Source organism: Theobroma cacao, chromosome 5 (genome assembly GCF_000208745.1).
Source record: "Theobroma cacao cultivar B97-61/B2 chromosome 5, Criollo_cocoa_genome_V2, whole genome shotgun sequence".
Classification (NCBI taxonomy): domain Eukaryota; kingdom Viridiplantae; phylum Streptophyta; class Magnoliopsida; order Malvales; family Malvaceae; genus Theobroma; species Theobroma cacao.
The window spans coordinates 30217564-30287341 of record NC_030854.1 but is presented as its reverse complement, the minus strand read 5'-3'; the positions used below and the strand labels follow the sequence as shown (position 1 = coordinate 30287341).

The window sequence follows — 69778 nt, the reverse complement described above, 5'->3', positions numbered from 1 at the left end:
CCCTGCGTTAATCACTGTTCCACCGCCAAGCACGCGTGCTCGGATGTTAGCGACTCCATCCTCAGAGATGAATGCTTCAGAGAATGAATCGGGAGAGGTATCTGTAAGGGTAGACAAAGCGTTCTCTATCCTTATCTTCGTCGTGTTGACAAATGGAGACCCCCATCTTCCCAAGACTAGAACGGTTGCATTTCGAGACAGAGTTGCAGCCAATGGACAGCCAGCAGTTCCTCCACCAATGATTATGTAGTCGTACAATGAGACTTGTGGAGCAGAGGTTGCTTCTTGGATAAAGCTATAATTAAGAGCTGCAAATGATATCTTGAGTTAATTACATATCTTTCATTGCTCTTCGGCACAAGGAAAAAAAAAAAAAATTTTTTTCAAATTTATCCGACCGCTGGCCTCTGAATTTATCATCAAAAAAACACTTGAATGTTATAATAGAGTAAATTACAGATATATCCATAAACTTTATGTAACATTTTATTTCAATTAACTTTTAAATTTTAAATTTTGTATCTATAACTTATAAAAAATATTTCAAATTCATCCATTTTAATTGTTGATAAAATTTATCACGTTGACATCACATCAACATCTACATGTTAAAAATAAATGAATTCAAAACCTTAAATGTTCATATGATAAAAAGTAGATCCATTTGACATTTAGGATTGACATTTTATACTATATGAACATCTAGGTAACAGTGACACTAAGGTGACATATTTTATTAATTTTTAATAGTAGTTGATGAAAATTGATGGATTTGATACATTTATGAAAAATTATAAATAAAAAAATTAAAATCATGAATAATTGATATATTTCAAATTATAAGATGAGATTTATAAAATAAAAGAGATTATTGGTTATAACATCAAATCATATATGCATGCAAAAGGACAATAAATATTATATATAAACCTAAATCGAAGTCTTGAAAATGAGATTCCTTGAAAATATTACATATATAGCTTACAAAAGTCTGCTTGAAAGCAACTGTTGGATAGCCAGATTGATGTAACATTGTAAGTACTAAAATACCTCCCACAAAATAAAGACTAGACTACCTTTCTCTCCATAAGTGAAGCCATGAAAAGCAAATTCAGCTATAAAAACAAGTAGAAGAAACCTCCATGAGGACCAGGCGTACTTCAAACCCATATTTTTTCTATAACTTACTACTTCGAAAAGCTCTTTAAATTCTATTAAAATCCAAAAACTACGTGGTCTCTTATACGGTATTGGTTGCATTTAAATGCTAAAAGCCTACCCTTATTTTTTTGGTATAACAGTTTTTCTCCACTTTGTCATAATTTATTGTATCAATAATTTTGCTGACGTGTGTAGGTATGTAAGAGGGTTGGGCTATCCGTCAAACTTTGGTAGGCTCGACTGGAGCCTAATCAACCTTGAATATAAACTTTTAGGTCAGAATTCTGCTCAATTATATTTATATTATAAATAATATGTATTATAATAAAAAATTCTTGAATCATGAAAAAATAACCAATTTAGTCCTTATACTTTTATTACATTTAATTAAATCTTTATAATTTTATTTTGAATCAAATAAGTCTTTTTTTCATCAATTATTGATGAATTAACTATCATTAGTTAAAGTTAAGTTGTCAATTTAATGCCACATGACAAATGATAAAATAAAAACAGATCAGGAAAATTTTGGAGTGGTATTTTCTCACGTGGCCTAATGAATTTGCTGACAAATTAATTTTATTCCTATTAAAGACTAATTTGGCATCATAATATTATTATACTTTGTTACCTAAACCAAAAGGAAAGTCTATGTCCAGCAAACTAGTTTGCAAGGTGAAATTATTAGTTTAACTATTATTCACTTACCTTTAGTTGAAGCCAAGTGTAAAAGGGATTATAATAAGAAGTCAAATTACAAATTCATGCACCTAAGGCTTAAAAGTCATGATCAAAGGCTGGTCGCAAATTCAGCTATAAATTTTAATTGTTTTTCACATGCAAATTATTACCGGTAAGAGATAACAAGCTGAGCATGAAACTGGCTTAGTCTTAAAAGTCAACAATTGCAAGCGAAGAAAAAAGCTGGTAAAATTTTTTACTTCTTTTGTTAATATATTGATCATATGCATAAATTTTTGTTCTGATTTCGTAGAAATCTGTTCACAATTTGCATTAGTGTCAAAGTTTTGTATGTTCTATGATTTGATTAATATAGGATAATATAACGTAATGAACTTTTATTTTGTCCAACATAAACTCCTAAATTTTTATTTTGTAACATATAAACCCCTAGACAATCAAAATTTTATTTACGATAGCTTCGATCAGAATTTGGTCTTCTTGAATGGTTTAGGAATTTTGTTAATGTAAGGGGTTTGATAAACCCTAAAGCTTTCTCGTTCAATCATAGTGTTTAGTAATTAAATTTAAGTTATTTTATTTTTTAAAAAATATATAAATTAATAATTTTATGACATGTGAATGGGTAAAAAGGAAAAAACCAACTCAGCAGTCAAAAATCCAATTACCAACAACATCTTTAGCCGCATCATCTGCCAAGTTAATTTAATATATAAGTTTTCCTTATTGATCAATGAAGCAAATACACTGGATAATATGGGATAGATTCAATTTAATATATAAATTTTCCACAATTATAGTTTCAATTAATTTTTTCTTTATAATTATCAATTTGAATTTAAAAGGAATATGATTGAATGATCTGGGATTCAATTAGTAAAACAATCAATGAATGTTTTTCTTTTTTGTTTTATTGAACACCTTATCAATGCATTCTAGGATAGCTTGGCAAATTGCATATCTGGAATTTTGCAGTGTAGGCTAATGCCTGCATGATGTATGGTTTCAACTCCGATTACAACTTCAGAGCCAAGTTATGGTTTAATAATTGAATGTAAATATGATTAACATAAGAGGCAGTTTAATTTCTACAATAATGCAATGAAATCCATGGAGCAACATAGACTTATTGCTGGTTGTTCATCTCCCGTTTATTAAACACAAAAAAAATTCAAAGTCCAAGCATGCAAAAGTTTATACATGTTTCCCCTAACATATTGTTCTTTTTTTTTTTTTTTGTTACTTTTTCTCCAAAAGAAATTATTATGCATGCTTGTGTGAAGACAAGATTAGATCATTTTCCTCTACTTTGTAGAATCCTTCGTCCCATATATCTGCATAAAAAATTGATAAAAAAACAAATCATATTATTATCAATGTAAAAAATGATTGATCTATTCAAACTTCTGAATATATAGAAAAAATGGTAGTAAATAATAGCATTACCTTCCAAGCATCATAAGTGTAGCTTGAGGATTAGTTCCAGGGGAAAAATTAAAGGTTGAACCATCTATAACCCTAAGCCTATCCACACCAAAGACCTTGTAATCTCGATCAACAACCTTTCCAACTTGGCAACCTCCATGATAATGCCAAAAGGTCATGACAGTGTCTATGCAGTATTGCTCCAGGGAAACTGTAGAATTAGGATGTCTTGGTCTCAGGTTCACCGACATGCTCGCCATCATGTTTAGAAGATCTTGTGTTGTTGTGTTGCTGTAACGGAATCTCGAGTATGATTTGGAATTCACAACGTTGATGATGGTTTTCACGCCTTGGACACACTTCCTTAAGTCCTCTGGTGCTTGGAAGTAGTTAAACCTGACTTTAGGGTTGTCACTCACATTTGTGCTTTGAAGCTCAAGATAACCCTCTGAGATTGGACCATTAAACTTCTCCACAATAAACCCAAGATTTGTTGGTGAATTATCCATTGCTTCTTGGGATGCCATAGGGCTTTTTTCAACCTAAAAATACAACTCAACTCAAAAGATAGAATCTCTCAAACTCACTTGAGTTGATTTAACTTACCATATGATCAAAAAACTAATTTCATAAGATAAAATATCGTGTCAATATGTTTCCAATTCTAGAATGAGAAGATGGAGTTTATATAATAAGATAATTACTTTCAATTATATAACTCAAAATCACATGTAAAAAGAATAAATAAATAAACAAAATGTCCGAGAACATAGCAATGGGTAAAAACCTGATTGAAGTTGGCAGGACTTTGAGCAACAGAAAGGGCAGAAAAATCAAACCCACTGGCAGATTCTAGATAATTACTCAATTCGGTGATACCCACAATTTCAGGGAGTGAGAGCTCAACGGGCACAGGAGAAGGAATTATGAGACCGTTTAATGGATTGTCTGCCATCCCTTGACCCACAAGGGTCTGGTTCAGCACCACCTTAATGCCAAGTGCCTCCAACTGAGGGGCGGGCCCAATCCCACTCAACATTAACAACTGTGGACTTCCAATTGCACCTGCTGATGAAATTATCTCACTTCTGGACCCACTTTTCAAGAAAGCCGTGTGCCTTGCTCCCTTTGCATCGTAGAAGATCACCCCTTGGGCTTTGGGTCTCGATCCAACTGCCATAACAGTATATTTTAGTCAGTCTGACGAAAATGAAATAGAAAGTTAATTGGAGCATGCATTCTGAAATTGCATTGCCAATGTAGATTCCTTCATCCTACGTATGAATACGACAAATTCTTAATTTAAGAATCTTAAGGCTGCATTTGACAATTCTAAATTTAGTACATTTATTGATCATCACTTGAATGCTTGATTGGCATTCCACGGAACCTTTTCATTTTAATGTGGTCAATGATGACGAAGCATTTTAATAGCAGTCAGCAAGTAACCATCAATTGTAAAATATATTCATTAATTTTGTCTTAGTTAAATTATCATAGTTGACTTTACTCTATTTAAAATTTTCAATTTTAATCAAAATGTGAGTATCAAAGTAGGTGAGGAAAAAGGTTAAAGCACGAATTTTTTAGTGGCAAAAAATTAAAGTTTCCGTTTTGTTTGCTTGTACGCAAACCAAAACTTAGTGCTGGGAACAAATTCAGCACAAGAGAAAAATGATTTTAAGTAGATAAGGTTATTGGCATAATGTTTAACAAAACAATTAAATTATTTAAAAATTTTAAATAAATCTTTATTCTTTTATTACCTTCAATTAAGTTTAAAAAATAACATTTATGACTAATTGTTGATTAATTATCATGAGTTAAAATACTTTTTTTTTATTTTTATACCCACGTGACGTTGATTTTATGTTGATGTAATGATAACAATGACATATATTCATATCATCATTTTATATCATCATATATTATGACATGTTATTATATTACGTCAATGTTATTAAAAAATATCAAATAATGTTTTGATTAAGTCAATTATTAGTCATAGGACTTATTTGATTAAAAATAAAAAAAATAAAACTTATTTGATTCAAGATAAAATATAAAAATTTGATTGAATATAATAAAATAATAATAATTAAATTAAATTTTTTTAAATAATTTAAAATTTTATGTAAATAATATACCAAGGTTATTTGATTCTAGAAAAAATGCATTAATTAATTACCTTTTGTTGTAAAGACGATATTATGCACAACCGCATGCAAGTAAACCTTAATCCTCTTTGGATCAGCATACTCAAGCAAATCAGCTGCAGTATGTCTATTTCCATTTCCATCCAAAATACTTCCACCAATTTTAGTCCCATTAATGTGATCATACGTAAACCCATTATATGGCACAACCCCAGCTTCAAGCAACCCATCTCTCACTGCAGATTGCCACTGCAACACAACTGGCTTGTGTACCAGCTTCCTTTCAACCCACTCATAAGAATCGTTGGCTAATGCTTCATCCATTCCATTTTGCTTTAAGAAGGATGTTTCCGCATGCGAGTAAAAGCCTGCGTTAATCACTGTTCCGCCACCAAGCACGCGTGGTCGGTCGTTAGCAACTCCATCCTCGGAGATGAATGCTTCAGAGAATGAATCGGGAGATCTATCTGTAAGAGTAGACAAAAAGTTTTCTTTCCTTATCTTGGTCGTATTGACATACGGAGACCCCCCTCTTTCCAAGACTAGAACATTTGCATTTCGAGACAGGGTTGCAGCCAATGGACAGCCAGCGGTTCCTCCACCAATGACTATGTAATCGTAGAATGAGACTATTGGAGCAGAGGTTGCTTCTTGGATAAAGCTGTAATTAGGAGCTGCAAATGAGATGTTTAGTTAATTATGTATCTTTCCTTGCTCTTCTCACAAAGGAAAAAAAAATCTTCAAATTTATCCGGCATCTGTCTCCTAAATACATGTAAACTATCACCAAAGAGACACTTGCTATTAGAATGGAGTAAATTGCACCAATATCCATGAATTTTATGTAATAGTTTATAGTTATTCATTTTTAAAATTTAAATTTTGTATCTATGATTTTTTAAAAAAATTTCAAATTCATCCATTCCAACTGTCATTATTAAAGTCTGACAAAATTTATAATATCAACATCACATAAACGTTAACATGTCAAAATAAGTGAATTCAAAAATTTGAATGTTCAAGTGACAAGAGATGAATCCATTTGACATGTTAAACTGATATTTATTATATGTAAATATTTACATAACACGAATGTGACATATTTCATTGATTTTTATGAGTAGTTGATAAAATTAATGGATTTGAAACGTTTATAAAAAATTGTAAACAAAAAATTTTAAATTTTAGAGATCACAAATAAAAAATTAAATATTGTACAAATTAAAATAACGAAGGGTTCAATTTGAAAATCTCGAATACAAATTATAAGATGAGATTTATAAAATAAAAGAGATTATAACATCAAATCATATATGTATTGCAAACGGAAAATAAATACTATATATAAACCTAAATCCAAGTCGTGAAGTTTAAAAAGTTTTCTTGGAAGCAACTTTTGGATAGTATAACAATAAAGACTTGAGTACCTTTTTCTCCATAGCTGAAGCCATGCAAAGCAAATTCAGCTACAAAAACAAGTACAAGAAGGCTCCATGAGGACCCGGCGTACATGAAACCCATATTTTTCCTATAACTTCTGCTTCGATAAAAGAGCTGTTTGGACCAAAAATGGATATGTTCTCCAAAACCAACAAGCTATCTTATAGGGTGTCGATTGCAGTAATTTAAATGCTATAAGCCTACCCTTATTGGTTTTTTATCCTTAATCTCAACAAAATTGAATGTTCAACTGCCATTTCGTCATCATTCAATATGTTAATACATTTTCTTTTTAAGAAAAATTCCCAATGGTTGATGTGTAGAGGTATGGACGAGGGTTGGGTTCTCCGTCAAACTTGGTAGGTCCGACTCGATCCAGTTCAACTTTGAATACAAAATTTTTAGGTCAGAATCAGGGATATTGAATGTCTATATTGAATGAATGAGGTATTTTTGCTCTTTATTTTACTTTTATTATTTTCAGCGATAGTATTATTGAACATTTTAAAAAAATAGAAATTATTTTGAAACATCTTAAAATAATGAAGTCAACATTCAATTTGAATCTAAATATCAATATATTAATATAAAAATAATGTTTTACTATATTAATGATAATATTATTATGTAAATATAGCCGGCTTTGGTCGGGACTCTGATGTGGCTTCAAATTGGTACAGCTAGAAGCCTCGAGCTCAGTCGGAACCGAACCCACAAAACACCTCTCTTGATGAGAAAGGATTTTCTTTTTTAATTTTAAATAACCTCTTACTATGTGCTTTAAACGAATAAAAAAAAGAGATAAACGACTTTTAGTGCTCCTTCGCAAGGGAAGATTTAAGTTAAAAAAAATTCTATTTGGAGTAAAATAAAAAAAATTAAATGTTCAATATAAATAAGTACAAAAAGTTTAATTTTTCAATATAAATTTTCGAATTTAGAAAATATAATATAAAAAATTCATCAAAATTAAAAAATATAGTCACAAAAAAACAAGAAACTAAACAATTAATACTAGATAAAAGAAGGGAAAAATTATTTTCACAATTGATTTTGTGCATAATACATACATATATATATATATATATATATATATATATATATATATATANTGTGGGCCAAAAGAAAAAAGAATTAAATTAATAACTTTAGTTAATTTAATAATTTTATATATTTAGCTATATAAAATTAATAATTTAGTTATCAATGGTATTGTTTATTTTATATATTTCAATGTCTTTAATCTTTACTTTTCAAATTAATAATTTTAATTAAGATTAAAACTTACTATCTATTTTTTTTTTATGACAATGAATATTAGATGATAATGATTCAAACCTTAGGACATCATTATTGTCCAAACAAAATTCAAATGTTTTCCTTGAGAATGAAGATTGAGGAGGACATAAATGAATCTTGAAGTTTTTATATATTTGGTTATATACTTATGTTTATAGGATTGTAGTTTGTGTTAAAGATTAAAACTTTATTGATGTTTGATATAACTTATTTGTTTATTTATGTTTTGTGTAACTTACTTCTTCGTTACATGTTTTTATTATTTAATTTATGGATTAAATTATGAAACAATTTTATTAATAAAGAGTTTATTAAGTAAAATTGTGGAAATGAATTTTTTTTTTTTGAAAAAAAAAAAAAGAAGTGGGTTAGCCCAACTCAACCCATGGGCTGACAAGAGATGAGCTGGGCTAAGGTTTGGATGGCTCATGTAAAAAATGAGTTAGCTCAACCCAGCTCATATTTTCTCAACTTATAATGTTTTAGGTCAAGTTAAGCTAAACCAATCCATATTAACACCTCTATGTATATATGATAAAAGTTTATTTGAATATTGTGTTTTTTTATTGAAAAAGAATTTACTGTACGTTTGATTCGCGAAATAGATAAGAAAGAAATAGAATTACTAGTTTGTAGGAATAGAATAAAGTGAAAATATAATAAAATAGTTATACATAGGTTGGTACGATGAATAAAATAAATAATTTATAATTAATTTAAAATATTAATAATTAATCATTTAAATATTAATATTTTATGTATAATTTAATCATTAACATTATAAAATATTGATATTTTATTTATAATTTAATGTTATTATGATTATTTATTTTATATTAGTTCCTTCTTAATATTAATAATTTATAATTTATTTATAATATTAATAACTTATTTTTAAATATTAATATTTTATTTATAATTTAATCATTATATTTTTAAAATGTTAATATTTTATTTATAATTTAAATGTTATTATCATTAATTATTTTTATTTTATTTTATTTTTAAAGATTAATAATTTATAATTTATATAAAATATTAATAATTGATCATTTAAATATTAATATTTTGTTTATAATTTAATAATTAATATTTGAAAATATTAATATTTTATTTATAATTTAAATGTTATTATGATTATTTATTTATAATTTAATTTATTTTTTAAATATGAATCATTTATAATTTATTTAAAATATTAATAATTGATAATTTAAATATTAATATTTTGTTTATATTTTTTGTGGAATTGAGGAAATGGGAATTCGAACCTTATTCTTTTAGTAGGAGATGCTGCAATAACTAATGAATCAAATTCTCGGGTGTAATATTTTATTTATAATTTAATCATTAATATTTTAAAATATTAATATTTTATTTATAATTTAAATGCTATTATAATTATTTAGTTTTATTTTATTTTATTTTTTAATATTAATAATTTATTTAAAATATTAATAATTGATCATTTAAATGTTAATATTTTATTTATAATTTAATCATTAATGTATTAAAATATTAATATTTTATTTACAAATATTAATATGAGTAGGATTGTAAATTTTTAAACTTATGAGAGGTAATTTAATCTTAATAATTTTTGAAGCTATTCCATCAAATATGAAATAGCTAATACCAATGAGGGGTTGGGTGTAGTTAAAGAAGACTTTTTATCAATTTTGAGAAATAGGTAAAAGGAAGGAATTGCTATTTCTTATCAAATTACCAACCAAACAAGAGAAGTAAATAGTAATTGAGAATAGAGAGGGAATAGTTTAATTATTCCTCGTACCAAACGTGCAATAAATGAATCGTCGACAATAAAGTTTAACATTAGAGTAATTACATCAATGTATTTGTTTCATTGATGAATAAGGCAAACTTATATATTATATCAAAAATAATTTAAAAAATAAAGCTAATAATTGAGTGTATAAAGAGACATGAATAATTTCTTAATTACATTCTTTGAGTGGCTCAGATATATTTTACTTTTTCTTTATTTTTTTCTTTTGACCAAATCAAGCAAAATATAACCTATCCTAGCAAGGGGGGAGGGCTGGGGTTAGTTAATCAAAACTGCACACTAAATACATTACGCTGAAATTAATGTATTTATGCTAAAATTTAACGCATGATATTATAGAAAACATAATTATAATCGACCTGCCATAAGAAAATAATATAATATCTAAAAAATTCTTAAATTATCTTGTAAAAATATAAATAAATTTTCACATTTTTATCATATTCAATCAAATTCTCATATTTTTATGATTATATATCTAAATAAGTCTCTGAATTATTCTAAAAAAGTCAACTTAATCTCAATCATTTTATTACGTTCAAATAAGTCTCTAAACTTATTTCGAATCAAATAAACCCTTCTCTATCGCCGTTAACAAATTTCTGTTAGTTAACAATACATGCGGTACTCTTATACTATATCATTTGCCAAGTGGTATGTTGACGTGGCATTTTGATAATATTATTGTCATATGGCAAATGACAAAGTATTAAATATTGTTGATTAAGATTTATGTAATTATCTTTTTGTCTAGACACATATCCAAAGATAATTGATTACAGATTTAAAACAAATAAAATTAAAAAAAAAACTAATTACCCTTAATCTGCTGAATAAACATTATGTTTCTAAATAAACTAAATCATTTGATTTAAAGTTTAAAAAAATGAAAACAAATTGAATTCAAAATAATTTAAAGTTTTTACAACTTTCGACTTTTCGAATTTTAAGTTAAAATTTGGACCGAAGATTTGAATTGATTGACGAAAACGCTGCAATTTGGAACACAAAGAGAAAAAGATTGCTTTGGATGTGATCGAAGCTTTGCCTCCTCCTCCTCAATCCCCTTTCAATTTTTACGTACTTCCCCTTTTTTTTTTCTTTTGATATCAGTTTTATTTACTTAATTTTCATCCTAATTTTTCTTTTTTTATAAATAACTTCATGAACCTCTATTTTTTCTACTCAACTTTGTGCCTTCTACGTCGCCGTAGTCGATAAACACCACTTCAAAATGGTTCTTCATCTTGACGAGGATGAGGAGACACCTAAGAAGGTTGAGTCAAGCAAGAAGAGACCTGCAGAAGCTGCTACCCGTGTTTCTGCAAAAAAGGCAAAATCTACAGCAACACCTCAGAAGACAGATGGGAAGAAGGGTGGTCACACAGCAACACCTCACCCATCAAAGGAAGCTGGGAAATCTTCTGCTTAGAGTCCCAAGTCTAGTGGCCAATTTTCTTGTTGATTAGGTTGAAAAAACTTTAAATAATTTTGAATTCAAGTTGTTCTCATTTTTTTACTTAAACCTTAAATCAAATGATTTAATTTGTTTAGAAACCTAATGTTTACTAATGTTTATTCCACAGATTAGGATGTAATTAAGTTTTTTTATTTTTTTTATTTAAATTTTTAATCAATTATCTTTAGACATGTGTTTAGGCAAAAAAGTATATACGCAAATCCTAATCAATAACATTTAATGCCACGTGATAATAACATCATCAAAATGTCACGTCAACATGTCATGTAGCATATAACGTGATATAAAAGTACCACATGTACCATCGACTAACAAAAGTTAGTCAACTGTTAAATAAAAGTATTTATCTGATCCAAAATAAAAGTTCATGAACTTATTTGAATACAATAAAAAAATAGAGGTTTAATTAATTTTTTTGATATAGTTTAGGGACTTATTTGGGTATTTAATCTATTTTTATTTTAAACCAAATAATTTTTTATATTTTTTTGAATCAAATAAATAATAATAATTAATTTAGTCAAAATGTCATTTGTCATTCTATATCATATGAAATTAATGTGACATGATAATGATAACATGACTAAGTGGCTTTTTCAACCTCATCAGCATCATATAAATATAAAATAACAAGTATTAGTTTAACGAATAGTAATTAGTCAACCATCACTCGTGAAAGTTTATTTAACTCAAAATAAAAATACAAAAATTTTATTGAATATAATAAAAGAATAAGAACTTATATGAATTTTCTTAAATAATTTAAAAAATGTTTTAAAGCATTATACCTAAAAAAAACTAAGCCAACTTAAATTTCTTGAATTTGCTCCATCTTTTACCATTGAGAAGTATAGGGTGGTACTTATACACCTCCAACTATATATCTAATAAAGATAAATTATGAAAACAAACAATTTAAGAGAGGGGTTTGTTGATAAATCATTGAAAAATTTAATGACTTTTTTATTACGTTTGATAATTTCCTTTTTAGAAGCCACTCAATGGAAGATTATATTGAAACCTGAAGAAGTTAAAAGCTGCTTAATGTATTTAGTTAATTTTATTTAAGAAAAAGCTATGATATTTAATTATATTAATCTTATATTCTTCCCTTTTCACTTTTACGGATTCAAAATACTTATTAAATCATATTATTCATTTACAAAAGATTTAATGAAACAATCAGCTCAATATATTTAATTTTCAATAATATAGCAAACAATTTGTATATGAAAAATTCGGTATTTAAATTTTTCAAAACAAAAAATTTCCGTACTTAATTTTTCGGTGATGAATTTTTCAATTTATCAAACAACACCAAAGCTTTATAATATTAATTTCAAAAACGAACATTTTTCAATTTGTAAAATAGGTTAAAAATTAAAATTTCCGACAAATTTATAAAGAAAAGGTGACTCTAACCATGTAAAGCAAGAAATAAGTTTCTTATTGAATTCAAATCTAAAATACACGCCCAGCCAGTTCCAAGATTTAGCTCAAATTTAGCAGCATGTAATGTGTCATGCGGGTAACAGCAATATCTGAAAACATGAAGAAACCAACATTTTTAAAACTATTTCAAGTCTGCATTTATTGGAACAACTTTCCCACAGAACAGCCATCAAACTTTGCTGATGATGTGTGTTGCTTTTCTTCAAGTCAACTTGTGAATAGTTTCCATGTCAGTTGCCTCCTTAAGGGTCCCTTTCTCAACATGATCCCACCATTTGAACAAGAAATTATCCACAACAAGTCTGAACCAAGGTGACAGTTTCAGACCTCCCTCGCCAGCATCAGCTTTGCGCAACAGCTCTTTCAGTTGATCACGGTTCACATATTTCACATCCGCTACCTCATCGGGATTTGGATGAACATTAACATCTCGGACAATGAATAGTAGGTAGTCAACTGCAAAGCAATAATAAATGCTTAGTTACAATATATGAGAGAAGGATAGGAGTAAGTGATAGATTCATGCAATATCAAAAATTCAGACCAAGAAATAGATATGAGACACCAGCCATTGAAATGTATAATTTATATCAACGTCTCCCCAAATAGAGACTCAAAACTTTTTGCAATAATAAAGACTTGAAAGAGGCAAATATCTAAACATAATGCTGACTTTTACGCAAACAGAGTAGAATTATTACGTTCATGCTCGCCCCACTTGCCATCAGAAGGTGCCTTGTAGAGTATGCGACTCAGAGGGATAAACTGATCAACAGGAACATCTTCAGCAGGAATACCCAGCTCGTCCAAAAGCTTCCTTTGTGCAGCATTCCTCACCCCTGGTGAGCAGATAACAACAAAATTATCAGCCACAGTAAGACAGAAAATCCTGTAATGAAACTGAGACAGATGTAAAAGCTATATACCAAGAAAATTCTCTCCAATAAGCTCAGATTCACGGTACAAAGGATGGCTGCAACAGGTGTTTGTCCACACAAGAGGAAATGTTACCTTTGTTGCAGATCGTTGCTACCCAGAAACCAGACAGAAAAGGAATGTTAACAAACTTCTCATAGGTACTTCCCATCACCTATTTACAAAGCATAACATTGCACATATGCTGTGATGCTAGCAAGCATATATTTTGAGTTGGTACAAACAAGGAAAAATAATGCCACAACATTCAAAGTTAATATATGCAACATATTCAATGCCATATCCGGCACCAACAAAGAAATTAAGAATAGAGAAAATGCTGAAAGTTAAAGATTCAAAAAATGAGAGGTGCTAGCTAGCTTTGCTGAGACCAGAGACTATATCCTGCTTTCCCACTTTTTTTGTACTCTTCTTTTTTTTATTAACCATAGGATATAATCAAAAAGCAACTGATCCTATGCTCACAGACTTCACAGGGGCCAGCCTGTCCAACTCACAACTATTCTTACAGATTTTCTCCTTCTTTACTTTGGTTTTAAGGACTCCATAAGGTTCTTCAAATGATAAAAATGAGCAGAGATTTGGATGCCAAAACCTTTATTTCCAGTATATGCAAAAGATAAAGGAATGAGGTAAATAAATATGTTCAATGAGATAACCTGTTTGTTTGATTTTTCATTATAATTCCAAAGTTTGAAAATAGTAACAATTCTAAATATATCAATGACTGATATTTTTAGCATGTTACCTGAAGGAGCAACTCATATTTTGAGTTAAACAAAAATACACTGAATGCTCTATGCAGCATATTTCCAGTTAGGATCTTTTCCCACAAGTGACCTGTAAATTTTCAAACCAATGTTCAGGGCAGACATGAAGGCAACAGACTAAAGACATTCAGAAGTCACATGGTCAAGACATATATTCGCATAAAGAGCAGAATGTGATGAAACTGACAGCTAAAGCTAATAACCTTTAATTCCAAAGTGGCAGCAGTAAAACACAAACTATAAGATCCAAAACCAAGCCAGAGATTCAAGATTGTCTTTTTCACTTATTAAATGCCAAAGCGAATAAATGGCCTAGACGCACATGAAATGCTTCTTCCTATAGCCCAATGAAGAAGCTTGCTATTGATTTTATACAAAAATGTCTTTTAAAAGACTGGTGTTAAAGTAATTTTTTTAACATTGCAAAAAAAATTTAAAAAGTGTCAAATAATTTCTCCTTTATTAGTCTCAACCAATTATATAACCAGGATTTTGCAGTATACTGACTAAGTTTAAGGCTCTGTTGTACTAAGAAAGTTCTTTAAACAAGCTTCTTTATCCTACACAAATTGAAAAGAATCAAAGATCATTACCAGGCCCATTCTATAAGATTAAGCCACCTACAAAATTAATACCAGATAATCATTTTTATTTCAGCATCAGCAACAACAATAATATGATTTACGTCACTCAAGATAATGCAGTCAAATTGAAAGCATTGGACATAAAGAAAATATGTAACCAAAGAGCATGCACAATATAGAAAGGGGAGTAAAACAGAATAATTCAAAGCAAACAGTGTTATGCCCCAGAGTAACTGCACCATAGACATTTACTTACAGTTGTACTTGGATTCATGGCCAACAACATTATCATTCTCGTCCACTAAAATACATCTACAAAAGATTGAAACAGAGGCCGGTAAGTTAAACACAATACAAGATTGATTCAAAAATACTGAAGCATATGTTATTAGTAAATGCTAGATGAGTTAAACTTCAAAAGAGCAAGACAAATATAAGAACCTGTTAAAATGTAAAGATTATCACTTCAAATCAAAACACAGATGCCTTCATGACAATACAGTCATATAACAATTTGTAAATTCATAAAGATTTTAAACCTTGATTCATGTCATAAAATAAATAGCATTGGTAATAGAAAGACTGACCCTATGCAATCAACAGATATGCATCAACCATAATTAGCAAATCACTACAATCACCAATTCTCACATAACACTATCACACGCATCCTTTCAATTCAATCCACATAAGGAATATATAGCACATAACCAGTTGCAGTAAAAGAAAACAATCCACAAATGCTAATCAATACATGTCAAGACCAAGAAAAAAAACAACCACTTTTGCCATGTTTTTCAACATTTGCAGATAACATTCAGAAGTTGCCTTGGCTTAATGCTTCAAAGGAAGATTAGTTTTGCCATTCAACCAAAACAGACAACAGCATATGAGCCACACTTCTTTGACATTTAGGTATCAATTTTGATAACATTACCAATAATAAAAATAAAATCTGGAGCTACTAATACCACCCTATTTATACTTTAAAGTTGACTTAGCCTAGCCACAAAAGAAGATCCTCCAATAATAAGAATGATATCATAGTCATAATGATTTATATTTTCGTATTAACTTTCCGTTCTGATTTTCTGTAGCAGTATTAAAAAAACAATCAGCAGAAACTATGGAAAGATGTCACAAAATTCAATAGCCTCCAATACATTCATCTGGCTGCCATGTCAATGAAAGAAAAGGGAAATTATTTTCTTGGTCACAAACAAAGGTCTCAATCATTTTCCCCTAAATCTACCAGGAAATCACATCAGAGCGCCAAGGAAAAAAAAACGTATAAACGGGTAGTGCACTGCTAAAAGATGAGTAACGTATGTTTCTAAAATATTGTAAGCATATAAAATCATACAGATATGATTAAGCACTTTTACTAAATTAACGGCCAACTAAAATCTATTATTTTAAAGCTTAAAATACATAGAATACACACATAGTTATATATGAATACGTATACGGTATCGCATCTACATAGAAAATACATGTGCTAAAAGAAAAGAAAAATAATTTGAAAAACCAAAAAGAAACAAGAAAATTTTCTGGGTATCTATTAAAAACCATAAAGCAATCTTATAATTCTGTTATGTTCCTTGTAAACTGATAACAGAGTTTCACAGCGGAAAGAAGGAATCTAATAATATCAGTTGACTTTAGTTCAACTTCCCTTTCTTTCATTTTTTTTCCCTTCATTTTCTCAGAAACCAAACAGAGCATCAAAGCAAACCCAGATCAAAAATGAAAAAAAAAACTGTCAAAATAGAAAAAACGTCAATAAAACTTAAAGGGGAATAGCGGAATCCAGAAAACTCACTCATCCTCAAACATGAGGCGCCTTTGGACAGCGTCCATGCCAGCGTCGGGAGCGTCACCCATGGTAGCGGTGGCGGATGCAGCTTCGGTACGGAAAGACACAGATGCCCTCAGGGAAGTGAGGGAGAAGTGAGGGATTGGACGGGGAGGAAGAGCAAAAGACGAAGAGAGGAATAGTCGGGGCTGTGGGCAAAAGAAAGAAGAAGAAGAAGCCAATGAACGAGAGAGCCTGAAAGCGGAGGCAGTATTTATAAGCGAAGACATTCAGCCTCTGGTCTCTGCATATGGCAAGGATATCTGCCAAATTGTTGTTCAACGTATGGGGTTATATTTTATTCATTTCCTCAGTGGACACTGCCAGTTTTGCATTTTCTGGTTTTGCCCTTTATATCCTTTGATACCTTTTACTTTAGGTAATTATGGTAAAAGCATTTTGACTATTTCTCTTTTGTGACAATATTTTAGACAATATTATCCTATACATTGTTTAGTGAAAATTTTAGACAATATTTTTAAAAAAATTAATAATTTCATATAATATGTAATAGGCATGTGATAACACTTTAATTCCGTTTATAAATATTTAAAAATTCTTACATTGTTGTATACAAATGATAATCTACGGATTAAATATGATACTAAATATTATCAATAATTTAGAATTAATGTCGTTTAATAGTTTTCGGTTTTTCGTTTTTCATTACTGTTTGAATTAAAAAAAGTAAGTTTCGAAACATATTGTTGTTATCAAAAACAAGGTTTTCATTTTTTTGAATTAATTATGAAAGACAAAGAATGATTGTTCTTACCTATTTTGTAATTTTATTTAGGCATGTAGATAAATGGTTATTTGTCCTACCATATTGATAATCTATTCACTTTTTTTTGGCTTTTGCAATAATTAATTTGAGATTTTTTTAAAATAATTAGTTTCTCTATTTTTCATTTGTCATTATTCGTTTTTCGTTTTTCGTTTTCTGTTTTCTGTTTTTTGTTTTTTCGTTTTTTCGTTTTTTGTTTCTGATTTTTTTAAATAACAATTTTTAAAAAGTAAGTTTGAAAACATGTTGTTGCTACCAAAAACAAGGTTTCTATTTTTAAAATTAATTATGAAAGACAAAGAATGATTGTTCTTTCCTATTTGGTAATTTTATTTAGGCAAGTGGATAAATGGTTATTTGTACTACCATATTGATAATCTATTCCCTGTTTTTTGGCTCTTGCAATAATTAATTTGAGTTTTTTAAATAATTAATTTATCTATTTTTTATTTTTCATTTTTTGTTTTTTGTTTTCTGTTTTTTCATTTTCGTTTTTCAATTTTTTTAAATAACAATTAAAAAAATTAAGTTTGAAAACATGTTGTTGTTACCAAAAGAAGGTTTCCATTTTTTAAAATTAATTATGAAAGACAAATAATGATTGTTCTTTCCTATTTTGTAATGTTATTTAGGTAAGTGGATAAATGGTTATTTGTACTACCATATTGATAACCTATTCACTCTTTTTTAGCTCTTGCAATAATTGATTTGAGATTTTTTTAAATAATTATTTTGTCTATTTTTCATTTTTCGTTATTCGTTTTTTGTTTTCTGTTTCTCGTTTTTTGTTTTTTCGTTTTTCGTTTTTCGTTTTTCAATTTTTTTAAATAACAATTAAAAAAATTAAGTTTGAAAACATGTTGTTGTTACCAAAAGAAGGTTTCCATTTTTTTAAATTAATTATGAAAGACAAAAAATGATTGTTCTTTCCTATTTTGTAATTTTATTTAGGCAAGTGGATAAATGGTTATTTGTACTGCCATATTGATAACCTATTCACTCTTTTTTAGCTCTTGCAATAATTGATTTGAGATTTTTTTAAATAATTAGTTTCTCTATTTTTCATTTTTCATTATTCGTTTTTTGTTTTTTGTTTTCTGTTTTCTGTTTTTTCGTTTTTTGTTTCTGATTTTTTTAAATAACAATTTAAAAAAAGTAAGTTTGAAAACATGTTGTTGCTACCAAAAACAAGGTTTCTATTTTTAAAATTAATTATGAAAGACAAAGAATGATTGTTCTTTCCTATTTGGTAATTTTATTTAGGCAAGTGGATAAATGGTTATTTGTACTACCATATTGATAATCTATTCCCTGTTTTTTGGCTCTTGCAATAATTAATTTGAGTTTTTTTAAATAATTAATTTATCTATTTTTTATTTTTCATTTTTTCCTTTTTTTTTATTATTTGTTTATTTACTTTTTTTTTTTTATGATCTTGTGTTGTTAATTTTTATTTTTATAAAAAATTTCGGGATCTNACTGTTTTTGCCTCTTGCAATAATTAATTTGAATTTTTTAAAAATAATTAATTTTTCTATTTTTCATTTTTCATTTTCTGTTTTCTGTTTTTTTTGTTTTTTGGTTTTGTTTCTAATTTTATTTAGGCAAGTGTATAAATTGTTATTTGTAGTGTCATATTGCTATTCAATCTATTCACTTTTTTTAGTTTGCAATAATTATTTTGATTACAATGACTATAATTAGAGATTTTAAATGAATTGGATTGGACAATTTTGGATTCAATAAGTATAATAATTAATAAATGATTGAAGAAATATATGTTATACATAGAATTTTAAAACTCCACAAACAAAATATATTTAAATGTCCATTTAATCAATAAATTATTATCTTCAAAACTAGAAATAGAGTTGAAAGTCTACACTTATTATAAATATTCACTTAATCATTGAATTATTATTTTATAATCTAATGGTGAAATTTAAAGATTTAACAAGCGAGTTTATATAATTGTCAAATGGAAATTTAGTCTAATATGTTAACTGAATAATTACAAAAATGTTGATTTGCTTACTTACAAGTAAATTTCAAAATTCGGATTCCTAACTTGAAAGGCATATTTGGATTCATTTCCACATTAAATATGAAATTTAAGAATTAGCAAAATACGATTACAAAAAATCCTATTTATTCCAATAGAAAAAATTCTGTTAAAAAATTTCAAAAAATTATCAATGAAATTTAATTTTATTTTTTTTCAATAAAATTTTTTCAACCGAAAACATATACAAGTAAATTTGGTGCATTTTGAATGAAGTACACATAAGGCCACTTTTCAAAAAAAATAATACATATAAGGTGACAAAAATAAGAACAAAACTCAGTCTCGAAAAAAATTCTAATTTTTAATAAATTAGACATGTATAATTATATGAATTAAGTGAAAATCAATGTGAGTTGGGCAAAATTCGTTCTTGTTAGGCTTTAATTATTGGATTTTGAGTTTTGACCAATGAACTAAAAAGATAGCCCCGAGTAGCATATAAGTCAAAGCGTGGAATGTGCTTGGCCCGCTTTACCTCGTTCATCTCTCCATCCAATTGTTGTTAATTAATAGGAGAAGGTAAAATATTGACAATTATTTCTTATTTTTACCAATGATTCTGACATTTGTCTAATGATAATAAGCAACAAGAATCCTTTGCATAAGATATTAAATAGAAAAAAAAATAGTTTTATTATATTTTGGATTTTGGGTAGATATGTGAAAACGCGACCCAACCTTTGTGGAGACCAAGATTGCCCAACACGTGTATCGCATGCACAAGAATCCACTTTATTTACTCTCTCTTCTTTTTTTTTCTTATTTATTTTTTTAATTAGGGGAAGTGATTCGAACTTGCTCTTTCAGTAAGAAATAATATACCAATCAGTGAATGTGTCTTTTTTACTGGACTTTATTTATTATATTAATTCAACATTAATTTTTATTTTCAAAATTATCATAAAAAATTAAAATTTTTCAAAAAAATTTAAAATTTAAATTACCATGATAATTTTAAAAATACTGGTTATAGTTGAGTTATTTTATGGGAAAAAAAAAGTCTAATATGAACCAACAAATTTTGATAATTTTAAGAATCTTGATCCTGTGAACTTGATTAGGATGTGTAATTTTGATAAAAATATCAATAATTTCAACGAATAAGACGCTGCTAATAAGACCTTTGAACTTGTGAAACATGTTTTGATTGCGATTGTTACTCTCCTTTCATCAGATCGACGGGTGTTGCTGGCGAGGGGTAGAACTGATTGACAAAAGATCTGGTGGGGCGCGATGTATCTTTCTAAATTTCCACATCTACATAGCTTGTTTTGTGTTTCTTCACACCACAAGGGTTGGTTATTTTACACCATAAGTAAATATGCGGCACATTTGACTTTCAGAGTTGATATGATATTTAAAAAATGAAAAATATATATATTGATACATGTGGAGTTTTTAAATACCATGATTCAATTATGTGGATGTGATTTTTATGATGCAATACGATAGAAGAGCAAAAAATAAAAAATAAAAAAATCATAAATTTTTGGTTTTAGTAATCAAGAATCAAACATTAATGCCTACTAAATTACATACAAAGTAAAAAAAAAAATTATTTGTTTCATGATAAATTTATGTATTCTATTTAAAAAGTTAGATTCCAATTTTATGTTTTCCACGAATTGTATTTCATTGAAAAAATTGATACATGTGAGGTTTTTTATTACTGAGTCATAAGCTAAGTATAACTTATCGACTTGCATCCGAATATTTAGTTTATTAGTGGGTACATAATCTTTTATCTAAAGAAGAATAGAGTTTGAATCTCCTTTCTCCAATTACAAAAAAAAAATAATACATATATTTATTAAGAAGTAAAATGTTAAAATGTAAAATATTTATAGTGTTAAGAAAAAAATATAAATATTTTTTTTATATCCGAGCATTTCACTCATTGATTAATGCATGATCCTTTACTTAAAGAGTAAGATTATCCCCTCCCTCAATTATAATATATATATATATATTTACTTTATTATTTGATTTCATAATAAGTATATTAATTTATTTTTTTTGTAAAAATTAAAGTCAAATTCTCCTTCTATAAAAGAAGTTTTCAATGTTTTTATATTATTAAATATTACATTAAACTAAAAGCACGAAGATTTTCTTATTAATATTAAAATTGTTTTAAAATTTGTTATTTAATTCATAATTTACTTATAAATTAATTTTATACCCATATAAGTGAGTTGATATATATATATATATATATTATCTCCACAGAGTTGGTACCCTCAAAAAACTGATATTCTCTCGTCATACAATTAACATAAGCATGTGATGTTGTCTTAGTAACATTTGATTCCTTTGTGAACACACTAAAAATATCCACCAACCCCCTCATATGACATTAGATATTATAATGAGTCAAATTTGGCATTCAACTGGAAGTCAGATATGCTACAAATTTGATTAATCACAGCACTTGGTCTATCTCTGACTTACATAATACAAAATCAGTTTTAAGTCTGACCAAACAAGCTGGAAATCGAACCGTTTACTTCCCATACCTACTTCCACATCTTCATTCTTTCTTTTTTCTTCAGAAAAAGACGAAATCTGAAATCTGGAAAACGCCTCAAGTCGCTCTTCTTGATAACATGGAATTTCTTCCGTCGTATTAGTTTGATTGTTGTCTCCCTTACTCGTATTGTTGGGGTTGTTTATGGGCTGGGCTAAGCCCGCTAGACACATTGAAAACCTAAGACCTGACTTGAGCTTAAATAATATCTTTCGAGCTCAATTCATGTCTAAAATTTCATATTCATGTTCAACTTAAATTAGGGTAAATTTATTTGTTACGAGTTTACATTTTTAACTTAAAAAGACATATTTGATAAGTGGAAAAAAGACTTTAGTTATAAACTCAATATTCATTCCATTTCTTACTTATATGAGATTCATGATATTTTATCACATCCAATTGTGCAATGTTTTCATTGCATTGATCTTCATTTATAGTAGAGAGGGACCCTTATACTGGTTTTGAGTATATCTTGATCCTTATATCTTTCATAGAATCTCATATCAATAAAAATTTAGATATGTTTTGTTACTATTTATCACTGATTCACATTTTTAATCTAAAAAACATGCTTGATAAAATGAAGAAAAACCATTATATATAAACTCAATACCCACTTATCTCTTACTTATATGAAATTTGTGACACATAAACATAGACGAATAACTTTTATTAGTTGATAGCTCTATTATTAGTTATAAAAATAATTAATACATTCAGATTATTTTAATAATAAAATTCATGATTTTACCTTTTACATATAATACAACTATATCAAAATTAAAATTATATTTGGATCTTTTGTTTATTTTCTAATCAATTAATTTTGCTTTTTGCCATTAATCTTAAATTTATAGGAATTTTTTTGATAAAAAAATGGAACCTTAATGGTGGTTGAATGTGTATAATGTGGATCCTTCCAATTCCAAATATTGCTAACTTATATGAATAATTACATAAACTCAATTTCAACTTATTATTCGTTATTCAATTAACTATAATTGATTTTTTTCCCAAATTTTAAGTTTGAACAATTTGCATAGAAGTATATAACAAACTTGACCTTTATTTGTTGCTTATACTCACAATGTGACATTTGATTTTAATGGTTACAAGAGAGTTCCTAATTAATATAGGTTTTAGGGTATTTGTTATTAATGAATTTAATAAATTTTAAAATAAAATATATAATAAATTATTAAAATAAAAAATAAAATTTAATAAGTATTATATTAAATTAAAGAATTTATAAAAATATATAATTAAATTTTAATATTAAAAATTAACATTTATAATTAGATTCAAGAAGTGGATATTCTAAAATCATTGTCCAAATCTTTTATTATCCAAATTCGATTATAAAGATGGTATTTAATTGGAACGGATAATACAAAATATGCGATTTCAAGCAATAGTGACATCCCTACTCATTTTCATATTATATTTTTAAGTAAAATACTTTCACTTTTAAAGTTTTAGTCAAAATTATATGAAAGTTCATTAATTTTTGAAATAGGCAATTTACCTCAAAATTTTTTTTTTTATTAGACAAGGAAATTCAATCGTTAGTTAATATTAGTATTTCTATCAGTTTAATGACATGGTAAGAATAAAAAGATAATTTTATCTTTAATTAATTTTTAAAATTATTTTTATATAATTTTATTAAGTTTTTTATTAATTTAAAAAAACCTTCCATTTTGAGTTTATTTGTTTATTTAAGGCATAATGCTCAAATCAGAGAGTGAAAGATGGCGAGAGAGAAAACGAGCCCTGGTTTAAAGATCCTGTGGCTCTGGGCCATCGGCACCGCAGCCAGTAAGCTCTCTTCCTCTTTAAAAATCTGTCTATCTTTCTTTGTATATAAATTTTGGACGAATGTTACCTTTTTTTTTTTTGGGTGCAGTTTTGGTTACAAATGTAGTAAGGACTAGAATAAGAGACATGGAGCAAATAATGAATGCTCAACAACAGCAGCAACAACAGCAACAAGAAAGTGCTGTACCTGATTCAGTTATAGTTGACACCAGGCCGGAGTCCAATGAGGGAATTGTTAGAGAAGTTAAATGATAGGTTTAATTTCCATTTCCGTTTCTTGTTGCTTTCATTTTTGATTTTTGAAGCTCGATTTGTTGTTAAGTATAGATTTTGTGAAATGGGTTTTGGATTTGGGGTTGAGTTTAGGGTTTGTATAGATGCATTTTTGAACTTTGTGAGAGTGTCCCATGTGTTTGTTGAAATGTCTAAGTGAATTATTTATGTTTAGTAATGGGTTTTCCAGGAAGCTCTGAAAACTCTGATTTGATAGTTTTCAAGTTGCTTTGTAATTAATTTTAGGAAATAAAACAAGCTAAGTTTCTTGCGTTTTGATATAAATCATTTGAGAGATGAGAATTAATATAATTGCTCTAGGTCACCATTATTTCTGATTCCAAGTTTTTTTATGCAATATCTTAGTTTTTGTTAATCATAGTGAAACTATAATCAAGAAATGTATATTACAAACATTCATTATGAATATAAGAGTACATTAAGTCTACTTCACAAATAAAATTGGTGGTTAGGAGATTACTTGAATTGCTTATAAGTTTTACCCCATCGTCTATAGCTTTGAATTTTGCATTATCATTATTGTATGAACTTAAAAAAAAGATAAGGATAGAAGGCTGAATAAAGGACAATTTTAGGTAATAATTTGTATGGAAGAATCCAAGTTGTATTGATAATTTGGCCACAAAACGTAGTGGTTAATCTAGGGATTAATCAAACTTTTGTCTTTGATTGGTTCCCACTTACCTTTCATGCTTATATGCAGCAGGGATAGGTATCTTGTCTGTGTAGATTATTTGAAGATTTTCAATAGGAAAGACCAAGGGTGCTTTCTAGCTTCTATCTGTGTGTTCCAACAAATAACATAGTTTTGTCCATGGATTGGGGTTACAAAGGTCCCAGGGAACTTGATACTGGTGCGTCCTGATGCTTCTCAGTGCACTATCAGAGATACTTGCAAACATTTGGGGGAGGGGGGAGGGGGGGGGGGGGGTGGTGTGTTGTTGAGAAAACGCTTAAATCCTTGGTTGTGGGGATTTGAATGACATTTTCAGATCTTTATGAATTCTTGCAAGTCTGTCATCCCTCATTTTTATGAGCTAATCCTTTCTCCGGTTAGAATGTTCTTTGGTTGGATCTTGTTTCGGCAGTCCAGTATTTGTTATAGGCCTTATGCATAAATGATCATCCTAAGCAATACTATTTATTATATTCTTCATCATCCCAACTAGGGATTGCAGATCTCATTCCACTGCTTCACACTGTTTGCAGATTTTCTACATGGATTTTACCTCAGCTGCCAGTGCACACTACTCTTCACCCATTGAGGTTTGAACTAATAACTAGTTCATAGAGCCAAGAGTGCAATTTTGAATAAAAATTCTCTCATCAAAGTGAAGGAATAGTTGATCTGTTCTGGTGGGTTAACAAAACTTATCACAGCTGAATTTTATTGTTGTATTTCTTCTGCTCTGGTCTTATTATGAGGAAGTGTCTACCCGGGAGGTTTAATGTGCACTGACATAGTTTTATTGCTGGTTTTGAAACGTTGATACTGGTATCATCCGCGGCATACTTACTTTACTAAATGCTGCTTCCAATATTCTGAAGAACTTATTAATTTGCATAAATATTTCTTGTTCCTCTTGCCTCCAGTTGTGTCTGTCTATCCATTACAATTCACAACTAAATTAATCAGCAAATTGGTCAGTAGAACTATTTTAATGACGTGTGGAGCACGTGAAAAATATTTGAACTGAAGTACCATCAGGTTGGCAATACTCAAGAGGCAAGAAGAGTTTGATTAATACAGTAAAAACAAAAGAGGCTGTCTTGGTGTAAAGGCTAGCTGAGCTAGTGTGCTACTGTACCTGTCTGTATTTAAATTTGGTAAAGTGTTAGGCACATGCTCTTGGATGTGTGCCTACCACTATTCTATTGATATCATTGATTGCAATGCGGGTTGTTGTTGCATCAGGGACCATCATGATTTAAATGATACAAAATCTTGTGAATTTAGGTTGTATACCATCCTTCAGGGTTTGTCATAGATTGTTAGGCAGGATTTGTTTCTGGTAACTGAGCTGGCATCAGGGCCTTTTCACCTGTTTCTGAGTTGGTGGAAACAGATGAATTGTACTATTTATAAAATGCCAGTGGCAGTTGTCTTGAATGTCTGATTGTTAAAGTGGAAGAAGATGGAAACACAGAGCCATCTTTAATCGCATCAGGACAAAAAATGGTTTGTGATCCTAACCCACAGCTGCATCTTGGGTCGACATAACTTTTCAAGCTGAAGGGCCATGTTTGCCCTTCCGTGCTAGGTTTCTATGACCAAACAAAACAAAGAACAGTGATCATGGCGCTTTTGTGACCGTTTGATCTAATTTTGTACACGTGGTAAGATCTAAAGGATGGACACAATGTCATCTTTCTGGGACCAGTTTATATGTTGTATATTTGAGTGTTTACTTGGAGAATTAAAAAAGTTTTTTTCGTGTTTTATGAGTAGGTCAACATATGATTCGATGTAAATCAAGCTGTCCTAGTTGGATGATCTATTTTTTCAAAGGTAGATTGCCACCCTACTAAGCTGTCATATGTATGAATTGATGATAATACTTAATGATTCTACTTATAAGCTACAAGATAATGAGTCCTATAAAATTAAATCTATAAACAAACTTTCTGTACTATGATTTTTTATTCAACTATCTGTCTTAACTTTTTTTTTTATTATTGAAATGAGCCTTTGAACTTTAATTTATGTCCAAACAAACTTTATTCTTAACAAAAATTAAACCTTTGTTAACTCTAATGCTCGTTTTATCTTTGTTGTTCACGTGATATATGATATGACTACTTGATGTAATCAAAAAATTCGATACATTTGACCACAACAATTGTCATATAATCATGTCAACTTATTAAGTCATATATCATATATCATGTAAAAAAGTTTTATTAGTATTAGATTTACAATAGTTAAATTTTCATTGAGGCAGAAAATTTGTTTGAATTTAAATTAAAATTTAAGAGCTCTTTTGAATGTAATAAAAAGGGTCATAATACATTAGTTTTTTAAGTTTAAACTAATAGTGTTGTATACAAATAAGGAAAGCATGTGTTGAATTGGATAGGATCAGGACAATCTTAATCACCATCTCTATATTTGCTTATCTTATACATTTTTAATCATTGTAAGCGACATATCCCATTCTATACTTTAAGAAAATTAATAAATAATATAATAATTAAATGGATTTAAGATACCTCGATAATTTCGCTTGTATAATTTTTAAAATAATAATCTAGACTGGATTTAAATTTTAAAATCAAAATTAATTGTTTGGAATTAATTTTAAAAAAATGGATGGGCCCAAGAGGGTAAAATTCACATGAAATTTTAAAACATGAAAATCTAAGATTTCAAATTACATTTTTAACCTTGAGAAAAGGATTGTTGAATATATTTTTCAAAAAAAGAATCTGTTTAAAATATTGAATTTCAAATTGTAAATTTATTAAAAAAAGGATTGTTTAATATATTTTTCATAAAAAAAGATCTCGATTATTTGGTACTTGAACCTAATGGTACAAGTTTTTCATGATTGTTTTGAAGCTTTTATTTCATAAATGATGTAAATGCTAAACTTATTGATGATTTATTAACAATTATTAATATATTATTTTACATACAATTAATTGAACACTTTCGAAACAACTCATTACAAAACACGAAAGTAAACGAATTTGAATTTAATATTATCGTATTAACTTGTTTATAATACGAAAATATTATATCTTATATGAATTGACTCACTTAACTCGCAAAAAACGTATTTATATAATTAATTATATTAACAAATTAATTCATATTACATAACATATTTAATTTGTTTAAATTCATTTGTTAAATTATTAATATTTAAAATACATAAAATAATTTATTACTTATACATAAAAAAATTTAATTTATCTAAATAAAATAATTATATAATATTTAAATAAATTAATCGTATTTAGGGTTCCGTAACCTGTATAATACACTGTTACATAATCCTTATTGTTCACCCTCTTCCCTTCTCACTCTGTTTTTTTTAAGTAAAAGAAAAAGAATATAATAGTAATAAAATAATTATAAAATCTTTGTCCAAAGACTATCAATCAGCCCACTCTTCTCTCTCTCTTTCTCTTTTTCTCTCTGTCTCTCACTCAAAAATCTCCCAAATCCCAGAGAGACTTCCCTCTCCTCCGATCCTTTCTTCGTCTTGGTTTATGAGGTACTCTGACGTCTCCTTCTCTCTCTCTTGATCTGCAATTTTCTTTTCTTGATCAGAGATCTGTAATTTTGTTTTGGGAAAGCCAGATCGATTCGCTATTTGGTTCACAACTTTGGGATTTTCTTAGAATTTTTTTATTTTTTATTTTTTGTTTTGTGTGTTTGGTTTGTAAAGTTCTTGATTTGATTCCTGACCATTTCTAAATATCAATTAAATAGTGGAAAAAGATTTCTTCGAGATTAGTCTTTTTTTTATTGTTTCGCTTTAGGGGTATTTTTTTTTTGTCGCGAAGACAAATTAAGTTAGTTAGGAGAATTTTCTTGCCTTGATCCGTTGTTTGTTATATCTTAGGCTTCTTTGAAAGCTTTTCTTTTTTGCAATTTTTTGAGGGTTTGTTCAGAAAGCTTTTCTCCTTTGTGTTTTGATGCAGTTACTATTTTGTTTTTCTTTAATCTTGATTTCATTGAATTGGCTTGTCTTCTTCAGTCAATAATAGTTTTTTTCTTTAAGATTTGTTCCTTTGGTTATTAAATTTATATAATAAATATTTTTTTTTCAAGAAACGTTCAATTTTTTTTTATTGCATACTAATTGGTTTTAATCGTTTGATTCTGCAGCTCGAAGGAGAAACCCACTCTTGGGTAAGTTATTCTATTTTTGCAAAATGTTCTTTGCTATTTGAGCTGACATTGAAAAAGAAAAATAATTGGGGGTATCTGTAATGTTTAGTACTATGAGGCCTCGATATCAGTTATATGACCTGTATGACGAACTTTTGAAGTAATGAGGAAAAATAATTTAAGAATGACAATAGATTCAAAGGTTTGGCACTCAGTTTTAGTACTTATGCTTCTCCTCCAAAATGAATATTTCTTTTGGCTGCAATTTTTTTGTTATCCTTGTATATGAACCTCTTTATGCTTTAGTTTTCTTAACATGAATTATTATTCGATTTGTACTCGACATAATGATGGTATGATCTTCTTACAGTTTGTCATATTTCTTAGAGCTTGTTTCTTGATTTCTAAGTAGGGAAGCTTTATTATTTCTGCAAGTTATCTTTGTGTTATGTTTGATATAATAAATCAAAATTTTGCACCGTTCCTTTTTTTCCTTTAAGAAAATTTGATTTCATTATTCTATAATTCAGGGTTATGTTTAATTTGTTTTGATAACCGTGGGTGCTTACAGGAACTTGACAAAATAGGAACTTGTTTTGTCATTTATGGTTTGAATTGGGGCAAATGCTAAAATATTTTACATTTCACTTCACTAAATCAAGACTGTGTACTGAAAGTGGTAGCTTGTCTTTGAACAACTAATATGCTAACAATATGCGGAAGAACCTTAAGAATGTGTCTGACTGATGTTCTTTTATGTTATTTTTAATTTGTGCATATGTTTCTTTTATCTATTGTGCAGCGGTACGCGGATTAAGACCCGCAAACGGAATATTGCTGCACCTCTGGACCCTGCAGCATTTGCTGATGCAGTGGTCCAGATCTATTTGGAGAATGTTGGTGATCTGGTATTTACCACAATGCTCCATTTTTTCATCTAGGTTTAAACTTAAGCATTATTCTAGTTGGTTATTTTGCCCTTCGATTAACACTTGCTTCATGCAGGAACTTGTTGCCAGGAACATTGAATCTTCAGACCTTAACTTCACACGATACGGTGACACCTTCTTTGAGGTAAGCTTCTTGATTTCCGTATGGAAATATCAAGTTTTGATGTTTTTCCTTTTAACGGAAAACAATTGATTGTTCTCTGCTATTCCATTGGATCTTTAGCATAATTCATTAAGAATGATGATCTGCTGGAAAAATATATATGGGAAATAATCTCACCATTGAGGCATATGCATGCTTGGTGGTTAGTGGACTGATGTTTTTAGGCTAACACTTGATTTACTTAATATGCATGCAGTTTGACAGCAGCATCAGGTTTCCTAGTAAAACTTGATACTGGTGATTATTTTAATGAGAATAAATGGCAAAACTCATTTTTCCTAAACTTGATTATGGTGTTCCTCCAAATTATTGGCCTACGTATCTGCTAGATTGTGAAAGTGTCCTTTTTTATATTTTGTGCTTGTTTTCATGCTAATTTTATGTAGTCGGTGGCAAGCACTTGTAATATGAGACGACTTCTTGCAATTTTTCTATCTAAATCTGTCTTGTCTCTTTCATTAACACTTGAATAAACTAATTTTACATAAGAAAATGCCTAAAAATCTTTAACCAAAAAATATTCAAGCTATATATTCCTGATGTTTGACCAATTTTTGAAGCTCTTTGGGTATGTTGTGTTCTAATTGATTGCTTCTTCCTGTTTTGCTTGGTGAAAATTAGTTATACTGCTTTGAAGCGATCTAAATTGGCAATTGCAGGTCGTTTTCACTGGAGGCCGCACACAACCAGGCACAATTAAACCTGATGAGGGTGAGCGCCACCCTTACTCTATAATAGAGTGCGAGGCTAAACGTGAAGCCATTTTCCCATCTGTGAGCTATATACAGAAAATCTTGCGCCGGAGGCCTTTTCTGATAAAGAATCTTGAAAATGTTATGCGAAGACTCTTGCAGTCGTTGGAGCTTTTTGAGGAAAATGAAAGGAAGAAGCTCGCAATTTTCACAGCACTTGCTTTCTCCCAGAAACTATCAGGGCTGCCACCTGAGACTGTGTTCCAGCCACTGCTCAAGGATAATCTTGTGGCAAAAGGGCTAGTTCTTTCATTCATAACAGACTTCTTCAAGGAGTATCTGGTGGATAATAGCCTTGAGGATTTAATTTCAATTCTGAAGCGAGGGAAAATGGAGGACAATCTCCTGGAGTTTTTTCCATCCGCAAAGCGATCTGCTGAAGGTTTCTCTGAGCATTTCACGTAAGTTTTGTGGTTAGAGATAGAGGAATTGTGTCACTCATAATTTTTCTGCTTGTCCTGAATTTCTGTGCATATGGTTTCCAAAGTTATATGGGGGTTTGAGATCAACAGTTTTGGTTCTTGTTGAAAAATAATAATACCTTTGTTGGGTTTGACGCTGATGAATTGTAGTTGACTTTTGTCCTAGTACTGAAGGATGAAACTGGAGAGAAAGAAACTGGAAACATAAATTGTAAGATTGCCAATACAAATTTAACTTGTTGGCATAGTTTTTTTTGGTTGAAACAAGTATTTGCTTGTCTTGACTATATCAATAGTAGGCTCTAGAAATGTTAATGACTTAAGTGTTACTTCATGATTGTCTGAGATAATTGAACCTTTCTAGATTATGGGTTTCATGTGTTTGAGTACATATGTTAATGTCTAATTTTGATTGTGATTTGGCTGTTTGAGAAGTATCCAATGAGGGTGTGCTTGGTGCACAGGATAAATAGATAGGATATGGTAAGAATAATGAGATGATGAAGAAGTGGACACGATTGTTGATTAAATGATAGGATGATTTATTGTTTTTATTCATCATCCAATCGAACCAAATGCACCCTTTGTTAGATATGATCATGACAATGTTTCAATGCCTGGTTGTATCTTTGGTTTGCAAGTGAATTGATGCTGTGTATTTTTATTTAACTTTTTTGAATCTTATTCTTTGTCTGATTATGTTGATTTTCAGCAAGGCAGGGTTGGTGCCCTTGGTTGAATACAATGAGAAAAAGTTATTTGAGGTGAAACTGAAGGAAATGAAGTCTGCTTTGACGACCCAGATTGCAGAGGAATCTGAGATATCTGAAGTCATTGAAAATGTCAAACAACGTGTTAAAGATGCTAAATTACCTGATATAGAGGTTGTACGGATTTTGTGGGATGTAATAATGGATGCTGTTCAGTGGTCTGGGAAGAACCAGCAGCAGAATGCCAATGCAGCTTTGCGACAGGTAAACATTTTGTCTGTTGCCATACCTGTTTTTCCGCTAGCCATGTTTGATGGAAAGTCAATGTATTATAGGAGATGCAGGCATTGAGCAACACACTAACGTAATGGCTTAAACCCTAAGGGGTTTAAGGATTAAATGCATGCCTGGTCTTTAAGTATGCCCAATGAAAATGGATCTACCAGTTTAGAACATTATTGATAACAGGTTCTTTATTGTGAAGACTCATGCAATGTTAATTATGTTGATTCTCATGATAAAGGTCAAAACATGGGCACAGCTGTTAAATTCCTTCTGCACCAGTGGAAAACTTGAGCTGGAACTTACGTACAAAGTTCAGATGCAATGCTATGAGGATGCTAAATTGATGAAGCTATTCCCTGAGATTGTAAGGTCTCTCTACGACCAGGATGTCCTTGCAGAAGATACCATTCTTCACTGGTTCCGCAAAGGAACAAACCCTAAGGGCAGGTACGCATTATTTTCATATTTGCTGTCATATCATTGAGAAGTGTGATATATCATCAGCGCTTCTGCTTGGCACTTGAGCGACTGGTCAGAATGTGTAGTACTGAATCAGAGTAGTGAATACTCACCTTTTTGAGTTAAGTTGAAGGTTTGGTGTTTATCTTTTGTTCATTCATTTTATGTGGAAATGAAGGCTAGGTCAATTTCTGCATTATCCAACCCGAGTTTTTGAGGTTGTAAAAGGCAGTAACTGCCTTTTCTATCTAGTTTTTAGAGCTATAAATATTTCTTACGAGTGTGCTGCATCCTAATGTGTGTGTGAGACAGTTGGGCTGTGAACCATGTAAATAACCATTTTATTACTGTCTGTTTCTCATTCCGGAACTCTATGGTTTTTGTTTTCTTCATATAGAATTTTCTTTCCATGTCCATATTACATTCCTATTTTGTTTTTATATGTTCTAAAATGTACTGTAAATATTGCAGGCAAACCTTTGTGAAGGCACTGGAGCCCTTTGTGAATTGGCTGGAGGAAGCAGAAGAAGAGGAATAAGTGCGATAACAATAATATTATGATCACTTTGAAAAGAAAAGGGGTGAACCCTGTACTTGTTCCTTGTGTTTAATTAGCTATGTGTTGCTGAGACAATGAACTCATAATTGGCAGATGCTTCTGCACATTGGGTGTGCCTGTTAAAAGCAAGATTGATGGATTATTACTTGCAATAAACAATGTGTCCTTGTACTATGTCTATGTTGTGTGCGTATATATCTCATTGCTGGGGAGTTGCATCTTGACTGGTTTGGGATCAAAAGAGGCATCATCCATGTAATTTGCTTGCATCATTGCATGATTTTAGGTAGTATGCTCTAGACTCTAGAGATTGGTATGCATGTGATTTAGAGTAGAGAATATAGATTTTGCTATGCATGCTTGCTTTACATGATTTGTATTTATACTAGTGGCCTTAGTTTCAATCTTGCAATATTGTTTCCGGGTGACAAATAGAGTGATTCAAGTTCTTTATATGGAGTCACAAGTTTAAAGAAACTTGCAAACCTCTGCACACTTAAAACTAATGGAGGGTGAGATGGAGAGGTTAAATAGAACAATGTACTAAGGCCTTCCAACGCGACTCTTCTTCACTAGACTTGCAAATCAAAATCAACACTGGTTGAGATTCTTGCAATGATACAAGTAAAAATCATCAAACTCTTACGTGCTAAGTCGTAATTCTATTAAATATTATGAAATACTATGGTTCCAAACGAGCCAACTATTTAAGTTCAACATATTATTAAATACGAGAGTGGATTTGAATACATGTAGAAATGGGCCGTATGAAGATTCACATAAAGCCCAAAGTGAATATGAGCACAGCCAGGGCATGGGCATTCTTCCTTGCCTTGCCTTGGTATACAAAAAAATTGTTCCACTGATTATCTCTTCCAAAGATAACAATTATAAAGCACAACAGCAAATACAGCAGGAGAACACAAGAATGGCGCTCTCTTTTGCACTCGGACCTTACTCATCTTCAGTAATCTGCAGAACCACCAACATCAACAAACACTCCCACGCCCAAGACTTATCCTACATCCGACGCGCCGCTGACTTATCCGACAAGTCCGCGGGCTTTACCTCGCCGCACCCGAATTTCGGATGCGTCATCGCCACACGCTCAGGTGAGGTGGCCGGTGAAGGGTACCTGTATGCCCAGGGCACAAAGCCGGCGGAGGGGCTGGCCGTTGAGGCCGCCGGAGAACGGTGCAGAGGCGCCACTGCTTACCTTAACATGGAGCCTGGAGATTGCCATGGGGATCACACTGCTGTATCCGCTCTTGTTCAGGTTTCAATTTTTGGTTTTTTTTTCGTCGTTTTTTGCTTTTGTCTTTTCAAAATGGAGATAAGGTTGTACTTTTACTGCGTACTTTTTAAATTGTTTGCATTTTTGTTTTTCCAAAGAGTAAAAAGTTGCTAACATGTAAAAGCAAGATAGATGAAGTGGAAGAGATAAATATTATAATAATGTGGGTATATAATACAAATTTTAAGACTTAAGGTTTAATGTCTCTTATTCGGACTGTTGGGATTATCAATTTTTTCAGATTTTTTAGCATTTCCCTTTGGGTTAAACATGAATTAACGGCTGCAAATGTAATGCACATTACAAATATAATTGTTTCATATGAAAGTAAAGCCATGCTTTTTGCCATTGAGAACGTTAAAATTTTAATTTTTATTAATTTATTTTAGTATTATTATTTTTTTCCATCCAAACGTACGTTTTACCCAGTAGCATCAATAATAACCCAAATAGAGATGACGAACATACTAAAATTTTGTTACGCTACAAGGGGTTTATAATTGAATGTAATTTTGTGCATTTAGAAGGATCCATTTAATTAGTTTTATACTTAAAGTTGTATGTTTATTGGTAGTTTTGGCATCTTTAGAGGTGTTTGGTTGAACCTAGGGTGTAAATTGACACTCAAGTGTAAAGGAACAGAGGGCTGATTGCTAGAACCCAAATTCCAGAGGAATAGAGGCTTGTTCTTAGGTGCAACATTAACTCCACTACAGTTAAAGATGAAATGAAGTTGAATACTTGATAGCTACATTGTACGTCAAGAAAGGAATCAAAGGCTGCATTTTCCAGAAGGCTGGACCACTTATGCTTGTTTCTAGAGCTGCAATTGACTGATGACATTAGGAATAGAATTACTATTTTTTATACAAGGGGCAGATAATTCTGTAATTTGGAGCCTTTGTAGGTCCTAGAGACTTGATTAAAATTCCTTAAGTCTTGATTGCTTTAATCCGGTGTTTATAATTTTATCTTGGTTCCTTATTTTTTGTTTCTGATCTCCATGATTAGTTTCTAGCAGTTTCTTCTGCTGTTGTAGCTTCATTTGGACAGAGACAATTTCTTTTCTTTTCTTTCTTTCTTTTTTTTTTTAATTTTCTTATTGTTCTGTCAGTTGCCAGATCATTGATATTCTGTAGATTAGGCAGGAATCACAAGAGCTGTTGTTGGAATCAGGCATCCTCTGCAGCATCTGAGAGGCAATGCCATACGTGCATTAAGGAGTCAAGGTTTGCAGGTTGATGTTCTTGGAGAGGATATGCAAAGTAAAATTGTGGAGGTATGATTTTTAAACTTCATGTGGGGCATGTTTCCGTTTTATGTTTTTGGTTCTTATGCCTAACAAATCTAACTTGGAAGAGTCTTCATATGATCAAGTTATTAACATGGTAAGGTGGACATTTCTTTCTTCATTTCTCCTCCTATTTAATTAATTTTCCTCACTTGTATGAGATATGATCTCTTAACTATAATTTAACTTACATCTGCTACATGCACCTGGATGTGTTTGTTTTAATTGAAAGACTTATTATGTGCACTTGTAGTTCCGTCCATCTTTTATAGGTCTGCTTACAACTGATATTTCTGGATCATAAGTGTCTGTTCTGTAAAATTAGGGTTTCCTTTGGGATTATGTTCAAACTTGATCAATGTGTTGCTTTATCTTTGTCAGAGGAAAAGAAAAACACCATGCTTTATAGCTGTTTAAAGAATATAAAGTGTTGTTCTCTTATTAAAGGTTTAAAGTTGAATGGCAGATTCAAAGCGTATGCAACAATGTCCTTTATCAATTATGAGGAACACAACTTCTTGATAAGTCCTCCAATTTTTTTTGATCTGATTTGAGTTATGACTTCTAGAAAACAGAATTTTAGAGAAGAAAGGGAATAGGATGCCTAATGTTAGGAAGGCATTGACTCGGATAGCAAACTGTTGCTGGGCATCACAAGTATCTTGAAGATTACAATCTTTAATGGTTAGTTAGAGAGGATTTGTCTATTACATTATGTCAGATAGTATAAGGAGAATGTGAACTGGAGAAAATTTTTGCTAGAAAGAGTATTGTGCAAGTCAAACAGCATGCAGAGTTCAATGAATATATTGCACTTTGCTGCAGCTGTATTTATGTTCATCATCTAATTTTTCATATTAAGACTTGTTCTTGTGTTCTGGTGCTGCCTATCAAATCAGCAGTGCTTATATTATCCTTAATATATCTTACCTTTGTATTGTAGGAAGCTCGAAAGGCATGTCTCCTTGTCAATTTACCTTTGATTTATAGGGCTGCTTCTCGTGTTCCATTTTCTGTTCTTAAGTATGCCATGACCCTTGATGGTGAGTGTTATGCATTAAACAAATTCAATTTTCATATTAACTTCCATAATTTCTTTAACTTAAAAGGGTGAATTAGAATATTATCATACTATTTGAGCAAGCTGTTAAATTGCATGGATCACATCTGACAATCTTTCTTTGAGGTAATAGGAAAAACAGCTGCAAGCAGTGGTCATGCAGCATGGATAAGCAGTAAGTTGTCTAGGAATCGAGTGTTTGAATTGCGGGGTAGAAGTGATGCCATTATAGTTGGAGGAAATACTATGCGTAGGGATGGTAAGTATCATCAATACCTACCTCTGCCCCTTTGGTGATAAAGTGGTTGATTAAGCTCAGAATGTTGCTGTGTTATCTTCTAATTTATGTTTTCATGTAGACCCAAGACTGACGGCAAGACATGGAGGTGGGCATATGCCAATTCGAATAGTAATGTCACAAACGCTTGATCTTCCCAAGGAAGCAAATCTTTGGGATCTATCTGAGGTGTCCACTATAGTTGTAACACAAAGGGGAGCGAGGAGGAGTTTCCAGAGATTTCTTGCATCCAAAGGAGTCGAAGTAGTGGAGTTTGACATCTTAAACCCCAGGGATGTAATGGAATATTTTCATGACCGTGGGTATCTCTCCATTTTATGGGAGTGTGGAGGGACACTGGCTGCATCTGCTATTTCGTCGGGTGTAATACACAAGGTTATTGTCATCTTCTCTTATTTTGTTTTTAGTTATTCTTTACTTTAAATGTGTGGTTGTTCTTCAGCTGGATAGAACTCAAAATCATACTGAGATGCTAGTATGGGATTTTTTTTAAAACTTCTTCTAAGATAGATTAAGGATAAGTTGGTTTCTCTCTCGCATCTGTTCAGAGTGATGTTTATTGTACTCAGCTGTCAGTTCTATGTATCAAGAATTATAAGAGAACTGGATTTCAGTGGTGTTTCTTGTCTGCCTCTTTGAATAATTTGAAACCATGGTAATGTTATTAATTAATCATTTGGCATCTCATATAGTGTTGGCCTTCTCTTTCAATAGAACATCAATTCTCAGGTTCTTTTGATGTGATCATTATCATTATTATGATTTATATCTTTTTTATAACTTTGAATGTCCTCTTTCTCCCTTGGACCAAAAGTTCATTCAACTAATAATAGTAGTTTTCACCGCAACATCTCTATCTAGACACCGCTGCCTTCTTCAGGAAAGTCAGCTATGTGTCAGCTGCTAATCAATGTTTGCCCTTTGTTCCAATTTTCTAAAGGAGGCTTTTCTCTATGTTATGAATCAAGAATTCCACATCTTAGGGCATGGAGATTTAATTCCAAATATTGCTTCTGATAAAGAGTCATCAATCAATTTTTTGTGGCTAACTTTTCATTCATTTATTTATTGCGTCATTGTTTTGTCCTTCTGGTTGTAGGTTTTTGCATTTGTTGCTCCTAAAATTATTGGTGGGAAGAACGCGCCTTCTCCTGTGGGTGAACTTGGAATGGTTGAGATGTCACAAGCACTGGATTTGATTGATGTTTGCTTTGAGCAGGTTGGTCTCTTGAAAGTTTTGTTCACTGTCCTTTTTTTTTTCTTATCAATTGTATTTTATGCTAGGCACTTATTGTTATTTTAAGGATTGCATCCATCCTCCTCCCCCTCCCAGTTTCTTACCTAAATAATCATATCTTGAATAATATATAGCCCTGCCTACTTTATATCTTGTTGGTATAGATGGTTTCTTGTATTTGGTTGGTCTTGTTACCGCTCTCCTACTTTGTAACCAATCATTATTTAGTGTCAAACTGGCTTAAGAGAAGGGAAGAAGAGAAATAAGGATTAATAAAAAAAGAAAAAGAAAAAGAAATTTATTGGTGAAGAGTATGATAGAGTAGTAACTTGATAACAGCAACAGCAACAACAAAAAGGGCAACAAACAGGAAATGTGATTTTAAGTTTGACGAAAAGATTTGCGCTGTTTTCCTTTGGAACATTGTTTGGTATGACAAGATAAAAGGCAAGCCAGATATTTTTGTCTTCCCTCTTTTTTCCTCAATTAGGTCTGGGGAAGTCTTCTTCAAGATCAATGTGTCCCACTTTTTATTTATCTATTTATTTGTTTCTGTAGATGTTGTGAGGGAAAGAGACATTTGCTGCAGGGATGACATAAAATGCATTTCATATTATTCCATGTTTTACTTAGGTTTCCAGTTTGTTTGTTTTGTCTTTTAGAAGATGCACAGACTCATTTCAAACTAAATGGGCAAAAATTGAAACATATATTGCCGGGCTTTTTTTATTACTTATTATTTTAAGTTCAAAATATTGGAACATAAGTGATTATTATTATGAATATTCTCAGCACGCCTCATTTGGCTCGTCTTTTGTACAAGGCCTCTGACTTAATGTTCATGTTTGTGTTTCCTTTTGGCATTTGAATTACAGGTTGGACCTGATATGCTTATCAGTGGATTTCTTCAGCCTATACCGGATTTAACACCCACTATTCCTTCAGAGGATGAAACCTTTGCAATTGACCCAACTGTTATACCTTTTGAGTCGAGCATCATATTCTTCTATAAAACATGGGATCCCTATGGTGCTTTCTCAAATTTTTCTCCTCATCCAATTCAAATGCCCGATGAAGATGGTAATTATGCCACTTGGTCGAGTGTAGAACATTATTACCAGGTAATTGTCCTTTATTCGGAAAAACCATTACAGCTAACCTTGTTTAGATTCAATAAAGCTCTCTTGTATTTTTAGGCAAACAAGTTTCTTGGAATCAGCAATCCCATGGCACAGGATTGCATTGAAAAAATAAAATTGGCAAAAAGTCCAGAGGAAGCAGCACGAATGGGAAGGTTAACACAGAGGCGGCACCCTAATCTGGTAAATCTTGGAGGATTTATTTCGTCTCATTCTTCTAGTCCTTCAGGCTGCTATTATAGTTTAAAAGTTTGTTCTATAATATTATGACGCGGACAACTATAAATTCTAGTTTCATTTTGACTATTGTTGTATGCCCAAGTGAGTTGATGGTTTTTTGAGAAAAGTGGTCCTAAATCATGTGATTTTGAATACAATAAATTGTTTGTCTTTGATGGTTTTCGCCCGTTGATGAATTTTAACTTTATACTTCAGTATATAATTTTCATTTTGCTCATCTGAGACTTATTTTTTTAATTCTTTTTCTTGATTAAGGTCAATTTTCTTCTGTTGTCTGTTTTATTCTTGCCCTGTGTAGTGCTTGTGCTTGCAGCATTTGCCTGTGTGTTTGTTTTGGGAGTAGTTAGAATTTTCTGTAGAGGGATACTCAAATCTGCTATTCCTTCCGCACTGCATCCAACATTATGGACACCTTGTAGTTCTGGTATGTAACAAATTAACAGCCACTAGAAGGCCTAGAAATTTTTTCTGTGTTTAGCATAAAACAGTGTTTGATTGGACTGTTATTTTGTTTCCATTAATGATGCCATTCTCTAGACAGACAGTACAGATATTTGAGAGCTTTAAAATTCAGAAAATGTAGAGTTACTCCAAAGAAAAATAGTTGATTTAAATTTTAATTTATCTTATGCCTACCCGCTTGAATAGTGTAAATGTGTTCTTTTTGTTGTATAAAAGTTTCAAGCCATGGAAACAGCCTCTTACATACTGGGGTTATGGCTGCATAGGTATCTGACTGCCTCTGAACACCACAATACAAGAGGCTTGTGCACTAGGCTACCTCTTTACATGTATACAAATCTGGAGATTACAGTTTTTCTTGGATTGACTACCATATATTTATATCTGCAATGCAATGCAGGTAAGATCTGATTGGGAAAGTGTCAAGATCGATGTTATGTACAGGGCACTGAAATGCAAGTTCTCAATATATCCTCACTTGAATTCCATGCTGCTCTCAACTGCTGGGTCGGTATTAGTTGAAGCTTCACCACATGATCTTTTCTGGGGTGGTGGCCGGGACGGTGAAGGCCTGAACTATCTAGGCCGGCTGCTGATGCAGTTAAGGTCAGAGTTTCTTGGTGAATCACCTGCTGCAAGTGAAAGCACATGCTTAGCTTTATGATGTACGGAAAAAGAAATGAATATAATGCAAGCTAAAGTTATACCAATAGACCATTGTTTGATTTCTATGTTGTAACATTACTGTAGTATGCATTAGCAATATCCCATAATACTCCACATTTTTAGCAAGCAAGCAGAATATTATTCTTTTTTCGAAAATTTGTTTTGGCTAAAATATAAAATCAACCCTTGTAATGAGTCCTTGTGTGTTTTTTTTTTTTTTATTACAATGAATTGATCTTCTCATTAATTATTTAATATTAAATGATCTTTTGTATATAGAGCAGGGTTTGAATATTTTTTTAATTAAAAAAATTCTTATTTGAAACATGATTTTAACACTATTAATTTTTTTTAATTAATTAAAGAATGAATTCCATCAAATTAAACCTATGAGAAAAATGATGACTTGGAATTTTTTTTCTTTTATAAAAAAAGGCAAGAAATACTTATTTTCTCATATTTGGACATTATCGTCTATCAGAAAAGCAAAATTTCAAAGTAAAAAGAAAAAAGAAGTCCGAAAGCAAACTGGGCTTAATACGAAGCCCACAAGCCCATCCAAAAATAAAAACCCTAGTCTGACGCCCTCACACGCACCCCTTAAAATCTCAGAAACCTAATCTTCATTTTCCATCCTTGAGCCTTCTCAGAGAAGAGAGGAAGCGAGAAACCCTTAAACAAAGTAAAAAAATGAAGTACAATCCTCGCGTCTCCTCTTCTCGGCGCAAGAACCGGAAGGCCCATTTCACGGCGCCGTCAAGCGTCCGCCGCATCCTAATGAGCGCGCCACTCTCCTCCGACCTCCGGTCCAAATACAACGTCCGCTCCATGCCGGTTCGCAAGGACGACGAGGTCCAAGTCGTTCGCGGAACCTACAAAGGCCGTGAAGGGAAAGTGGTTCAGGTTTACCGTCGCAAATGGGTCATCCACATTGAGCGAATCACTCGTGAGAAAGTTAATGGGTCCACCGTTAATGTGGGAATCAACCCTTCGAAGGTTGTGATCACGAAGCTGAGGCTGGATAAGGATCGGAAGAGTTTGTTGGATCGGAAGGCGAAAGGAAGGGCAGCGGCTGATAAGGATAAGGGTACTAAGTTTACAGCTGAGGATATTATGCAGAGCGTTGACTGAGTGAGAGGTTTTTAGGGTTTTGTTGGAATTTCTGAAGTGGTTTTTTTTTTAAAAAATTATAATGCCATTTGGGATTTTTAGACTTTATTGTCAACTTTGTGATGGCTTAATGTTATGTTTTAATTTCTGTGACAATGGTGGTCTTCGTTTTCTTGGGTGATTCTATTTTATTTTGTTGTGTGTTTTTTCTTTTCAATTCTGTGTTTTGAATTGAGGTGATGAAATTAGTGAAGGGAAGTTAAGTGCTTGAATTGCAAATAGTTATCTAATTGGCCAATTTATTGTGTGATTTTGGGTTCTTTATGTTATGCTCTGTTGTAATTAAGGTTCTTTTTTCTATGGAAATAATTAACTAGTAGGTCAATTTAGATATAGCGTTATTTGTCATGGATTTTCAAGTCTTACTGTTTCTCTGTCTTGTTGGTTTAATTTTGAAACATATGAAAATGGGTAGCCATGATGAGAATATTTGATTGGATCACAGATTGAGTTCAGTTAGTCAATGGTGAAGATTAAGATTGGATGAGTTTCGATTGAAAGGGCAATTAGTTTAAACTAGGTTGCAGTTCCAGCATATGCTATTGCTTGCATGCCCAAATATTTAGTGTTGGTATTATGAGATAGGATGAGTGATGCTTGCAAGTCACTCTTCTCTTTGTTTCCGAAGGAGAAGCATGGTAGGCAGTATTGGTTATTGACTAGGTGAAGGTGGGGCACTATCTGATTCTTAGAGAAAATGTAGTATTAACTTATGTATATCTTTTAGGATGTTGATTAGCTTGATGTGTAGCAATGGTTATGATCGGGTGGAGTTCTGGATGCTTACACTGTTTTTATTAAAAAGAAATGAAAAAGCTCTGTATTGTGCTGTTGGCTACAAGTTTGAGGATATTTTCCATAGATTGTTCTGAATCTGAATGCCTTTTTAGTTAAGTTGAGAACATTGCAGTGGCACAGACTGAGTAACCTAGTATAACAATGTCCTGTATGATAAATGTATATGCATTTTAGTCAATTGTTTTGTATTACCAACTTCCTAGACCTGGATTGTTGACAGCTACTATGTAGTTCATGCATGTAAGCAGCAACTGCATTGGTTTTGTCTTTAAAGAGCCATTTGTTTTGATGGGACAACTTTTGAACATTTTATTCTTTTCAGCTGAGTAGCTTCATATGCTTTCTTTCTTTGGCAACCTCAACCTGTTGTGCCGATTTTTCTCATTCTTGGCTTTCTTACTTGGGTAAACATATTTTGACCACTGTTTTACACAAAACATGTTGCAATTTTATGGGCAGGATGTTTCTAACAAATGTGACTACAAGTAAAACTAGTGCCCAACTATGTATACTTTGTGAAGATTTATTTTTGAAGCAAGCTAAACTCAGAACCTTGATGCTCTGTTGGCAATGCTTTGATATAACTTAATCAAATTTGAAATGCAAAATGTGGTGTTTTGAGTCTTGAAATTACGTTGCATCTCCTTGCCGCTTTGTGTGCATCAGTGCGAGAAATACATGCACAGTTGGATAAGCGGGTTTGGTTGAATGTATACTTTAAAACATTTTAAAGACACAAAGCTGTACCCAAACAAACATTTAGAAAATAAAAGGAACAAGAAAATAGGGATGAAATTAGTAGATGGGCTTGGTTGTACACGAGCAAATTCCTCTTTGTAACGAATGCTTGCATGAAAATCATTTATTAATCTTTTCATGAACAGAAGATTAAAACAGGCATGAAAACTGCAGTTATAATTCTCTCTGTACCAGCATTGATGGGCGCCTTACGATGTATTAGTTGGGAAAACAAAACCTGGCCACAATTTCAGTTATACCAAAGCCACCAGATCCTGAATTGTCAGCTGAGACTATAATCCAGGGCTTCTAAATATCCTCGAGAGCAAGGAGAAGTGAAAGGGCCTGCAAATAGGACACAAGGCCACCATCTTTGGAATACGGAGCAGGCCTTCTGCGCTTTGCTTTTCTTTTTCTTCTTCTGCTTCGGTGGTTGAAGGACAACTCTGATCAGGCTGCCTTCACATTCTGCTGCGTTTTGGAACTGCAGTCAATATAAGCAGATGAACCAATCAGCTTTCTCAGCTCCTCTCCCGGGGCTGCAGAAATGAGCATAGCTCCAGCATGATCAATCAAGAACTGCTTACCGTCCCCAAGATCAAGCTTAGTCCCAACAAGAATTATTATTGGAACACCAGAGGCATAATGTTTCAACTCCGGAATCCACTTCTTTATATTCTTTAATCTAGATATTATGTATACCATACATTTTGGCTTTAGCCAACTTACCATCAATTTTTGTGCAATCAGTGAATGAGTGAAGATAAAATCCAAAGCGGCTCCTTGGACTGTTTCAATTGCTACATTCCCGATGATTTATCCAAAGAAACATGCAAAATCTTTGTGTTTGGAACACCAGTTACACAGTGGAGCTAAAACATGCATGCAGGAAAAAAATTATGAGTGCTAATGGAATAATTAAATTAACACAATTTGATTTGGCAAATGTAGTGAAACAAAAAGAAGCTAATACTGACCCTGAGAACTAAGTGATTGCAAATATGCAATTCCGAGCAAGGAAAGTCTATCGCACATAGACATGAATAAGGCATTTAATTAAGTGAAATCAACATTAGTGTGAACTTTAACCAGCATTTAACTACATACCCAAAACGAAAAGCACATGAAATCAGCTCATAGCTGTAGCATATATACTGCAATACAGACAAACTCAAGAAAAGAGTTATTCTCATAATGGGCAAAACGCAAAGTATTTGTTATGGATTAACAACTAATCAAGTTGCATTAGTTAATATCAAGAGTGCCCAAGTTAAATCTGTAAAAACCCTGTCACCTTAACCAAAAAAATTAAGCCTGCAATCACTTGGAAGCTATCGTAATGAGTGCAGTACTTCCATGCAGGCAGGTTCTAGGCGGTGCTTAATTTAAATTCCTCAGTCCCACTAAACTTTCCATCAAAGGATGAGCTTGACTTGGTGAACCAGGGAGCTACAGTTGCCCGTTGGACTTCTGGCTGGAGCTGAAGAAGAAGCGTTGCTTGCCTTTCATGAATGGAAGCTGAGAATGAGAAGACCAATAACCCCACGTGGCCAGCAGTCAACTTAGGGAGATAAGAGGAAACTCTCTTCATCGAAGACCAATCCCAGAAGCTTCTGCATGCCTGCCGCGTAAATTATTTGAAAAAAAAAATCCAAGATTAATTTCTTTTTTTTTTTTTTAAAAAAAAAAGTGGCGTTGTTCTTAAGCAGTCTTTTGTTTCCTATATAAATAAATAAAATCACTGCTCTTCTGTAACTCTTACTTCCAGCATCAAGGAAACGAAAAACAGTATCACTCTTCTCATCAAACCTTCACAATGTATTCCCTAGGCGTGGTTTTTGATCCTTCTGATCGAGACATCGTTTCCCACTATCTCCCCATGTTGATTTCTGGTGAATCAATGAGCAGTTTAGGTGATTTGCAGTACGTGATTGGTTTTGAAGACATCTATTCCACCAAACCAAGTGTCTTTTTTGATGTTAACAACGGGAATGGTCTTCCCTTCTTGAAAAGCAACCAGCGATTCATCTTCACCCACCGTCAGAGGATTTCCAAGAAGAATGCAAATGGAAAACGACCAAGAAGGATTCTTGAAAGTCATCATTACGACGAAACGTTAGGAGTTGGAGACAGTGGTGGATATTGGAGGTCTTCAACCGCTGAGAAGCCTATCCTTGATGAGCAGCAAAAGGAAATAGGGTTCGTCAGAACCCTTAACTTTTTTGAGTTCAAGGATGAGAAAAAATGTCGAAAGGATGCCACCAAAACTAGGTGGTTAATGCATGAGTATCGTCTTCCCGGAGACACGTTCCAAGAATGGGTTATCTGCAAGATCAAAGACACCTCTCGTTCTCCACATGATGACTATTCTGATTCTATTTGGGAGAAAGAGTTGTTCGGAAAATTATTGTTGCCGCATTCAGATGAGAATCATGATCATCAAGACGAATATCAGTCTCAGATTCAGTCATCTACTGTTTTCAATGATGGAAATCTACCAAGTTTTGAAGTTGATCAGCTACTAGATGATGACCCTTTTAAAGAGGTGGACCAGCTATTGGAGATCAACGACGACAATCAGATTCAAACTCAGTCATCCACCGTTTTTAATAACGGAAACCTACCGCGTTATGAAGTTGATCAACTACTGTATGCACATGAGAAGGAAGTATCAAAAGATGATGACCCTTTTAAGGAAGTGGACCAGCTATTGGAGATCAACGACGACGATCAGATTGCTGATTACCCCTTCAAGGAGATGGAGCAGTTACTGGGAATGAACGACAATGATCCGATTGCTGACGTAGATGAGGCATTGGACACGATGAATTCCTATTATTTGCAGGATTTACTCGGCTAGATTCAATCGAAATAATTTTACTTTTGTTCTTTTGTCTAGAATTGATTCTTTTTGTTTTCTTCTTTCAAGTTGTAAAGATCTTTTTCATGAGTTGAAATGAATAGAATGTTATTATCATTGATTATCAACTACTTTGGATTTATTTATTAAACTGGTTCTACCTGTTTGAATATTTGAGTAAAATTTGGTACTCTGACACAATATTCAACTGCAACTCATTGTTGCATGTTGGTGTGCATCTGTAGAAGATGATGAATCATTGTCAACTAGAAAACAAAATGCATAACAGAAGGAAAGCCGAGGAAAATCGCATGAAGCTAAGCTTTCATTTATGTAGAGGAAAAATATATATAGAGCTCGTGTTCGATATATAATCAGAACAAAAGATAGTGGGAGGTAGCCATTAATTATGAGCAAGAAGCAGTACCCAACCAAAATTTAAAACAAATGAAATAATTTAAGCTCTACTTTGGAAATCCTACCAGCAACTGATAATTACATATATAGCAACTTGATTTCTCGTGGAAAATATATTATGCTCAATCATTTGGCCTTCCAAAAACTAGGAGTGAATATCTGACCAACTGCTTCCAGTGCAGAGACATTCCAACTCTCAGCATGCCTGACAATCTGCAAGTAAAATCATCTCAGTGAACAATCATAAATGATGACATTCATGGCATACAGAGTAAATCCACTAAAGAGAAATAAAAATTCTAACTCACCGTAAACTTTTCGCCCAATTCATAGAAAGTGCTTCCATCGATTGAAATAAGAGGCTTCCAGGGAAGCTTCAGGAAAGTTCTGTAAATAAGATACAACTAGTTTAAAGTGAATAAAAAAAGAAATGCCAGGTGATAGCCAAGAACATATCAAGCTTGACAGAAGCAAATAAAACTACTTTTTTAATTCTATACCATTCTAAACCAAGAGAAAACAACAATTGGACCATATTCAAAGGGAGTCACTAAGGCATAACACACAAGATAATTGAAAATAACTCAACTATAATTGAAAATAACTCAACTAGATAGTAACAATGTTCCTTGTAACCTGAAGTTTCGCACAGCGATGGAAGTATTTTAGGCAGCCACCATCTCTATCATGATTCTCAAGCGTTTTAAGTGAAATTATTTTTCTAAACAACAATTATTTAAAAATGTTCAGTTTTAAAGTACCTCCAGGAGGAATCGGAGAACAGCTAACTTAAATGGTTTTATGCTGTAAAATGTTTTATTTTTCTTTTTCTGTGAAATATGTTTTTCTACAATAAAATGGTTAGTGCCTAAAAAGATTTAGGTTGCAGTATAAAGTGAACCGTAAGCTGTTCACTGACAATAGAATAACTTCAAATCCTAGTTCTTAAGCAACCCAACTTTCCTCGAGTATTCAGACTAATGGATCCTGCTGTGAATGCAAAACCAGATACTTAATGTCGGTGAAGCACCTTAATCTCCAAGTTGCCAGCACAAAGTTTGTTTCCACCTTGACACCCTGCACATAAAGCCAAATTATCAGCCACTATCCATATTATTAAAATCAAAATAGGCCTGGCAGCAGAAAGACATTGGGAGAGGCAAGGAAGCAATGCAATAATGCAATATAAATAGATTTGTTCTTCTGTTCAATCTTTGTGTTTCTGTTAAGAGTTGTGAGTTGCCAGAGAGAATAAAAGCACAATGCCTCTTTATAGACATATTTTAAAGTTTACAACACTAAGTTCCAAATATATTTAAGGTAGAGAGCATCCTTCTCTTAGACCTATAAGACGTAGTATGTGCTTAAGAGCTCCCTGATATCCATTTGGTAAGTTGAAATATTGCTGCAGGTGGTTCAACAAGGGTAAATGTACCTTCAGAAGCCAAGCTCAACACATTTTCTGCCTTAAGTTCAGCCATGAGCTCCCTGGATTTCAAATGGTAACGGTTGCCTACGCATTAAGGAAAGGAGGGCTCTTGGAAGGCCTATAACAGGTCAAGTTAAGGAAACATATAAAAGCCTGCTAATTAGGCAATCTTTAAACACCTAAGTTTGAATCTAATCATACCAGATAACATGATGAGAAACCACTAAAAATGGTTTACACCTCAGACCAAATAAATATTGCCAAGATAAGCACTTCCATAGCTAGAACTAATATGCCAAATCCTATCTTCTCAATTTTAGGAGAAAGAAAACTGCATATTATTCTCCTAAAATCTTAGTTCACCTACCACGTTGGCCCAATACCAAGACAGGGAAGCTTCCTCTATTAGTGAGGAAGCACCTAGGCAAACACACCTAGACAAATCTAGGAAATAGTTGAAATAGTAATACGGCTGGGTTGGTAAGTATTTGCAGAAGATATTCTGTTCCTGAGATGCTGTATGATATACTAATATCATTTTGGGGGTAAAATGCATTTACATCTTAAAAAGGGTTCTACAACCACCTATTGAAGACATTCAATACAGACTCATAAAATCACACAATTCTTTTATCCAGTCAATTAGTTATGTCCTATAAATATCACATCACACTATCTTTTAATACAAAATTATGACTAGAACACATATATGTCAACCACAAAATTTTCAACCACTATCTCAAATGAAGCAACCTGCTTTAACATGAACTAAATATAAATAATCTTTTATGAAGAGAATTATATATATTCACTTATAGAAGTTTACGCCCACATTCAGCTAATCTGCATTCAGTTGAGTCAATTTGAATCATAGAGAATGACTACCTTCTCAATCTTTTGTAATCCAATCGAAGGGTTGTCAAAGAAAGGAACAAGCAATTTCAAGTTGCGAGAATACAGCTCCTTGCCTGGATTACCAAAGACCATAAATGTTAGTTGATCTCCCTCCTTTAAAAGATAGTGAAACCTATTTGTCATGGCGATTGAAGCATCAAATATCAGCATGTAAGCATCATGCATGCATATGAGAGTGAGATGCCAAGTAGCTTTATCTAAGTTTATTACTAAACCTACTGCCTGAAAATTTAACCACAAGAGAGGTTAATTTTATTTTTTGAGTGGTTTTCTTACATTTCATACAGAAAAACTAAAAGATGTCAATAAAACATAAAGAAGAAAATAGAAACAGCAAAAGTTGATTGAATCCAGTGAGACTACAGGAATGAAATCCTCTCTAAAGACCAAAAGTGGAGGTAATAACATCCACCATGATGAGATGGTAGTTAGAAGTGGTTGAATATGGTATGATTGAGATTAATAATGACAAACCAAAAAAAAAAAAGAGGGAGAAAAATTTGAAGTCTTTTTCTACATTCGCTGATAAGTTTAGTAAAAAGTAGGGTCATAATGAAAAGGAATTGAATGCCACAAACACAATGTAAGTACACCATAAACATGCACAACATATAAAGGAAGAAACAGTGGTTAAAGTGCTAATTGTAATCAGTCTGATTCGTCTAACCTCGGAATCTAATAGTTGGATCCTCAAAGATACAATCTTCAGCATAAATTGCAGAAGTAAAATTCCCTACTTCCACACGGGAGAAACGGGAAAAATCAGTAAGTATAAAAAACATGCATGTTGAAGCAGATAGTATAAGTTTAGCAAATTAATTGAAGCAGCTACTCCAGGAAACTTAACAAAGACTGCAATCTTATTAGTTTGAGTTAAGTAACAGACCATCTCTAATAAACGATTAACATACATTAATTGGGTTGACTCAAGCTCTCATTGGTCATTAATTAAACCATTTCTAATTGCAATTAAAATAGAATTACGATTAAAATAAGCAAATTGAAATGCAAAAGGGTACCTGTAACAAAGTAAGCATTCTCATAATCAGATTTGAGGATCCTTAGAACTTCATCAACATCAGAAACTGAAATTCCCTCTCTCTCCCTAGTGCATAGTCCATCATCAACTCTTCAAGATGTTAAGATAAACAAACAAAATTATCAGATCATTCTAATTTTCGCTTTTCCTTTTCCTTTCCAGCATTTTCTCGGGAACCAAACGGAAAAAGAAAATAAAGTCCGTTACCTGTCTTTGGTGGAAGAAGAAAAGAGTCTTAGCAACTCTGTAACACCGCTCACTGCCAATCTTAAAATCTGAGGAGTTTTGGTTTTCTTTTCATTTTCCGGTGCAACTGAGCAGCACCGTGCGCCGTGGGCTCTCTGTAAATTTAACGGTGATTGAGTGGTCGTCCGGTTGACACGTGGAATCAGGTTTGGATAACCAATTCCCGCCATTTCTAACTGAACCTTCCCCCTCTGCCTCTCTATCCCTTTTTTTTTCCTATTTTATCTTTTACATATCTAAGGTTGTACATTTAAAATATGCCACGTCAGGAATGTGAAATGACAATAATAACCTCAACTTGGAGGGCACCAGAACCTATGGAATTATCTTCGTTGTCCATTATCTTTTATGGAATTATCTTTGTCGTCAGGGTTTAATTGTGCTTTCAATATATGGAAGTTTGATGTCTTATTAAAAAAAGTGATTGTCGAAAAAATATAAAATATTTGAAAAAGTTTTTAAATTATTTAAAAAATTTTAAATAAATTTTTATTTTTTATTATATTAAATTAAATTTTATTTTTTTATTTTGAATTAAATAAACTATTATAATTAATTAATAGTGAACTAATTATGGGAACCAACTTTTTCTCTTATTTTTGTTGTCTGAAATAACATTTTACTATACTACTTTATATAAGTTGGACAAATATAGGTGTTGTGTCAAATTAAAGCAAATCACAAAAGTAAAAGAACAAGTAGGGTACTAGATTCTAGTCCTGATTTGTACATCGAATGATTTTTTAATATGATCAAATATATCAATATGAATTAATTAGGATGAAGTGGAAGGTTGTGAAGAATTGGACAAGCATACTTATTATTTGATCAATCTTAGAGCACACTTCAAGCAGTCCCCACTCTTTACCAGCCAGATGTGCTGATAAGTGGTGAGGATTTTATTATAATTATAATTATTAAAGCAGCTAGCAAATACAGTTATTAGCAACAAACACCAAGGGTAATCCTTATTTCATCATCATCTTTATCAGTACTAGGTCCTTCCCAAACTCGTAATATGCTTGCTTACAGGGCGCGGCAGCGATACGTGTAATGCATCTCCATTTCACGGCCACACTGATCACAGCACATCTTCCCCGGGACTTCCGAGTCGATAAAAGGCAGTTGAAGGACGCAGCTATGTGGGATGTCTTGTTCTTCCATGTAATAGTTGAGTCCTTCAAGGAAACCATGCCTTTTAGCATAGGTTTCCAAATCACCGTGTTTCGATATGATAGCTCGAGCTGTTTCTCCGTCCATTCTGACTTTCACATCGGGTCCCTTACAGAATAAAGCCCATCCCCGATCACCGCCATCGTAGGAAAGAATTTTCATCACCTCCTGCATGAAGGGATCATCTTTAGTCGAGGTCTTGCCCTGTCTCATTTTTGTGTAAAGGTACAACATGCTCTGCAGTCGAGCCCAAAAGTGCCTCTCCGATTTGATAACGCGCAAGTCGCGAATCACCTTTTCTGTCCAATCCTTGTCGTTGTTCTTGCCCACGTAAACCATTTCTACGGACTCTCCAATCCTTGCAAGAACAAATTTCAATCCGGTATTGAACTCCCGGATCCAGTCAATACTTCCGCCACCATACAAGCATATGAGTTTCCCTTCAACAATCTGATACAGTGCATGGAGTTGGCATCAAGAATCAAACACAATTAGAACTAATAGGACATATCGAAGCAGAAAAAGCTTATAGGACTATGTTATATATGCAAGGAACTGAGGGTGGATCATTTACCCATTGTCGTAATTCTGGATCAATCAGATCATCAATAAGGAAATCAAGTCTCCAATGGTATCTTTTTCGCCAGAGATCTTTCACTTTCTCATCAGTGAAAGGAACAGCCTCATTCCCCCATGTCCACAACATAGGGAGTGCACTTTGGCATGTCACCTTACCTTCTGGAGTCAAAAACACTGCGATTTGATTCTTAATAAAATGCCAAACCTCCTTGATGTATTTAATGACCGCTGGGTCAAGAATGGCGGGCACATCAGTATACCATTTCATGGATGATTTCAACTCCACGAACTTCTTCTTATCATACAGCCCGTCCACAACTGGGAGCCATACCACCTCATAGCCCTCTCCCGTCAGGTACAACTCATTAAGAACTGTAATCTCTCCGAGGGAGATGTCAAGGTCTGATATGAGGAATAGCACATGCTTGCTTCTCAGTTTTTCAATATCAACCTGTTTGTACCCAGCAGAAATTTACTACTGTTATACATCCACTTTGAAACAAGACTAGAAAAATTGCAATGCACTCGGAAAGAGATCCCGGTGTTAATGGAGGACAAAAGCCAACCTTATCCGTGTTGCCATGGCAAAGGAATCTGTTGAGAATTTCCACGATGTCTCGTCCAGATCTTTGCATAAGTTCCAGCAGGCTTTGATAAGCATCTTCCATCTCCTTACCTGCATCACGTTGTGAAATTTTTTGTAGTAAAAAGAGTTTTTTTGGTAATTAATTCTTGTTATATTTCCCATAGAAATGATCTTATTTGCATACCTAGAATAATTTTGGAAAGTCGAAATTCGATTTAAAATTTCTTAAATTGTGCAAAAATCAAAATTAGAAATAATGTATAAGACGGAAGAAGCAGTAAATATACCTAAATATATATAAAAGACAAGGACTCACCAATATACTCTTTGCAACGCTTCAAGTGATACATAAGGATCTTACGTATCTCGCTGACTTCAGTTTCCAAGTGAGCTACCAATGTTTTCCCTTTCTCCATGCTTAATGCAGTGCTCCTGAAATCAAAAGTAATTAAAAGATTCGCTAACTAGCCAACGGCCATTGATTTGTAAAATCTTATTATTGCATGCATTAAGAAATGTAGCTGTTGATATAGAGCTTACTTATTTCTCCGGCCTATAAGGCTTGCAATTTGTACAACACTGTGAATAGTCCAATATGCAGCCCGAATGATTTCCAACTTGGCTTCTGAGATTGGCGACGTGTCTTTTGAAAAATACCAAGGGTGTACCTTCATCATGAACTTAGCATTGCAGCTTGCTAAGTTCCTAATGGCCTGGATGAGTTTACCAACCTCAGATCCCAGTAGGTCAAGACGGTCGATTTCCGGAACTTGCCTGAGGAAAGCCACAGAAGTGGCTAGCGAATTTGTATTGCCGCGCTGAAGAAGCAGCCAAGACTCCCCAAGATTCGCAGTAAAAGCAGCTAAGGCTAGCACCACTTTTGTGTTCCATGAATAGGTTTTAAGCGTTTCCAGCAGCTTCATAGTCGTTGCATGTGCATTTTCTCCTTCTGAGCAATTGCATGAGAACTACAAAATAGACCAACACAAAGTTATATCATCAGTTCATCATCACCATGGTGAATTGCACTCTTTTTCATCGACATATTGGATAAAATTTATCATATGTACGTAAATTTGACTAAATGTCATGTGTTCGGTTCTGTTTATATTTTGCTGATATATATTCTAACATGAATGAGGCAATGTAGTCCCAATTACCTCTATGACTGCAAGAGCAATCAACAATCAAAAGAGTTAAAACGTTAATAGCGGGCAGGCAACAAACACAAACCTCGCCAGAGACTTCACGGATATCAGCCAATATTGATTCGAGTGTGCTATGATCAAATGCAGGCGGCAGGCTGGTGCTGCCCTTGGAGGTAACCCTGCGTCCACGTGCAGTACCCTACAGCAATTCGAAAAAGCTTATCAAATATTCTAAACACCAACAACCTTTTTGATCAACTAAAGTGAACATTAAATCCCAAATAAGGATAGCAACTAGGACGTACTTTGATATCTCCTTCAACGTCATCCAAAATTTTCGTCATAGAGAGGAGAATGGGCTTAACATCAACAGCTCGCTGGTCGTCATTGGCATGAGTTGCACGAATTTCATCCAACAGTTGGACCGATGTCTTTGAGGACAGGAATGCAGACGGTGTTTCCATCGTTGGAATAATGTGGCAATCGAGGAGCAATTTAGTGTATAATGCAAAGGGCACTTAAATTTGCTTGCTTTTGTCTGGGGCAGCAGAGCCACTTATATACACCACTTAAAGTTTACAAAACTATAAGAAACAGGCAGGTATCTTTAGAACAGGCAAATCTTATCCAATCACTTTTGCCAAATCTCCCACATGAATTTATTTTAATTCAAATAAATTTGCTAAGCATTTTGAAGGACAAATCAAACATTACGTAATGTATAATGACACCATTATGATGAAGTCATATGATACTAAAAGTGTCATTGAATGGGTTGCCAAGGAGTCAAGTTTTCATGGATTCCAAAGATGTCATTTGACAATTGAAGCATATGCACTGAAGACTTAGGGTTTATCCAATTAAAATTTTCAAGTATGAGTCATCAAATTCGAGATAAGATTGAGGAGAATAAATTTTTATGAAACTTTCCACACCTAATGGTATAAATAAGGGTTTGTAAAGTCGGATTACGCACACAAGTCTTGAGAGAGAAGTCTTTGAAGAATAAGCCTCCAAAGTTCCCAAAGACAAGGCTTTAAAGTTCCAAGAGAAGGCCAATAGAGAGGACCCTGAAGAAGCAAGGCTTCAAAATTCCACGACAGGTGATCCAATAGAGAGGACTCTGCAGGATCAAGGTTTGAATGTAGCTCCAGACAAGTCCAATGGAGAAGACTCTAAAAGAATCAACTACAAAGAATTGATAAGGCTTCCGAAAATCCAAGAAATTATCCAACAGAAAGAAAGACTACGGAAAAATCAAGTTTTCCAAAATTCCAAGACAAGTGCACCAAGGCTTCAAAGTTCCAAGACAAGTCTCAAGAGAAGAGAGAATATCATAAATCAAACCGCGAAAGAAAGATTATGAAGAATTAGAGATGTCTAAGGATTGAATGTTATTTTTTTAAAGAATAAGACATTATCATTTAATTTTAATGTTGAAGTATATTTTAAAATATTAATACAATAATATATAAATGGATGAGAGTGGACTTGGAGTAGGCTTTAAAAATTGTAGTCTCGATGGGCTCGTTCGAAGCCTAGCCCATATATACCTGCATTCAAAGTTCCCAGAGCTTTAAAACAGAGAAGATCTCAAGCCTTCAAAATTCCGAAGTCAGCGGGAACAACGGCTCATCTGCTTAAACAGACCATTTCCCTCCTCGGAAGGAAATTCAGGGCATATTCAACAAAACCACATTTGACAGCTCTGTACAGTTCATACCTCTTTCGCCATAATAACTTACAAAACTCACATATATTAATCTACGAGCTTACAGTTACAGGACATAGACAGATAACAGATTCCTATTAGTAGAACTGGAGTGGGGCATTACCCCTCTCCCCAATTACCAACAACCCAAAAATATTTTATCAGGTCCCATGAGATGGATATGATTTGGAAGGAGTGCTGATCACGTACGTAAGAGCTGACGCCTTCACATAAATAATTTCCTGTCGGGTTTTGAAGCCTTTAATGGTTAGGCATTCTCATGAAAGGATGATTGGAAGCAAACAAATATCGATTCCTCCCAAAGCCTTTAATGGTTAGGCATTCTCATGAAAGGATGATTGGAAGCAAACAAATATCGATTCCTCCCAAAGGAGAAAGAAATAAATAAAAAACACGTGCTTTGACAAGTGATAATACTCCTACTCACTTTTTATAGTACGTTGGCAGCTCAGCTTTTATATAAAAAAGACAAAAATCATAATGCTTTTACATGCCATGGGCCATAGCCACCTATATGTATATGTATTAATGGTGAAGGTGGGTTGGATCAACCCTAAAGAAAATACTTGAAATCTTTTCAGATTCATTAAGTCATAACTATGAGCAGTAATCATGCCAAAATGTAATTCAATAGAATTCTATATTTTATGTTTGATTAAAAACTAAAACTAGAGGTTTAACCCATAAAATGAGTTGTTGGGTTACAATTATGAGGTGAAAGCAGCTTAAAGATGATCTAATGAATAGGCATAATGCTAATACTTAAGGAATTACCTCTGGCTTAAACTTAATTAATTAGAGAATAAACTGAAACAGAAAGTTATCAGAAAGGGCGATGGAATTAGCTAAAACAATTCCCTATATAATTTCATCACCATATGGAATTAATTAGAAACCAAACCTTCATTTCTACGGTTCCTGACATTGAAATTCTAACAAGAAAATATGGGCGGTTCTACTGAGCATATTGTTATGCTTCCTTTAATGGCTCATGGCCATCTTATTCCTCTTCTAGCGTTAGCAAGAGAAATTCACCAGCGAAAAGGCTTCACCATCACCATCGCCAGCACTCCTCTCAATATCAAATATCTTCGCTCAACTATTTGCAAAGACTCTAGCTCAACAACTGATCGTCAATCGGCCATCCATCTAGCTGAGCTACCTTTCTGCTGCTCTGGCTTACCCCCCAACTCTGATAACACCGAGAACTTGCATGTGGATCAAATCGGTACACTCCTCCGCTCGACGATTAGCCTTGAAACCCCATTCCATCGCTTATTATTGGATATCATTGAAAGAGATGGGAAGCCTCCTATGTGTGTAATATCAGACTTTTTCATGGGGTGGGCGGTGGATGTTGCAAAGGCTGTGGGCACTTCTAGTGTTACATTTACCCCGCTTGGTGCTTATGGCACCCTGGCTTATTGGTCTTCATGGTTAAATGTCCCACACGGCATCATAGATTCTGAAGAATTCCATTTGCCTGGCTTTCCTGATACATGTCGTTTTCCTGTATCAACCCTGACTCCAAATCTACGGATGGCTGATGGTAATGATTCATGGTCAAGGATTATTCAACCGCAGATTTTGAGTGCTTTCCAGTCTTCGGGGTACTTGTGTCACACAGTTGAAGAACTTGAGCATCTTGCGTTAGAATGGCTGAGAAAATACACAAATCTTCCTGTTTGGCCAGTTGGTCCTCTTCTGCCCCAAACCGTGCTGAATAATTCATCTTCTTCAGGTTCTTTCATTTCCAAACAACGCACGGGAAAAGAGTCTGGAATATCTCTAGAGCGATGTCTCGAGTGGCTTGATTCGCACCGTCCTGCTTCAGTTCTTTACATATCATTTGGCTCACAAAACGCTATCAGTCAGTCTCAAATGATGAACTTAGCCACCGGTTTGGAGAGCAGCAAAACCCCTTTCATTTGGGTAATAAGGCCTCCACGAGGTTTTGACTTGATAGGTGAATTTAAAGCAGAGTGGTTACCGGAAAAATTTGAAGACCGGATGAGAGAGAGTAAGCAAGGGTTGCTGGTGAAGAACTGGGCTCCCCAATTAGAGATCTTGATGCATAAGTCTACTGGAGCATTCCTGAGCCACTGTGGATGGAACTCGGTGCTGGAGAGCCTGAGTCAAGGTGTTCCAATCATAGGATGGCCATTGGAAGCAGAGCAAATATTCAATTGCAAGATGCTGATGGAGGAAATGGGTGTTTGTGTAGAGTTGACAAGAGGAGCTCAAAGTACTATTGAAGGGGGAAAGGTGGAAAAAGTTATACAAATGGTAATGGACAAGGAAGGAAAAGGAGGGGAGATGAAAAGGAAGGCTGTGGAGACAGGGAAGAAAATAAGGGCAGCAAAGAGACAGGAAGGGGAGGAGAAGGGATCTTCCATTAAAGCTTTGGATGATTTTGTTGCTGCTATTATTGCAATGAGAAAGGAGCAATGTGTTGGTTCCATGAGAAATGAATAAAGTTATTGTATTTGTAGTCGAGATAATCAAAAGAATTCAACTATTGCTTCTCGATCAAATGTCCAATAATAGTGATCATAAGTATTATAAATCTATAATTTTAGAGAACCAACACTTTTCTGGTACTTCACCTACTAATGATTGTTAATTTCTAGATCAAAGTAAGTATAAAATATAAAATTCCAAATCCCTCTCATGGTTGATCTTGTTTTAATTAGTATAAGTAGAAAGCCTCTTACTTACGTAACTGCACTGTGAAATACATATATGTTGGTTTGGGTTTAACCTTAAAGATTAAAGATTAGAGACAAGGATTCTTTGGTTATTAACTAAATAATATGTTTCTGTGATATAGTTAATAATTTAGTTAGGGTGCTCACATATAAGATCAATTAAGGGTTCCTCTTCCTCCCGTAACCTTTCCTTGGTGTATGTCTTGCTTTAATGGGTTTTGCCCAGGCGAAGGTGAAGCCGAGTAGGCCAACTGCCCTTGGACACATCTTGGGTTTTAATGGGTCTAATCCAGCAGCTTGGACCAACTCAACCAATCTCTTTTCATCTCTAAATTTACTTCTATATATCCCTTATCATAACTATACCTAAAAGGGGTGATATTATTTTATATAGAAGAGGAACAATCTGATTACTCACCAATAACATAGAAGCAATAAATAGTAAATTCATTAGTATTTACCACAAGCATACTATTCGACAATGATCAACTATTATGGGTTTAACCAACAATTAAGCTGGTCATGGCAGTTTATGTTTTTGATCAAAAAGTACAGAAAACAAACCTAGTGGCAGAGAATCAGTGAGGTTCCTTGCGAATGATTTGCTGCTAAACTACTAGCTGCACAGGTAAGACAACCATGTTCAATGTTGACCCTATAATTAAAAAAAATACTCTTAACTTTCATTACTCACTGAATCTCTTTGTGAGAACGGCGGAAATGAAATCATCCAATGCTGTAATGGAAGATCCCTTTCGTTCTCCTTCCTCTGTAACCGCTGCTCTTATTTTCTCAGCAATCTCTACAGCCTTCTTTCTCATCTCCCCACCTTTTCCTTTCTTGTTCATTACCATTTCTATCACTTTTTTCGCCTCCTTCGCTTCAATCGTGCTATCATGCCCTCTTGTCAACTCCACGGAGACACCCATTTCTTCAACCAACATCTTAGAATTGAAAGGTTGCTCTCCTGCCAATGGCCATCCTATAATTGGCACTTCTTGGCTCAAGCTCTCAAGCACTGAGTTCCACCCACAATGGCTGAGAAATGCTCCAGTAGATTTATGTAACAAAATCTCCACTTGAGGAGCCCATTTTCTCACCAGCAACCCTTGTTTGCTTTCGCTCATACGTTCTTCAAATCCCTCTGGCAACCATTCTGCTTTAAATTCACCTTTCATGTCAAAACCGAATGGAGGCCTTATGACCCAAATGAATGGATTCCTGCTCTCTTCCAAGCCCTTAGCTAATTCCATCATTTGTGAAGGACTAATAGTGTTTTGTGAACCAAAAGATACATACAGAACCGAATCAGGACAATGCAAATCAAGCCACTCGATACATCTTTCAAGGGATATTCCAGGTTGTTTTCCAGCACGATGTTTGGACATACTAGAACCTGAATATGGTGACTTGTTCAGCATTACTGGAGGCAACAGAGGACCAATTGCCCAAATAGGAAGTTTTATGTAATTTCTGAGCCATTCTAGTGCGAGAGGCTCAACTTCTTCAGCAGTGTGACACAAGTACCCAAAAGACTGAAAAGTCTGTGAAATCTGTGGCTGTAAAAACCTGGACCATGGATCAGAACCGTCAGCCATTCTAACAAATTTATGGAATTGTGAGATATGAAAACGGCACCTATCAGGTAACCCCGGAATAGTAAATTCTTCAGAATCTGCTCGCAGGTGTGGAAGATTCAACCACAAAGAGAAATAAGCCAAACCGCCATACGCTCCGGTAGTAGTAAATGTAATGTTTATCGTGCCTACACTCTTGGCAACCTCTACAGCCCATCCCATGAAAATATCCGATATTGTACAAAGAGGAGGCCTGCCTTCTTTCTCTTTGATATCCGATAACAAGCGGTGAAATGGGGCTTGAAGGGTGATCATTAAGCTGAAAAGCTCTTCCATTTGATCCAATGGCAAATTCTCAGCGTTCCGATCAGGGATCGGCAGCTTGCTTTGATCGACAACGCTGCCAAACGGGATGAGCTCGGCAAGATGGATCCCACAGCACTCGGTTGCGGGGGTTGAATCTTTGTAAATGGTGGATCGAAGATATTGGATATTGAGAGGGGTACTAGCAATGGTGATGTTGAAGCCGGTTCGCTGGTGAATTTTTCTTGCCAACGCTAGAAATGGTATAAGATGGCCCTGAGCCATCATAGGAAGCATTACGATGTGCTCGCTTGAGCTACCCAGCGATCTCTCTGACATATTTGTTTCTAGAAATTTTCACAGGGCAAGAATCGGTGTCTCTTTGATCTATTTATTGGTAGTATTGTGGGGAATTGAAACCTGAGTTTAATCATAGCTTGGTATTTTACACTGTCGCTATTGTCCAGGTTAATCCTTGTACATTTGGAACTTGGCTAACGTGGAATCTCAAGGTCCACTAAATCCAACAGATCAATGTTCGGCTTCGACTTGACATTTGTGAATGAAGATTGACAATGGCAAGGTAAACAAAGGGAATCAACGATGGCAGACTGGATATGGAATCACGTCTCTCAGCGTAACAGTTGATTTAAACTTGACATCTCCTTCTCTTTCAAATTATTAATCTCTTCTCCTTCTATCACATATAGATTAAGTTTATAGCTCTTTCTGTGTAGTGCAATGATGCTCATGATGATCATGAGTTGTTGTCTCGAATGAGAAGCGTATGGATAACCTTTGAAGTCAAGATTAAATCCAAATAAAGGAACTAAGCTTGTGGTTATTCTCTGTCAAAAAATTGGCAATGACGGCAAAGTTTGCCTTGCCAAGTATATTTAATTAATTCCTTCCACTTTCAGCTCATTTCTGTGTGACACATGCATTGATGTAAGCTTGGATCTTCCGAGGAGGAATATTTGTTAAGAATTTTTGAGGATTGGAAATGGTACCATTATTATTCTCCAACGAAACAACTGGCCAAGGCATATTGGCGCAATTTTTGGGTCATCTGATAGCAATTGGCCATATAAAACAAAATAATCAATAAAGAAAATATGTGTAATGTTGGAACACATAATTATATTGTTCGAACCAGCTAAAGTAGTTGAAGAAGCTGTTGGTTAAAGACATAATAAGGATGATATAGCATATAGCAAAAGTAGTTTGGAAACAGAGCACCCCATATAGAATCAGAACAGGGAGGTAGTAACTAGTACCCTTAAAGAAACAAGATGAGACACGGCACCATACAGCAACATAACACTAACTACACATAAGAGAAGCAGCAAAGAAAAACACCCCATCGCAATACCATGCAGGTGACAGCAAGCCACAGATGCTAAAAACAAAGCAGTACCTCCCGAAGAGTGAATAGATCAGATTCTGCTCAACAATATGACAGCATCCAGCAGAAGTCTAACTGACCACTATGCCTAGGACATCCCCGATGGGTCCATCCCAAGCAGTTAATAACAGAAGCAGTAAACGCTATGAGATTGGAAGCTAATTCAAATAATTAAATAAAACTTTATACTGCTCAAATACAAAATTCCACACGTTAAAAACTAAAGGCTTGCATTGAAGTTTAAGGTCCAAGTTGTCGCACTTCAAACCTCTAGCAAGGTGTATGGGCCTGGTACATGGGCTGATTTGGCCATTGAATTTGACTTAATCACCTATCTAAAATTGCTAGAAAAGGGCGTTCTTTACTATTTATACAAGAAAATTATTAAATCAAAATTGGGTTTTCTAGTATGAGCAGATGATTCACTCAATTGGTGAATTCGTCTTACTTGAGTTCAAATCTTATAAGTGGTTTCTTGTTAACACCAATCTTGAGTACACATCGTTTTAGCCTTTAGGTTACAACAGATTTTGTGCTCTCCCTCCCACCCCCCTCGTAAAACCTTAGATCCAAGAACATAGATATCGGTAGCTTAATTTCTTCTTTGGAGAGACTTACATAAGAAAATATTTTATTTTTTCTCTCTTTTTTTAGATCTTATGTTTAAAAAAAAAAAACCGCAACCATATAACTCTTAAAATATACAACATGATTATTAAATCCGATAAAAATCAATTAAAAAAATCAAGCAAACCAATATCTAACGGAGAAATTTTATATTATTATTTGAGTAAATTCTAGTTTTAACCTTTATATTAATTACAAAGATAATTTGGTGCTCAAATGTAATATATACATTTGGAAGGAAGGATTCAAATTTAAGTCTTTATACGAGATGCATCTACTATTCAATCAAATGCCCAAATGCTTGGAAATATATTTTAATAATTACAATCAGACTTTGTTTCAGTGGCATTATGGCAATGATCAGGCCATAGAATTTGAGGGCCCAAGTGTTTTAAGTCTCACAATATACGTGGGTTTGGTCTTATGTTGGATTTTGTCTAGTTATATGCTATTTGTCGGTTGATTTATATGTTTTGTTGAATTCTTCTTTGATATATTTGATTGTGATTGTACTTTTTATGTAAAAGAAATTTTATTAAAAAATATCTTATTTTGAGAATGAAAATATTAGAATATATTTTCTGGGTACATGTAATATTAAATTTCATAAATTTGATTATGTCTATCCCATTTTTTGAACTTGAGATTTTCAAGATAAAAATTTTATGTTCGAGAGTTAAGATTCAATTTTAAATTTTCTTTTCTCTTCTAAAACTGTCCATGCGATGCAAAAATAATCTTTTAAATCTGCACAAACTTTAGTTTGCTTGAAACATGTCAACATTTTTATCACCATCATTGTCCTTTAAAATATTTTTGAAAAGCTTTTGTTATAAAAATTTCTAGAATTATATGTCCTCGACACACCTTAACCAGGTACTTGACATAAGAAAAAAAAATACGTATAAATTTGGATTAAACAATAAAAAAAATTCACAAATGCAACATGCAAGTCAAATTAAAAGGTACATAATTGGGGCGAAGCTAGAGTATTTTTAAAAGAAGGTCAAATAAAAAGAGACACTAAACAGTTAAACAGAATTTTATATATAATTCAATTATCATTCATTTAAAAGATTAAATAAAATTCACAAGACATTAGATATACAAAAAAAATACACATTAACAGTAATAATGATATCATATATATATATATATATATATATGATTAGGAATGAAACCATAAAATGAGTCTCTCTCACTCTTTGCGCATAAGAGTGGAAGAGAAAATAATTTTTCAAATTTAAATGAATTGTCTCTTTACTTTGTATATTTTAACTCTCCTCTTATTTTCTATTTGCATCTTAAATTGCTAATTAACATACTGGGTTATCAAGTTAAACTATTGAGATGTAATATATTATGATAAGCTATTAGGTTGGACTGTTAAGATATAATATATTATAATAAGTTTATATTTATATTAAAATTTAATGGGTTCGGATTACTTGGACTCATTTTATTTTATTTTTAAATTTGATAGGCTTAACATATTAGTTTAGAATTTATTTGTTGGGCTTAACTAGCAATATGCTAACAATAATTACTCTAATTTTGTCAAACTGTTTGAATAATAAAACTAATTATTAAATAAAAAATTATTTTGAGAGCCATTAAAAATATATATAACAAATAAAGTTGTATTGAAAGAAGTATAATTATTTCATTCTATTAATTTATATGTATATCCTTATTACTTAAAGTTTGCAACATACATATTAGAATACATTAGTTATTCTCAATTAAAAATGATATGCTGATGAAATTCTAAACAACAGTGCAACTTATATTTGAGAATTACATAATAATTAATTTATTTTTAAAGATTAAAATCATAAAAATTAAACACTACATAACAAAAAAAAAACATGACAAGTAGAAGATAAAATTTGCAAATGATATAATAAAAAAAGAATATAATTGATGGTTTATAGAAATTTATAAACAAAATTTATAAAGATTTAAAACATATGAGTAAATAGAATAAAAATAAATAAATAATAAAATAATAACAATATAAATTAAAAAAACTTTAAAATTGAGTCAAACATATAAAATTATTTTATTGTTNCCTGATTTTAATTATTATATATAAATTATATATATATATATATATCCAAATGCATGAAAATATATTATAATAATTAAAATCAGGCATACTGTTAATTTTTTTATGGCAATGATCAGGCCATAGAATCGTGAGGGCCCAAGTGTTTTAAGTCTCATAATATACGCGAGTTGGGTCTCCTGTTAGATTTTGTATATCTCTATGCTATTTGTTGGTTGATTTATATGTTTCGCTGAATTCTTTTCTGATATATTTGATTGTGATTGTAATTTTTATTTGTAAATATAATTTTATTAAAATATATCTTATTATGCGAATGAAAATATTATAACATTTTTTTTTAGTACATGTAATATTAGACTATAAAATGAAAGGTAAGGTAGTACTCTTACATCTCATAAATTTGATTATGTCCGACCCATTTTTTGAATTTAAGATTTTTAAGATAAAAATTTTATGTTCAATCGCTAAGATTTAATTTTAAATTTTCTTTGCCTTCCGAAATTATCCATTCGTTGCAAAAATAATCTTTTAAATTTGCAAAAACTTTTTTTTTAGAGAAATGAAAAATTTTACTGTCTAACCAAACGAGAAAACATACACCAATTACATCATAAAATAATAAAACTCTAAGTCTAGCTATAGGAGAATTAAAAGTTAGAAAATTATCAAAAATCCTAAAATCTTCATTGACCATGAAATTTACGACTCTATTTCCCTCTCGGAATTTATGACAAATTCAAATTTCTCATTGTCTCTTGAGCAAATTGTGAATATTCTCAGAATAAATTGCTTGGACCACTGGCTTGATATCCACTTAAAGAACAATCTTCCTAAACCCTCCAAGCTTCGCTTGACATGCAGTACATTTTCGTAGACGCATGGCATATCCACTTTTCCAATGGCTAGGGGAGTCTCTAGGTACACCACCTGCTGCTGATTGCTCGGTAGAAGCTTGACAAGCACCGTTAGTATTGAGAGAAATCCAATCGACTTCAGGGGCCCTCCAACTTATAAACACTTCTTCTTTGAATGCACTAGAATCTCTTCCATTATCAACATTTATCAATCGTTCTTCTTGGATGGCAGCAATTAAAGTATAAATTAAACTTAGCCGCATTTCAACATTAATCGATTTATTCTAAAAATATATAGGTTTCCCCATTTCCAGAGAAACCAGCAAGCTACTCCAAAAATCGTTGCCTATGAAAACCCAATGGACATAATCTTAGTTTTGCCTAAGTTAACCAAGTACCAATCCAAATTTGAAAGGCCAAAAAAGGAATTATACTCATGTGGTTGCAGCAACTTCCACCACAGAGAGGTTACAATCGAACAATCACGAAGAGTATGGTGAATGGATTTTTCCTCCAGCTCACCTTGTCTGCATAAAGATTCTATGGAGAGATGTCTTCAAAACCTCTCTTGGTTCGTGAGCAATCTGCCATGCATGCACTGCAATAAAGACATGCGAATTCTCTTAGGTCCACACCATTTTCACGCAAACCGCCAAATACCAAAAACATTAGTCGAATTAAAATTCTTCTGTTTCCTTAACAATTCATAGGAAAAAAAAGTTGTAAATTGCCCAGTACCACATATCCTGAGTAGAAGAGTGTTGAGGGACAATCGTCTCTGACAATAGAGTCAATTCCTTAGGTGGAAGATAATAATTCAGAATATTAAAGTCCCTCTCTCCATCAGCCATAACAAAGTCTTTGACAAGGCTGTTATTCTGAAAAATAAAACCTCTTGATCTATCTATATCTGTAAGAGTTTGATCTCTAAGCCATAAGTCCATCCAAAACCAAATTGTCTTTTCATTACCAATGGCCCATCTAACATTGGTTTTAAATGCATTCGATACATCACCAATGGCAGACCAAAACGAGGAAGAACCCAATCTTCTCAATTTATTTAGACACGTATATCGCCCATAATCATATTTTGCCCAAATAAGTCTCACCCATAGAGCTTGTGGTCTAGACACCAAATTCCAGCAAGCCTTAAAAAAAATGCTTTATTCATCAAATTCAATTACCGAATCCCAAGGCTCCCTTCATTTTTCAGTTTACACACATCATTCCAATTCATAAGATGAATTCTTTTTGATTCACTATCGTTTCCCCAAATAAATTAACGACTTATGGATTCTAGCTTTTTACACACCGCCATAGTTAAAGGCACCATTTGAATCGTATAATAAGTTATTGTGGAAAGAACTAATTTAGCTAAAGTGAGCCTTCTAGCAAAGGATAATGTAGATGCCTTCCAATTACTTAACTTAATTATTGCGTACCTTATCTTCTAAATATTGAAACTTTTTTCTTTTTTTTCGTCCATTAATCAAGAGCACCCCCAAATATTTTCCCATATCCTCAATGTACTTATACCCAGACACTTTAGTAAGACTGTTAATTACATTGTGATCCACATTCCTAGAACAACAAAATGATGACTTAAGCCACATTCACCTTTTCACCAGAATAGCTACAAATATCAACCAAAACACCCTAAACAATTTCCAACTGAGTCATTGAAGCCTCTGTAGATAAAATTAAGTCATTTGCGAAAAAAAAAAAAAAGATGTTATTTTTAATGGTAGCTATTGGGACAATGTGCAAACGTTTGAAATTGCTAGAATAAGAATTGGTTGGTGGTCCAAATCTAAATGGAAAGAAGATTGCCATAATTTTGAAGATTTGTATAGATGTTCTCAACAGTTTAATGTTGCTATTAAAAATGATCAAAGAAGAAATAGTGTGGTTTGGAAAAAGCCATCGACTGGATTTTTAAAATTTAACTTTGACGGTGCGGTGCAGGGAAATTCAGGAAAATGCGAAATTGAGGGAGTTTTTAGAGATGATCAAGGATGAATCCTTATTAAATTCTCTACGAATGTGGGGCTTGGGGTTGCTAATCAAGCTGAATTTTTAGCCATTAAAGAGGCTTTTCTTATTGAGCTGCGTCAAGATGGGTTACTACTCATGGTCTGATTATTGAAAGTGATTCAACCACTGCTATTAAATGGACTAAGGATCCTGCTTCGGCTCCTTGGAGGCTGAGAAACCAGGTTTTTCATTTACTTTCTCTGGCTAGCAAAGTTAATCAATGGGATATTCAACACATTCTTAGATCTAGGATTTCTATTGCTGATTCCCTTGCCAAAGCTGGAGTTGAAAGAGTTGATGATCTGCTGAATGTTCATCCTGTTGAAAATAATTTTGAGTTGTCTACTTTTTGATCTTGTTGGCTTCGTTTCTTCGGACTTTTGCGGATGACTGCTCGTTAAGTTTTGTTTTCTGCTGCTTACTCCTTTGGGCTGCTTTATGTTATTGGAGCTGTTGTCTCTTTTTCCCCCGACTGATTTTTTTGTTTCTTTTGTTATGTTGTGCCCTCTCTCATCAGCTTTTCCTTACGTTGTCCTGTACATGGTCATTTGTTCTGATTCGGAGTTGTGTAGTTTTACAGTGTCTTTGTAATTTGGACTTGCCTTTCATGTGGGACCTTGTATTTTTATCTTTGGAACAGTGGTCCTTCATGTTTCTGTTTACTATTCAATAATATTTTCTTATCTTTCAAAGAAAAAAAGTGGAGGATGCCTTCCACATAAACGAATAGGCTTCCACATACCTTAATCAATAGCAGATTGAATACCATGGGTTAATCTCTCCACACATAAGACAACAAATACGAGGAGAGTGGATCACCTTGTCGAACTCCTCTAGAGGGAGCAAAACTGTCCGATAAGGTGCCCTTCCATAGAATATGAGAACTACTGCTACGCCAACTCCGTATAATAGTATCAATAATAATCTCAAGAATTCTGACCTCAAGTAAGGTATCATAGATGAACTCTCACTGCAAAGGATCATATGTTTTTTCCAAATCTATCTTCATCATCATTTTTATCACCATCACTCTTTAAAATATTTTTGAATAGCTTTTGTTTACAATTTCTAGAATTGTATGTCCCTACACACCTTAAGCACATACCCGACATTGGAAATAATAAATGTGTATAAATTTGGATTAAATAATAAAAAAATTCACACATGCAACCTGCAAGTCGAATTAAAAAGTATATTGCAATAGAATAATCTTTTAGCTTTGTGGCCAAATAAAGTTGATATTAAGCGCAATATAAGTTTACCTTGACATTATCGGTCCAAGATCTTAGCTAGCAAAGATTTGGGTCAAATCAATTCCAAATTTTTAATAATAAAAAAAGGCCTTCCACATGTAAATCGGCAAACATGTTGTTTTCACAATAATAATTCTTTATTTTCCCTTAATATTTGTATAATTTATTTGTCTTTTCACATATATGTTTTTGATTATGATGTCGTCAATAACATGGCCAAGCTTTTGAATATCATCTCGTTAATTTAACTTTTAATTAACAGTTCTAAATTTTACTTTTATTTAACATGAATAAAAAACAATAATTAGATAAATAAAATATAACAAATGATTAAACAAATATGACATTGATTATGGAGTTGGAATTTGGTTATATGGTGGTAATTAAATTTCATAAAATGTAAAAAAAGATTAAATAAATAGCAAGGTAAAAAATTTATATCTCCACCCACAAAGAAAATAAAAGGAAAGAAAGAAAGAAAAAGCACTTTCTTTTAATATACGAAAAACAACTAGAAAATTAACAAAATCCAAAAAAACAGATCGAAAATGATAGTTGAACCATAACGCACGGAGTTGTCAAGTCAATGAAATAGCTTAGCTTGCAAAGACTACTTGCATCTAATAATCAATGTATATATATATGGAAGTTGGCCTTCCACGTGTTATTTTGAAAGAAACCTTTCTATTCTTATTCTATTATTAGTGTCACTATTGAATGGCCAACAA

At 32.8% G+C, this 69778-nt stretch overlaps 11 protein-coding genes and 2 pseudogenes across 13 annotated transcripts; 6 read left to right on the top strand and 7 right to left on the bottom strand.

The window, feature by feature from the left end:
- LOC18599325 overlaps window positions 1-1170 on the bottom strand; it is a 2220-nt pseudogene extending 1050 nt beyond the window's left edge.
- LOC18599324 (protein HOTHEAD) lies at window positions 3072-6965 on the bottom strand. Its single transcript, XM_007029252.2, has 5 exons — window positions 6872-6965; window positions 5477-6118; window positions 4076-4461; window positions 3310-3830; window positions 3072-3197 (listed from the first exon to the last, which is right to left on the bottom strand). The coding sequence occupies exons 1-5, from the start codon at window positions 6963-6965 to the stop codon at window positions 3158-3160; spliced, it is 1683 nt and encodes a 560-aa protein (XP_007029314.2). The 3' UTR covers window positions 3072-3157.
- Window positions 12897-17387, bottom strand: LOC18599322 (isopentenyl-diphosphate Delta-isomerase I). The gene is made up of 6 exons (XM_007029250.2): window positions 17035-17387; window positions 15469-15524; window positions 14607-14698; window positions 13849-13951; window positions 13624-13761; window positions 12897-13378 (listed from the first exon to the last, which is right to left on the bottom strand). The coding sequence occupies exons 1-6, from the start codon at window positions 17295-17297 to the stop codon at window positions 13125-13127; spliced, it is 906 nt and encodes a 301-aa protein (XP_007029312.2). The 5' UTR covers window positions 17298-17387; the 3' UTR covers window positions 12897-13124.
- Window positions 24168-26142, top strand: LOC108661881. The gene is made up of 3 exons (XM_018120774.1): window positions 24168-24267; window positions 24356-24522; window positions 25771-26142. Exons 1-2 carry the CDS (start codon window positions 24201-24203, stop codon window positions 24517-24519), a joined length of 231 nt encoding a protein of 76 aa, XP_017976263.1. The 5' UTR covers window positions 24168-24200; the 3' UTR covers window positions 24520-24522; window positions 25771-26142.
- On the top strand, window positions 28557-33922 carry LOC18599321 (basic leucine zipper and W2 domain-containing protein 2). The gene is made up of 8 exons (XM_007029249.2): window positions 28557-28781; window positions 29399-29422; window positions 30204-30309; window positions 30407-30475; window positions 31174-31667; window positions 32401-32662; window positions 32922-33130; window positions 33614-33922. Exons 1-8 carry the CDS (start codon window positions 28777-28779, stop codon window positions 33678-33680), a joined length of 1236 nt encoding a protein of 411 aa, XP_007029311.2. The 5' UTR covers window positions 28557-28776; the 3' UTR covers window positions 33681-33922.
- On the top strand, window positions 34530-41514 carry LOC18599320 (riboflavin biosynthesis protein PYRR, chloroplastic). The gene is made up of 9 exons (XM_007029246.2): window positions 34530-34977; window positions 36140-36274; window positions 37230-37329; window positions 37480-37605; window positions 37706-38019; window positions 38744-38863; window positions 39757-40002; window positions 40078-40203; window positions 41123-41514. Exons 1-9 carry the CDS (start codon window positions 34630-34632, stop codon window positions 41384-41386), a joined length of 1779 nt encoding a protein of 592 aa, XP_007029308.2. The 5' UTR covers window positions 34530-34629; the 3' UTR covers window positions 41387-41514.
- On the top strand, window positions 41979-42777 carry LOC18599319 (60S ribosomal protein L26-1). Its single transcript, XM_007029245.2, has one exon. The coding sequence runs from the start codon at window positions 42079-42081 to the stop codon at window positions 42517-42519; it is 441 nt and encodes a 146-aa protein (XP_007029307.1). The 5' UTR covers window positions 41979-42078; the 3' UTR covers window positions 42520-42777.
- Window positions 42594-44951, bottom strand: LOC108662278 (annotated as a pseudogene).
- On the top strand, window positions 45911-46954 carry LOC18599317 (NAC domain-containing protein 67). Its single transcript, XM_007029243.2, has one exon. It carries the CDS (start codon window positions 45911-45913, stop codon window positions 46952-46954), a length of 1044 nt encoding a protein of 347 aa, XP_007029305.2.
- LOC18599316 lies at window positions 47251-51209 on the bottom strand. Of its 3 annotated transcripts, none has more exons than XR_001927755.1 (7): window positions 50962-51209; window positions 50735-50844; window positions 50383-50448; window positions 49686-49768; window positions 48335-48448; window positions 47680-47758; window positions 47251-47584 (listed from the first exon to the last, which is right to left on the bottom strand). XR_001927755.1 is itself a non-coding variant. In XM_007029239.2 (7 exons), exons 1-7 carry the CDS (start codon window positions 51168-51170, stop codon window positions 47498-47500), a joined length of 681 nt encoding a protein of 226 aa, XP_007029301.2. In that variant the 5' UTR covers window positions 51171-51209; the 3' UTR covers window positions 47251-47497. The 3 variants fall into 3 exon arrangements, 2 of the variants coding, with proteins under 2 accessions (XP_007029301.2, XP_007029303.2); XM_007029239.2 differs by having other exon boundaries at window positions 48402-48448; XM_007029241.2 differs by lacking the exon at window positions 50383-50448 and having other exon boundaries at window positions 48402-48448; window positions 50962-51208.
- LOC18599315 (protein SIEVE ELEMENT OCCLUSION B) lies at window positions 51805-55004 on the bottom strand. Its single transcript, XM_018120867.1, has 7 exons — window positions 54792-55004; window positions 54572-54685; window positions 53879-54306; window positions 53655-53770; window positions 53319-53428; window positions 52748-53203; window positions 51805-52623 (listed from the first exon to the last, which is right to left on the bottom strand). Exons 1-7 carry the CDS (start codon window positions 54948-54950, stop codon window positions 52027-52029), a joined length of 1980 nt encoding a protein of 659 aa, XP_017976356.1. The 5' UTR covers window positions 54951-55004; the 3' UTR covers window positions 51805-52026.
- LOC18599314 (UDP-glycosyltransferase 92A1) lies at window positions 56980-58818 on the top strand. Its single transcript, XM_018122249.1, has one exon. It carries the CDS (start codon window positions 57164-57166, stop codon window positions 58691-58693), a length of 1530 nt encoding a protein of 509 aa, XP_017977738.1. The 5' UTR covers window positions 56980-57163; the 3' UTR covers window positions 58694-58818.
- On the bottom strand, window positions 58907-61386 carry LOC18599313 (UDP-glycosyltransferase 92A1). The gene is made up of 2 exons (XM_007029236.2): window positions 59621-61386; window positions 58907-59546 (listed from the first exon to the last, which is right to left on the bottom strand). Exons 1-2 carry the CDS (start codon window positions 61143-61145, stop codon window positions 59491-59493), a joined length of 1581 nt encoding a protein of 526 aa, XP_007029298.2. The 5' UTR covers window positions 61146-61386; the 3' UTR covers window positions 58907-59490.

What these genes read in the sequence shown, in the direction of transcription:
- LOC18599324 (XM_007029252.2), bottom strand. Translation starts at nt 6,965, where the DNA reads ATGGGTTTCATGTACGCCGGGTCCTCATGGAGCCTTCTTGTACTTGTT. An exon ending in CTTCAGCTATGGAGAAAAAG is followed by an intron (nt 6,119 to 6,871) that starts GTACTCAAGTCT and finishes TCTCATTTGCAG; the next exon opens with CTCCTAATTACAGCTTTATC. An exon ending in ACACTTATGATGCTTGGAAG is followed by an intron (nt 3,198 to 3,309) that starts GTAATGCTATTA and finishes TTTTTTATGCAG; the next exon opens with ATATATGGGACGAAGGATTC.
- LOC18599322 (XM_007029250.2), bottom strand. Translation starts at nt 17,297, where the DNA reads ATGTCTTCGCTTATAAATACTGCCTCCGCTTTCAGGCTCTCTCGTTCA. An exon ending in CGCCTCATGTTTGAGGATGA is followed by an intron (nt 15,525 to 17,034) that starts GTGAGTTTTCTG and finishes AATCTTTTGTAG; the next exon opens with ATGTATTTTAGTGGACGAGA. An exon ending in CAAGTGGGGCGAGCATGAAC is followed by an intron (nt 13,379 to 13,623) that starts GTAATAATTCTA and finishes ATTGCTTTGCAG; the next exon opens with TTGACTACCTACTATTCATT.
- LOC108661881 (XM_018120774.1), top strand. Translation starts at nt 24,201, where the DNA reads ATGGCGAGAGAGAAAACGAGCCCTGGTTTAAAGATCCTGTGGCTCTGG. An exon ending in GGCCATCGGCACCGCAGCCA is followed by an intron (nt 24,268 to 24,355) that starts GTAAGCTCTCTT and finishes TTTTGGGTGCAG; the next exon opens with TTTTGGTTACAAATGTAGTA.
- LOC18599321 (XM_007029249.2), top strand. An exon ending in GGTTTCTCTGAGCATTTCAC is followed by an intron (nt 31,668 to 32,400) that starts GTAAGTTTTGTG and finishes GTTGATTTTCAG; the next exon opens with CAAGGCAGGGTTGGTGCCCT. An exon ending in CCAATGCAGCTTTGCGACAG is followed by an intron (nt 32,663 to 32,921) that starts GTAAACATTTTG and finishes CTCATGATAAAG; the next exon opens with GTCAAAACATGGGCACAGCT.
- LOC18599320 (XM_007029246.2), top strand. Translation starts at nt 34,630, where the DNA reads ATGGCGCTCTCTTTTGCACTCGGACCTTACTCATCTTCAGTAATCTGC. An exon ending in CTGTATCCGCTCTTGTTCAG is followed by an intron (nt 34,978 to 36,139) that starts GTTTCAATTTTT and finishes TCTGTAGATTAG; the next exon opens with GCAGGAATCACAAGAGCTGT. An exon ending in TGCAAAGTAAAATTGTGGAG is followed by an intron (nt 36,275 to 37,229) that starts GTATGATTTTTA and finishes TTTGTATTGTAG; the next exon opens with GAAGCTCGAAAGGCATGTCT.
- LOC18599319 (XM_007029245.2), top strand. Translation starts at nt 42,079, where the DNA reads ATGAAGTACAATCCTCGCGTCTCCTCTTCTCGGCGCAAGAACCGGAAG.
- LOC18599317 (XM_007029243.2), top strand. Translation starts at nt 45,911, where the DNA reads ATGTATTCCCTAGGCGTGGTTTTTGATCCTTCTGATCGAGACATCGTT.
- LOC18599316 (XM_007029239.2), bottom strand. Translation starts at nt 51,170, where the DNA reads ATGGCGGGAATTGGTTATCCAAACCTGATTCCACGTGTCAACCGGACG. An exon ending in GAATGCTTACTTTGTTACAG is followed by an intron (nt 50,449 to 50,734) that starts GTACCCTTTTGC and finishes GTGTGGAAGTAG; the next exon opens with GGAATTTTACTTCTGCAATT. An exon ending in TCCAACTATTAGATTCCGAG is followed by an intron (nt 49,769 to 50,382) that starts GTTAGACGAATC and finishes TTGGTAATCCAG; the next exon opens with GCAAGGAGCTGTATTCTCGC.
- LOC18599315 (XM_018120867.1), bottom strand. Translation starts at nt 54,950, where the DNA reads ATGGAAACACCGTCTGCATTCCTGTCCTCAAAGACATCGGTCCAACTG. An exon ending in TCCGTGAAGTCTCTGGCGAG is followed by an intron (nt 54,307 to 54,571) that starts GTTTGTGTTTGT and finishes TCTATTTTGTAG; the next exon opens with TTCTCATGCAATTGCTCAGA. An exon ending in ATCCAGAATTACGACAATGG is followed by an intron (nt 52,624 to 52,747) that starts GTAAATGATCCA and finishes GCACTGTATCAG; the next exon opens with ATTGTTGAAGGGAAACTCAT.
- LOC18599314 (XM_018122249.1), top strand. Translation starts at nt 57,164, where the DNA reads ATGGGCGGTTCTACTGAGCATATTGTTATGCTTCCTTTAATGGCTCAT.
- LOC18599313 (XM_007029236.2), bottom strand. Translation starts at nt 61,145, where the DNA reads ATGTCAGAGAGATCGCTGGGTAGCTCAAGCGAGCACATCGTAATGCTT. An exon ending in CGTTCTCACAAAGAGATTCA is followed by an intron (nt 59,547 to 59,620) that starts GTGAGTAATGAA and finishes TTACCTGTGCAG; the next exon opens with CTAGTAGTTTAGCAGCAAAT.